This window comes from Xyrauchen texanus, chromosome 1 (genome assembly GCF_025860055.1).
Source record: "Xyrauchen texanus isolate HMW12.3.18 chromosome 1, RBS_HiC_50CHRs, whole genome shotgun sequence".
NCBI classification, from domain to species: Eukaryota; Metazoa; Chordata; class Actinopteri; order Cypriniformes; family Catostomidae; genus Xyrauchen; species Xyrauchen texanus.
Genome location: NC_068276.1, coordinates 43,087,696 through 43,151,752, shown reverse-complemented (window position 1 = coordinate 43,151,752; position 64,057 = coordinate 43,087,696). Strand labels below are relative to the sequence as shown.

The 64,057-nt window shown below is 39.2% G+C and overlaps 1 pseudogene; it reads left to right on the top strand.

The window, feature by feature from the left end:
• Positions 1–3,567: 3,567 nt before the first annotated feature.
• Positions 3,568–31,671, top strand: LOC127645428 (SHC SH2 domain-binding protein 1 homolog A-like; annotated as a pseudogene).
• The last annotated feature ends 32,386 nt before the right edge of the window (positions 31,672–64,057 follow it).

Sequence of the window (64,057 nt, the reverse complement as noted above, 5' to 3'; positions counted from 1 at the left end):
AAACGTCTGCTAATTGGGAATATCTACACTGGCATTGGTAGCTTAAAACGGTTGATGTCATGCAATGATGGATACAATCAGATAGGTGCTGTTATAAAGTCCTGTCTAAGACTATTGATGTATTGGCTAGCGAAACAAACAAAAATCACCTGGTGCACCTTTATAGGTTTTTATTATTATTATTATAATTATTATTTTTTTGCTAAATAAAATGAACAGTATTTTTTTTTTAAATAAGTTAAAAGTGATGTACACTCACATGAGATGAGACTAGACATATCAATAGAGAAAAAGCTGCTTGTCATGTTTAGATCATATCACAGTCTGAAATGAATGAGGGCTGACTGTAAAAAGTTTGTTTTTACAATGGCATTGCTAACAAAACTGTTGCTCTTGTTTGATTCTCCACACACAAGATTGCATTTTGGGATATTGCATAAAGACTGTTGGATGGAAACACCAAGATGCAAATAAAATCACCAAAATGTGCATTTAAAAAAATGTAAACGCTCCCTTGAGCATTTTTAACTATGATGAAAACACATTTACTGAATAAACCCCTATTTACTTTAATAGGAATACAAGATGCACATCAAAACTGACAGAAAATTTGACTGAGTAATTCATTCATAACTGGACTAACCAGCAAACAAATCATTGCATCTGAAATTTTGCTCTGGTCATCCTGAAATAATGGTGTCTAGAAAATCCAAAGCCTGCAAACAGCTTGCAGAGCAAATAAGTCAAATACACATTTGAACTGTGCCGAAAAGCAGGTTTATTGACAATTTTGAAAAATACCTTAAATGGCAAAGTCATAAGGATGGAGCAGCGCACACACATTGGGCTCCCAGAACTGTGTGACGCGCTGTTGCTCCCAGACATAAGACACGTTCTTTACAGTGTTTTGTCTGCATGCTCTAAACTGCGAGTATTTGATAAATGAAAGAGTCACGGTGGCTACACTTTAGCCTGAAGTGACTATTTTGTACTATTAAACACATGGAATGGATGCACAGCTTTATTTGCATATTGTTTTTCGATATTGTTTTTTAATATAAATTAAATTCACAACTTGAATGGAAACATATGTAGATTGTTTATTGACCAAAAGTAAGTGATGTATTTTTAAACATTACTGTTTTATAAGGCACTGTTTTAATATATAAAGGAATGGGGATATGTGAGCCATTTTTAAAACCCATTTGGTATAAATAATACTTATTTGGTTTGTGAATTTGAATGGGCTCCTCTCTAAACAGACTGGTTAAGCAAGTCTGGACCCACTTTATATTAGGGGGCCGTAACTACTATGTACAGTACTTAACCATTTGATACAATGTACTTATTATGTACATACATGTTGTTGCATTGTAATTACATTTATTTAAAGTACTTGCATTTAATTACATTTGTAGTTACACTGTTAACTTTACCCCTAAACCAACCCTTCCGCAAAACCTAACTCTAACCCCTAATCCTAACCCTAACCCTACCCTTACTCCTAAACCTACATGTACCTCAACCTCAGTAGCAGTAAATGTGGGTATTTTGCAGAATAATATGTAGTAACACAGTATATATATATATATATATATATATATATATATATATATATATATATATATATATATATATATAGTCTTGTATGTATTTAATGTTAGTACATAGTATTTAAGACCACCTAATATAAAGTGTGACCGCAAGTTTTTCTGTCATTTTCACTCTCACGTCTCTCTCGTCTCTGTCCTTCATTCACTCCTATATTTATTATTGCTGTCTAATCACTACAGACAACAGTATATATATATACACTCACCTAAAGAATTATTAGGAACACCATACTAATACTGTGTTTGACCCCCTTTCACAGTGGTAACAAGGCATGATGGATCCATGTTTTCATTCTGTTTACGCCAAATTCTGACTCTACCATCTGAATGTCTCAACAGAAATCGAGACTCATCAGACCAGGCAACATTTTTCCAGTCTTCAACTGTCCAATTTTGGTGAGCTCTTGCAAATACTAGCCTCTTTTTCCTATTTGTAGTGGAGATGAGTGGTACCCGGTGGGGTCTTCTGCTGTTGTAGCCCATCCGCCTCAAGGTTGTGCGTGTTGTGGCTTCACAAATGCTTTGCTGCATACCTCGGTTGTAACGAGTGGTTATTTCAGGCAAAGTTGCTCTTCTATCAGCTTGAATCAGTCGGCCCATTCTCCTCTGACCTCTAGCATCAACAAGGCATTTTCAGCCCACAGGACTGCCGCATACTGGATGTTTTTCCCTTTTCACACCATTCTTTGTAAACCCTAGAAATGGTTGTGCGTGAAAATCCCAGTAACTGAGCAGATTGTGAAATACTCAGACCGGCCCGTCTGGCACCAACAACCATGCCACGCTCAAAATTGCTTAAATCACCTTTCTTTCCCATTCTGACATTCAGTTTGGAGTTCAGGAGATTGTCTTGACCAGGACCACACCCCTAAATGCATTGAAGCAACTGCCATGTGATTGGTTGATTAGATAATTGCATTAATGAGAAATTGAACAGGTGTTCCTAATAATCCTTTAGGTGAGTGTATATATATTTAAATTATATATATATATATATATATATATATATATATATATATATATATATATATATATATATATATATATAGTCTTGTATGTATTTAATGTTAGTACATAGTATTTAAGACCACCTAATATAAAGTGTGACCGCAAGTTTTTCTGTAATTTTCACTCTCACGTTTCTCTCGTCTCTGTCCTTCATTCACTCCTATAATTATTGCTGTCTAATCACTACAGGTTTTTCTATAAGCATATCTGGAGGAAATGGGATAAGGAAGATGAAGAGGATGACTTTGATTAATTTGTTTGGTGTGTGGAGCCTTGTCTCAGACTGTAAGTGTCCTACCCATGTGCGGTCCCTTTCCCTTAAGTAGCATGACCTCATAATACTGAGAATATTGCATTCTGTTAGTTTTTTCCAGCAACTCTGTATGTTGTTCAAACAGAAGCTTTGACCAACAGGTGGCAGTGTGTACCAAGTAATAAAGTTAATTGCATGACAACACTATAAATTGCTTTGTGTTTCTGAGTAAATTCATTTGTAGTTACTTTATAGTGTCATTATAAAATTAGCTGTTCAATGTATTCATGTACATTGGATGTCTGTCTTTAAGCTTACATTTCCACTATTATGCATGTTTGTGCAAAAGATGTAAGACAATTTAAATATGAAATCTAAAAGCACTATTTCTTCTCTTTCTTTCTTTTCTTCACTGTTCAAAAATCTTCACTTCAAAAATCTGAAGTGTGTAATTTCTGCACCACTGGTTGTACTAAACAGAATTGCAAAAATAATGTTGTCTAACAGGTTTCAAATAGTGTCCCGTCTGCCCTTGTTGGGACAAGCATGTTGTCCTGCTCAAATATCAACCACCTTCATTGATTGAAGCAATGTTGTTCTGCTAGACCAGTTTTGCCATTCAAACTAACAGATTGGCACAAATTACATGCTTCACCCATTAAGCTTGGTTTGTCTTCCCTGACCTCTTCCTCCATGTCTTTTGATTTGGAGTCAGAACTAGACAACTTGTCCGTGGTAGAAGTGTAGCACATATATGAGCAGCTGGAAGCACTTAAGCCAAGCTGTGCATTATTGAGAAACCGCTGCTCAGGTTATTATCACTTCTGTGTGCATTTGTGATTGAAATGTGTCATTCACATATGTTTGCATGACGTGCCTTTGTTCCTCAACTCCAGTTTAATCAGGAGAGTACTGTAATCAATACAAATGTGATTAATTTTGCTACAGGCCATTTATGGTTTTTGAAGTATTGACTTATTTATGTTTTCCAAACCTCTGGATCAATACGCACTGCTCCAGATTAATCATCAGACTTGATCGAACAAACTTTCCTCGTCCGCCTTTCCAGCACTTTTCAGATCTGCAGGGATTTAAGGCATGTCTGTTTGAACAGCTGTGTGTGAGTAATTGCTGAATGAGGGTGCCTGTTATTTCAATGGTTTGCTGACCCACGCCACCTGCATGTTCAGTACAGGAATGTTCTGGACTACAAGGTGAACTGTAGTCAGCAGTTGTACAGGGCAAAGGGGCTACGTCCTGCCGCCAGCCGAGTGGTCAACTTAGTATCTGCCTCGGCCACAGTACACCAGCTTCAAAGCTTAATAACTGACAAACTGACGCCCCACTACTCCAGTGAAGGGTTTGAAGTGCAGGTATGTGTAACCCTTCCCCCTGTTTTATGGCACAGTTGCACATTGGTCAGAAGACCTTATACTCAACTTTGAAGGCTGTAATGGTGTTCTTTCAGCTGTACTGGCATTGTAATTTGGGTTTGTGGGAGGATGTCATGACATCTACAATCTGAGGGAATGCATAGTTTTAACTAATGACAGGGCATTTAGGAGTTAAAATATGATATTTGAGTTGAAAATGTCATTTCAGCTGTTCAGAGAGCTGAATCTGAGAGGCTGTTGGATCATTAGGTTTCAGACAAGGAAGGTAGAGCACAAATCCTGCCCAAATGCTGATATTAATGCCTCTCTCTCTCTTTCACTACCTCTGACCACTGTCTTTTAATGTCCTGGGCTTTGCCTCTTAAAGGTTAAAATCTGCCAGACAGTGCTTGCTGCTTCGGAGGTCTTAGAAAAATCAAATAATTGATTTCACTCATGCTAGTATAGTTTTGTGACCAGCAGTGTAAGCAAGTGAATAATTTTGCCAGTAAAATCTGAAGTGCAGTGGAGAGTTTTTTGCATCTTCCACTCAGATAGCAAGATTATAGGCTTGGCTGTTCGGCTCTTTGCGAGCATTAGGTTTGTTGGGGAGTTGAAATCAGAGTGGTTTGTGCAGAAATCAGCTGTTTGGAGGATTCAATCACTAATGTGTCAGGGTGCTGTTATGCAGGATTTGTAGCGGTTTGTAAAAGCTGTGTTCATTCTGATGTTTGATCTCTCTTGTTCCGTGAGCCAGTTTATCCCTTAAGTACAAGTGAGCTCAGATGCCTTTGTTCTTATCCACTGCGACACATTAACTTAAAGGGATGATTCTCAAAACAAAATAAATCTTTTTTTTTTTTTGGTCATTGTGTTCCCCCTCATGTTCCAAACCCATTTGATGTTCTATCAACTGTGGAACACAAAAGAAGTTAGGCAGAATGTTAAGCACTGACAATTCCTGACTCAGTCACCATTCACTTTCATTGTAATGAAGAAAAGAGCAGCACCGTCTTATGGTTTTGTAACTATAAAGTAAATGACAGCAGCATTTTCACTTTTGGGTGAACTTTTAATGTGTTTGTCAAAGACAAACATCTTAATATGGGGTATGCCAGTCATTTTTTACAATAAACTTGTAAGCACTCTGAAATCCAATTTGCATTACTTTTTCTTCCGGACCAAAATGATTTGAATGAAACTCACTTGGTATGTGTGCTTTAATCCTAGTTTCACAGTGACCTGGTTTAGGGCTGACAATAATTCAATATCAATATGTATTGCATTATAATTTTTTTCAATAATGGTGATATGATTTTTAAACACATTTCCGATATTTCGATAGGCTACATTACAGCATTTGTCAATGACTAACGTTCAGGGCACAGCCATCAGTTCATTGTATTCAAGCCAAGCAGAAATAGCAGAACACAGTTGGCTACGTGTGTGACATGGCAGTTTTTGAAAGGGACACAAATAATAGAGCCAAAATTGTACGTCTATAGGATGTGTGTAAGACTTATTTCACCACGTGGTCATATTATAATTAGGGCTGTCAATCGATATTTTTTTTTAAATCACATTAATTACATGGTGTCCCGATTAATTAATCGCATATACAAATATTTGCTGAGAAAGCCCTCATATAACAATAATTCAATATATAATTATGAAATAATTATACAAAGTTATCTTTAAATATTAAAAATGATATATATATATATATATATATATATATATATATATATATATATATATATATATATATAAGGATTAAGGACCCGATCAATGTACACCTCAGGTCAGACATGCTTGTGTAGCATCTCGGTGCGTTGCATCATAAACATAATATTTTTCGGTAACTGTGTCAAGTTAAATATAGTTTAATACTTAGAACACATCTTGAGATCCCTTAGTTCAAATTTGCACTCCATAAAGTGTTTGAACGCAATAACGTAACGTCTGTTTTGTTCTATTTGCTGGATGGTTGTTTTGTTCAATGTATAAACTGCGCGTTGCCACACAGCTGAAATTTCAATCCTCTGGAGTAAACAGGTCATACTACAAGCTTGTATTTCTCAGGAATCTTCCTTATGGTTCGGGGGCATTGCGATTAATTGCGTAAATTTTTTTAACACCATCCATCCATCCATCCATCCATCTTCAACCGCTTATCCGAAGTCGGGTCGCGGGGGCAGCTGCTCCAGCAGGGGGCCCCAAACTTCCCTATCCCGAGCCACATTAACCAGCTCTGACTGGGCGACCCCGAGGCGTTCCCAGGCCAGTGTGGAGATGTAATCTCTCCACCTAGTCCTGGGTCTTCCCCGAGGCCTCCTCCCAGCTGGACGTGCCTGAAACACCTCCCTAGGGAGGCGGCCAGGGGCATCCTTACCAGATGCCCAAACCACCTCAACTGACTCCTTTCAACGCAAAGGAGCAGCGCTCTACTCCGAGCTCCTCACGGATGACTGAGCTCCTCACCCTATCTCTAAGGGAGAAGCCCGCCACCCTTCTGAGGAAGCCCATTTCGCCGCTTGTACTCGCTGACCTAGTTCTTTCGGTCATGACCCAACCTTCATGACCATAGGTGAGGGTAGGAACGAAAATTGACCGGTAGATCGAGAGCTTTGCCTTCGGCTCAGCTCTCTTTTCGTGACAACGGTGCGATAGAGCGAGTGCAATACCGCCCCTGCTGCCCCGATTCTCCGGCCAACCTCCCGCTCCATTGTCCCTCACTCGTGAACAAGACCCCGAGGTACTTGAACTCCTTCACTTGGGGCAAAACCTCATTCCCTACCTGGAGTACGCACTCCATCGGTTTCCTGCTGAGAACCATGGCCTCAGATTTAGAGGTGCTAATCCTCATCCCAGCTGCTTCACACTCGACTGCCAAGCGATCCAGTGAGAGCTGAAGGTCACGGACCGATGATGACATGAAGACAACATCATCTGCAAAAAGCAGCGATGAGATCCCCAGCCCACCGAACCGCACACCTTCCCCACCCCGAATTTTTTTAACACCTTATTTTTAATAAAATGAATTGCACTGAATTAACACGTTAAATCAACAGCCCTAATTATAATTATAAAATTGTCTTGCGTCCTTCATAGTATTTTATGTTTTGTCGGGGACATAAGGGTCTCTTACATAGATATTCAACTGCAGCCATCCCACTGATCTGCCACGTAACATCATATTGAGCAAAACCCAAAACAATGGTAGAGCTACAATATCAGTTCACAAAAAAGCTAGGTAACGTGATAATCGCTAATGTTGCGGACTCATGAAAAAATACATTGGTTATAATTTTTTGTCATGACTAATTTATTAATGACTCAGCATCGTCTGTATTTAAGAGAAAATAATCAATTAATTAGATGCTTAAAGTGAATAAAATAGACTAGCCTCTGCCAGCCTACTTGCTGGAGTTCCACAATTAACAAAGCACTTCGAACTCCACCGGACTTGTGACATATACGGGGAAAGCAGGCAGTGGACCAAACCCCTGTGGTGCAAGGGAGGGGGGACTCAAAATGTTTCTGAAGTTAAAACACATTTTTTGGCCCGTTTGTATTGTTTTACTACTTTTTTAGTTATTTTAAGTATATATTATTATATTTTTTACAATACACAGCATGGTTTTTAATGCCCCACCAAGATTTTGTTGTTGCTCACTCTTTTTTTCTGTTTTCTGCAGCAACTCTGAGCACTTTAATATTCTTTATCCAAGCTGAAGAACCTTTGTTTCAATCTATAAAGTTAATCAGCCTATGTTGCAGTTTCAAGTTAAAAATATTAATGTTGACAAAGGTGAAAGTTTTATGTTTATTTGACATTTCTTGTTTGTATGAATGCTAAGTGCAAATAAAAGATGAACATTAATTTATTTGTACAGTGATAAATATGATATAGTTTTATAGGAGGAGGTTTCATAGACTTGACAAATACATTTTTCAGAAGTTTGTAGGTACAGACATCCATTGTGGGCATTCTTGGCAGTTTTACTGTGGCTTTTATATTGTTAATTTCGATATCGGAATGATATCGTATCGACCGAAATTAAGAAATATATCATCATATCAATTTTGTCCATATCGTCCAGCCCTAACCTGGTGCTTGCAGAAAATGTGTGTTATGAGGACGTGGTCATCATATGCCCTGGCCTCTATATCATCACCAGCTCCATCAGTATCATCACATCTATCAAGGTTGAAGGTAATCACATTACTCAGCGTATTAGCCATTAATATTTTCTGATTTACACAAAAAGCTCAAATGGGCTTATTCTAAAACGAATAAAAAAACACCAAACAAATGCCTCTTTTTCTATAATTCATATGCAAACAATTTTCTATTTGACATGCTGAGTGAGATTCAATTGATTGGCAACATTTTGTTTTCCATTTAAAGGGATATATTTTATTTTTATTTTTTTTTAATTCTTTTATTATCTTCTCTGAGGTCCACTTATAATGTTAGTAAAGTTTTCTTTTGCACCAAAACAGTAGCTGGCCCTCTATCTGAAACGCTCTGGTTCAACAGGCCAAAGAAGAGACGCAGGTCTTCACATCTCCCATCTTCTCTGTTTGTTTACACACAGAACAGCATGTGTTTCACCTAATCAGTGGCAGCAGCATGGTGAAATGCATTTTTAAAAGTTGCACTTGTACCGCTCTTAAAACATGGCTCACATCTCCGGAAACGGATCAGATTGATCAAAGACGTCCTTCTAGTGCAATGTTTCCCAACCAAAAGCTGTTTTCCTGTATTTGTGCAGATTCTGGAATTAATACAAAGACAATACTCAGAATCCCGCACAGAATTTCAGACACTGAAGATTATTATTATTTTTTTTTTAAATAAGTGATACATGCATTCACTAAATAAAATAGAAACCTGTATTTTTGTCATTATTAAACTTTCATTCAGGCAACTTGTCCGGTCGGGCAAGTCAAATTCACTTTGACTTGCCCTTGCAAAAATCCACTTGTCCCAGACAAGCGTTAATGTTGAGCCCTGTGTTGTATTGCCACTTTTCTTTGTCACTATTGCAAAGTCAACATACCATCTCATTCACGTTACTAATAAGCCAAAATGTTCCACACCAGGAGCTCTGGAATGCGGCTTTGACACCAAGTCAATTTGGATTATTCTTCCAAACTTTCTGGCTGGAATTATGCAGTCATCTGGAAAAACACCTAAAAACCTCGAGTAACACGTAATCTTCACTGTCTGCTCTGTGTATGTGGAGGAGCTGCCTGACCCCCGCCACTGACACAGAGAGCAGACGAGAGGACAGAAGCAGTGCGACTGGCTAAAATGTTGTTAACATTCATTCTTATGTAAACAAACATGCATGTAAACACAGTGGGCAACATCAAGGTCAGGAAAAATAATCCAGGACATGTCCATTTATCGTGCGATAAGTCGATAACATAATTATCATGACAGGCCTATACGTTGGGCTTAACGCTCAATGTATCTGATGCAATCGCTAGGCCTAGTCTTGATTTATTTTCTGTTTAAAAGGAATAGTTCACCCAAAAATGAACATTCTGTCATTATTTACTCACCCATATGTCACTCCAAAACTGTACAAATTTTTTTTTGTGGAATACTATTAGTGAATTTAAAAACAAAACCTTCACAGGGTTTAAATGTACATGAATTCTAAATAGAATTATTAAAAAAACATAAATTATCAATACAACTTCTGAAATGATATGATCACTTTGTGCAGTGCATAGAATAAAAATGTAAGTCATTATTCACTCTCAAATCAAATCATTAATAAAGCGCTGAAATAAAATGTGGAGGCTATACGTCAATAACATCAAACCTACACGTATGGTTCTCATCGTGTCTCGTAACCAAGGATACAACCATAATGCCATGTGGTCGTGTTTGTGACCACAGAAGAAAGTAAGTAATACAGGTTTCGAGTAACATTATGGTGTAAATAATGACAAAAATGTATTTTTAAAGACTGTTTAGTGATGGTAGTAATGTCTAAATTTACTTTGTTTCAGCCAATTCTAGCTGGACCAGTGTAGAGGCATTGATCTTTGATTTCTGTCTGATTGAAAAAATATTCTTTCTTATTTTTTCATCCCCTTCCTATCATCTTTATTATGTCCTATTCTTTTCCCTTTAATAAAGCATTGTGATACAGCATTGTTCATAACAGAAAGTCAATAGTCTGGCACTGGCCCTTGTTTGTCAGAATGGCTCCTTGAGCATGTTTAAAATGAACGTCGCAACTAGCGCGTGATATAGGAAGCCTGCTGAAGTAATTGAATTTGATGGCGCAATAACCATTTCCAATGATGGGGGGTGGAAATTAATGCATGAGGAATGTGCAGGCAGGCGAACAGAGAAGCGCATGGTCAGGGTTGAGTCTCTTTATGCAAATGAATGACCTGTAAAGACAGATAGTGATGAAGTCAAATGAAGAAAATGAAAGGAGGCCTGGAGGACATCGTTTTAATATGGAGGTTTTTTTTGTGCATGGCAGTCTCTCCTGCCGCATCAGGGAAGCCCTGCAAATGGAGATAAAGACACAGGCCGCTTCTGGCTCGACTACAAGAGAAGAGCAACTCAATTAGACCATTGCCAGATTACCATAAAAGAATCCCTCTTCCCCCGCTAAAGGTCTTTGATATTTAGCATCACACATGCCTCTGTAACAGGCAAAAGCTTTATCACAAAGATTACTTGAAGGAGCTATAAATAATTTCAAATTGTGTGGAAAGCTAGTCATGGAGACATTCAAGAATATGTTTTGTTGAGGATGAAGCCCTGTCTATGATTCTCTGCATTTTTCCCCATTCAAAGGGTCCCTCTGCTGTCAATTACAATGAGATCTTCGAGTGAATCCACCGTTGTTACCTGCAGGCGTAGAAGTGAGAATGGCGGTGTGACCTTATCAGTCTATATTCAGTGCTTGGCATTTGAAAGGAGTGTCTGAGAGCTTACCAGGGCACTCAAGTTCATCTGGGCATTGCTAGAACTCTCTGGGAAAAAACGGCTTCAGGACCATCTGTCAAAGAGTAGTGTGTAATGAAGCTGAGCTGTCAAACTTTGGATCTCACTGACCTGCCACCACTATCTAAAACTGAGATAGTGCTAAGCTGAACCCACACTCATCAGTCTGCTATTCAACGTGCTTTCTGATGGTCATTTAGTCACATTGTTATTTCGAAACCATGTGTCTAGATTGCGAGTCTTGTCTAATTACCACAAAGAGTTAGGCCCCTTATGTAGAGGTTTTGCTATAATTGCTATAACTAGTAGTGGTAAATGACAGTGATCCATCAGGGTTAAGGGCCTGTCAATTTACCTTTTAAGTGTGTGGTTTTTTTAAACACACGCACACAAAACACATACTTTCACACAAACATATAAAAACATCAGTCAGAGATGGTAGAAGCGTTTTAAAGTTCCATATTCAGAGTATTTTGCCTTTAAAAAGTATTTCATGTAAACAGTTTAAATATTCCTAATCTTTCCCATTTTACAATAACGTTCTAACAAACTCTAGACTGCTGTGAAACATAACTCCTCACATGAGGATTCATCACACTCATAGTAAAAACATTGTCAGTGAATCACATAATTAATGCATAGAAAAGAGAGTTGCAAATATCATAAATGTCATTAGATAGACAGTCACTAACATTTATAATTGAATTAAATTCAACAGGCATATTGTTTTACTCACAGACACATTTTTTTTTTATTTGAATACAGCATAGAATTACATAGGTTGTAAACAGATGTGGCTTATTTGTGTTTTTTTTTTTGTTTTTTTTAATGAAACAAAAACAGTTCATGAAAAACTGTTACACTTAAAGCAGATGCTCTTGATTAAAACAAGCCTGAATACACTGTGGAACGATGCATAGATCCAGGGGTAATCTTCACGTGTGCATTTTTACATTTTGAGCAGATGAATGGAAGTTGGGTGGCTGCTCCTGGGGGTTAATGCCTCCCACATTCACAGTCTGTCAGTGCAACTTATAAACAGATGTGACTCAGTGTATTATTTTTTATCTCAACCATGCAATTTTGATCAGGTGCAACTTTATGTCAGAAAATATGGTAATAAAGGTCGACCAATAGTGGATTTTGCGATACTGATAACTAAGCTGGTGGAAAAGGCCTTTAGCCAATTAATGAGCCGATAGTTTTTAACATCGATTTATAGTGTTCATAGTCTTATCCTTTTGTGAAAGGCACAGTCATTGAGGATACTAGAGTCCAAACTGAATAAAACCCAAAAATCAGTTTTGGTGCACACACAAATTGTCCAATGAAGCAATTAGTTTTCAACAAATAAATTATCAAACCACCTACTTTTTGTTGTTTTAAAGGGGTCATGACATGAGAAACCAAATTTGCCTTGATCTTTTGGTATATAAGAGGTCTTTGTATCATTAAAACGTCCTGCAAGTTTAATATTTTAAGACGGCCTCCCCATTCTAAACGAATCATTTATTTAATCAAGCTCAAAATACAGCTCGTTCTGGATTCATGGTTAGAAGTGACGTGTCGGTTAGAAGTGACGTAACAGCGTTTGCATATGACCGCCTCCAGCACAAGATAACTACGCTTTAAGCGCAAGACTACGCTCATTTCAGTATCGCCGTGCGCCTCACAAGTGTTCAGTCGATGGACAGCGAGCTCTGACAGAGACTACTTGTGCACAGGAAAATTACGATGCCACACAGATGTGCTGTTCCTGGCTGTGGTCAAACAAAACCTCTGAATAAGCTGCCGAAAGATCCAGACGTCAGGGAAAAATGGATGCAGTTTATTTTTTGCGGATCGACCCAGTCACGGCAGTGTTAACTGAAGCGTTTGTTCTGTACATTTTAAGGATGACTGTTTTGAGAACAAATCTCAATATGATGCTGGCTTTGCCAGAAAACTGTTGCTCAAAGATAAGTCCGTGCCGACTATTCTGGGAACAACGACGACGCAAACTGTAAGTAATCTATTTTAAACTTTAAACTACTTTTTAAAGCGCAATTTCATTCATTATGAATAATCACAGTGTTTTTACTTAGTTTACTTGCATATTGTTCTGGCTGGGGACGTCAATAATTGATACATAGGCACTGACGTTAGCCAATCATAACAGTGGGCGTTAACACTGAAGTCTTAAATGGAAAACGCCCCCAAAACAGACTGTTTGAATCAGAGGATGAGAAACAGGGTGGGAAAAGGTCATAAATCACTAGATTTTAAAAGTTTTTCTTAAAAGAAAATATATTAATACTATAATTGCACCTAAGGGAACATAATAATACAATAAAAAAAACCATGTCATGACCCCTTTAAATGATTGATTTATAGTATCATGACTATTTGTAATGATAACATATACTGTTTAGATAACTTAGCTCTGTAAAGAAGCTCCATGCAGAATCATTGATTGTTTTTATTTCACCTCTAGAGGCTGCTGTTATACTGTAGAACCAATGAGCAGAACCCTCCTGCAAATGAAATAAAGGAAAAAATATATATTTTTGCAGATAACCGATAGTTCCACAAAGCTTCATTTTGACAGCTTTATAAGCTATCAAAATATTAACAATGTATTGTTAGCAACTAACAATATATTGGTAAAACAATTGGTTGACCTCTACTACATAACCATAGACAGTGTTGTGTGGTGTAGATTCTCATACACGGCTGACAGAAAACGATGGGCACATGTTAATGAACAGAGAGCTCTTCATTTATGCAGAACCAAAGTCTAAAACTTGAGTTTTCCTGAAACTGTAACACTATTCTTTTGCTGCCTTACAAGCACTGATATTTCTTTCAGGAAATGCAAATCTTATTGAAATCAAATTTTTAAACTTGCAAGGTTTATACAGTCAGTTCTTGTCAGGTAGAACTGCACGAATGTCAATGAGGCTTCAGTTGTCACTTAGGACAAAATGGTTGGTCAACAAAAGCACTTTTCTCCAGTGACATTTCTCTCCCTGTCTCCCATCAGAATACGGTCTGCCAGACGAGGTGGTGATCGAGAAATGTAACAAGGGCAAAACCTTTGTTGATTTGACAGGAGTGAACTTCAAACTCTAAAATCTGAAATGTATCCAGCGCGACGCCATTGAAGGCATCTTATGTGAGCTTCAAAAGAATAACCTTGTCCCTTTTCCTCTCTGCCAACAGATTGTTCTCTAGCCTTCAGTTAGTAAATCTTGAGGGACTGTCGCTCTTGAATGCTTAAACATGCATGCTGTCTCCAGAGCAACATGGTAGTAAAAGAGTCATCTTATGTTTTCCTTGTTATTCTGGTGGTGAGTCATTCTGGCATGTCTAGATCTAAATTCATGTCCCTGTTTTCAGCTACGTTAAAGTTTTGCTTCTATGGGATTTTCTGATCTGGACAGAGTAATGGCTTTGTTTATTATTCCCTGGATTCCCTGCTTGCTTTCATCACAACAAGTTGCCTTGTGTGTCTTATACATGACTGAAAGCCTTGCTTTCTTCTTTGTCCTCAGCATTTCCTGTCACCGTTCTGCCATGTCTTTCTATTCTTCACTCTTTGTCTGTTGTCAGGTGTTCGTCAGGGCAAGCTGGAAATGGAAAATTGTGTGATGCAGTGTGAGACCACAGGAGTGATTGTGAGATCGGCAGCCCAGCTCACCATGAACATGTGTGACCTGTATGGCTCAAAGGTAAGCTGCACCAGCATGTGGGACCTGCCTCTTCTGTCATCATGAACCTCAGGTTGTTCCAGACTTATTTTAATTTCTTTCATCTGTGGAACACAAAAGCAGAAGTTTAGCTTTTCATACAATGAAAGTAAATGGTGACCAGGGGCTCTCAAACTCCAAAATGACAATGTCCATGACAAAGGACAATAAAAGCACTATAAAAGTACTCTGTGACCCTTGAACTATATAAGTGTTTGAAGACATATGATAGATTCATGTGAGAAACAGAAATGCATCATTATTCATTAATTACTTTCATCGCTGCTGCAGCTCTCAGATCTCATCCATGTTTTTGAAAATAAAGAGATAGCATAGCTCTCAGCAGATTTGTTGTAAATAATGCCAAAAGTCATTGGTCTTGTAACAAATCTTGACACAACATTTTTTAATTTGCTCATTTAAATTGCACAACTGTGATTTGAGAGCGGAGGGGAATATTTTCAGTGAATATCAACGTACATTTCAGCCTGTTTCTTACACAAAGCTATCATATGCTTCAGAAGTCCTTGAATATAGCTTATGGACAACTGTTATGGCACTTTATTTTTTTGTTTTCATTTTTGGAGCTTGGCAACCCCTGGTCACCATTCACTTTTGTTGTAAGTGAGTGAGTGAACATCTTGCCTAGGGCTGCACATTTAATCGAAATAAAAATGAAATCGCAATATGACCTTGTATGACCATGTGTGAAAGGGCTGCGATATAATCAAAGAAATAAATACTGTAGTTTGCTTGTGGTGCTCACTTCAAACTTTATTTGCACTATTCTATTGTATTCTATTCTGTCCTGTCTGTATTGTTTTAGTACATTACTACAGGGTTTTCAGAGCGGTTTTGTTCTTCACAACACCAACTCGTGTTTAGAGTAACAGATGTGCTCCAAGTTTGGTTCACTGAGTGCTTTAAAGGGAAACTGGCACATCCTGGGTGAAGCAGTCTTTATTTTCATCCATGGTTGCAGCATCCCAGTCTCTGCCGGGCACATATATCATAATAATAAAAAAGTGGGATACAGGTGAGGCATAATTCAGCGAATGATTGTTTGTGCCTGATTGGCTGGTTTGAGTATTTCTGTAACTGCTGATCTCCTGGGATTTTCACACAAAACAGTCTCTAGAACTTACTCTGAATGGTGCAAAAAACAAAAAACATACAGTGAGTGGCAGTTTTGTGGATGGAAACGCCTAGTTGATGAGGGCAGTCAACAGAGAATGGCCAGACTGTTCAGAACTGGCAAAGTCAATGGTAACTCAGTTAACAGCTCTCTACAATTGTGATAAGAAGAATATCATCTCAGAATGCTATTCTGAGATGCGGGTTGGGGCTGTTTTGGTAGCACAAGGGGTCCTACACAATATTATGGCAGGTGGTTTTAATGTTGTGGCTGATCAGTGTATATTGCAGCATATTTTCCTTTATCGCCTTTTTTAATAAACAACTGCATGGATCTTAAATGTTTTTATTAGACAAATATTAATACAATTAATGCTGTAAATTGCCTGTATGACTTTTTATCTAAATGCATTTGTATACCAATAATGTGGTGGTGTCTCCACAAAATTGTTATTTTTGTGCAGGTGTTAATAGTCATTAACAGATGTCGTTGGCAAATATTTAAGTATCTAATGGGTCAGACCGAAGATTAGAGTCACATGGGTTAACCTCCTTGTGGTCGCTATAATGTGGTTCTTACTTTCGATGGGACACGTGGGGAGATGTGCATGGATGCTGCGGAGAATAGCGTGAAGCATCCACATTTGCTGTCTCAGCGGTAACGCGCTCAAAAAGCCATGTGATAAGATGATGGTCTCAGACGTGGAGGCAACTGAGATTCGTCCTCCGCCACCCAGAGTGAGGCGAGTCACTATGCCACCACAAGAATTTAGAGCGCATTGGAAATTGGGCATTCCAAAATGGGGAGAATAGGGGAGAAAATAAAAATAATAAATACAAAAAAATACTTTATTTATTAAAAAATGAATAAACTCGTTTTTATTAATTTTGATGAAATTACAAAGATAATTACTTGAATAAAGAACTGCATAATGTCTAATAGATACAAATTATGCCTTTTCTTTTAACATTTTTCTGGATTTCATAATAAATGTTTTAAATAAATGTATAATCAAATTGTGTTTAATAAAATACATACTGTACAGCTTTAATCAAATGAAAATATAATAATTTTCAACAATATAGAGCCAATAATAATATTTCAATAATAATATATATAATATTTCTTGTAAAAAACAAAAAACAGAGCTTTACAGTATTAATTAAACATTAAATGAAAATATACGATTTCCTGTGGCAAAAAGCTGCCATGGCTGAATCACAACATGCTGGTATTTAGTACACATGCTACTAAGATAGTGCAGATAAAAATAATATTAATAATATAACCATTTAATATTATATTATTATTATTGTGAGTATTATTGCGACTACTTTGAATATTACACTTTTATACAGTAGTAATATTCAATTAGACACATCCAGTTGAATAGAGCTCTTATTTCAGTGTGTCTTTTATTTTGAATGACCTTTGAAGTTCTTCCTGTTTTTGAAGCGTTCTTTATATCAAGCTTCCCGCAACGCGCATGCTGAAATCTCCGAGCTGCAACAGTGGAAAAGGTAATTTGAGTTCACACTAAATACACTTCTCTGTGGCTCTACAGATGGATACTATTGGACACACTGCATGAAAATCAAGCATTAATAATCTGTGTTGCGTTTGTGTGCACATCTGCTTGTGTGTGTGTGAAGTAGATGACAGAGAAGGATGGAGCCTCTAATTTGTTTGTGGTGCACATTTGACTGTATATTGTTTCATTAAATTACATCCTTCTGCTGTTTAATGAGCACAATTGGCCATATTGAGACTTTTTTATTATTATTCTCAAATCACTCTTATTTCAAACGATAACATGTTTTAACCATAGACGACATGACAGCTCCCCAAAAGTGAAGCCAAAACATCTTCACTGTTAGACATTTCAAATGTTTTTTTACAGTAACTTACTTATTGAGATTTACAGTACCATAACTCTATTTCAGTTTTACAGTAATTAAATGCTACTGTAATTATATTATAAAGTGCTGTTACTGTAAAAACCCTAGGTTAACAGTACACTACTGTAATCCTTTTATTAATTCATTTGTACAAAATATACATTCGATTTTTATATTTTTTTTTTATGATTACACTAGACTTAAGTACTACATAAGTACTATTGACATTCAATCCAAACAGACACAATTTTTTCAAAATATCAAAATCTTTACTTAAAACATTGCAAATGTGTGGAAACTTTGCATTTAAAACTGTCAGGCAATATAAACTATGATGACCCAAGTCCTGAACAAAAGTGAATTCACCAAAAATGACCCAGTGGGTTGTGTATCAATCAAACAGGATTTGTTTTAGGACATTTGTCTATAAAGTATATTTCACTGCGGATATCTCATGTCATGTTTATCATCAATAAGCACAGGATAAACAATATATAAATCACCAGGACATGTGAATCTACTGTAATTTAGTCACTGCTGACACAGGTAATTCACCCAACAAACTATATTTATGTATGTAATTATGCATGACATATTAAACATGATCATATATATATATATATATATATATATATATATATATATATATATATATTGTGCCCTGGCTAACCAGGTGAATTTTGATGAGGTGGCTCTAAAAGACATTCTTCAATAATATATATATATATATATATTTAGTTTCCCGTGTCTTTGCCCCCCGCTAGTCTCGTCTAGTTTTGACCTCCTCTCGTTCACCTCTTAGCTTGCCAGCTCCCCTTGTTCCCCTGTCTTTTGCTCCCACTAGTCTCGTCATTTTCCTCTTGATTCCCCGGCTTTCGACCTCACGCTCCCTTTGAATACTCTTCACTGGATTTGCCCTTTTTCTGTACTTTTGCCTGCCTGCAATAAAACGCAGTTTTTGACTTCCATTGTGACTGTCTTTTCTTGTGCGGGTTACAGAATAACCAACCGTTACCGAAGACAGTCACAATGCCCCGCGCTGAGGATTCACGCAGCTCACTAGAGCGGAGGTGCACGTCACATTCAGCGTGAGGAGCTACAGTTTGGAGGCAGGACCGAGCGCTCGCGGCCCAGGGGCAGCAGGTATGTTCTTTGTCTGATTTATGTCACCCTGTTTCACCTGTGTCTGCCCCTGAGCCCGTTTATGCCTCCAGTGCATTTCTGAGCGCCGTAAGCCTTCAACCCCCTGAGAGGTTTGATGGCTCTTCGGGCGCTTGCCAAGGGTTGTTTATGCAGGGCAGCGGTTGTAGAACTTTAAACCGTGCCCTTAACATTATGGACCCAGCGGCCCAACTCTTGGGTTTGGCGTCAGGGAGTCAACCCTTGGAGGCTTATGTGGTTGACTTTTGTGCCCTGGCTAACCAGGTGAATTTTGATGAGGTGGCTCTAAAAGACATTTTTCAATATGGACTGAATGAGCCAGCCTCATCATTCATGCCTGGTGGTCGCTGCTCTCTCAACCTGGCTCAGTTTATTGACCTCGCCCTACTGTACGGTTCCTCGTTTACTGTGGGGGAGGCAGAAACTGAACCAGCGTTCCATACCACGGCCCCCGTATTGAAGCCTTACACGGCCCTAGTCCCGAAGCCTGTCGCGGCCCTAGTCCCAAAGCCTGTCGCGGCCCTAGTCCCGAAGCCTGACACGGCCCTAGCCCCGAAGCCTTACACGGCCCTAGCCCCGAAGCCTTACACGGCACCAGTCTCGAAGCCTGGCACGGCCAGCGAGTCAACACCCATGCCTGCCACGGCCAGAGAGTCAGCGCCCATGCCCGCCACGGCCAACGAGCCAGCGCCCATGCCCGCCACGGCCAACGAGCCAGCGCCCATGCCCGCCACGGTCGGCGAGCCAGCGCCTGTAGCCTCGACCGTCCCCATGGCCACGTCCCCTGTTGGCCGAGGACGCAAGAGAAGGAAGAGGGCCCCTTCTCCCCAGTCTCGTCTTGTGCTCAAGACCGCAGAGGTTCCCTCAGAGTCTTCCACAGCTCTACCGACCTCTGCTCTGCCCCCAGAGTCTTCCACGGCTCTGCCGGGTTCTGCTCCACCCCCAGAGTCTTCCACGGCTCTGCCGGGTTCTGCTCCGCCCCCAGAGTCTTCCACGGCTCTGCCAGCCTCTGCTCAGCCCCTCAGAGCCCTCGCTGGCCTCCGCCTCTCACCGAGCCTCCCAAGGCTCCTCCTCCTAAGCCTCCCAGGGCTCTTCCTCTCAAGCCTCCCAGGGCTCTTCCTCTCGAGCCTCCTAAGGCTCCTCCTCTCGAGCCTCCCAGAGCTCTACCTCCCAAGCCCCCCAGGGTTCTGCCTTTCAAGTCTATCGAGCCTCCCAGAGCTCTACCCCTCGAGCCTCCCAGAGCTCCGCCTCTCAAGCCTCTCAGGGCTTCTCCTCCCGAGTTTTTCAAGGCTCCTCCTCCCAAGCCTCCCAGGGCTCCTCCTCTCGAGCCTCCCAGGGCTCTGCCTCACGAGCCTCCCAAGGCTCCTCCTCCCAAGCCTCTCAGGGCTGCTCCTCTCGAGCCTCTCAGGGCTTCTCCTATCGAGTCTTTCAGGGCTCCCCCTCCCAAGCCTCTCAGGGCTTCTCCTCTCAAGTCTTTCAGGGCTCCACCCCTCAAGCCTCTCACGGCTTCACCTCTCAAGTCTCTCAGGGCTCCTCCCCCCCTCAAGCCTCTCAGGGCTTCCCCTCTCGAGTCTTCCAGGGCTCCTCCTCCTCCCGAGCCTCTCGGGGCACCGTCTCTTGAGTCTTCCACGACCTTTTTCCCCGAGCCTCTCACGGCTCTACTCCCAGAGACTCCAGAGCTTCCTAGGGCTCCGCCTCCCGAGCCTCCCACGGCTCCACCTCCCGAGCCCCTCACGGCTCTGCTCCCAAAGACTCCAGAGCTTTCTATGGCTCCGCCTCTCGGGCCTCCAACGGCTCTACCCCCTGAGACTACAGAGCCTGCCAGGTCGTCGCCTCAGGGACCTCCCATGGCGCCACCTCCATTGGCTCCACCTCCTGAGCCTTCCAGGCCTTCCCCCTAAAGCCTCCGTCGGCTCCACCTCCAGAGCCTTTCAGGCCTTCGCCCCTAAAGCCTCCTTCGGCTCCACCTCCAGAGCCTTCCAGAACCCCACCTCCAGAGCCGCCTACTGTGCCGCCTCTGACGGCACCGCCTTTCACGGCTCAGCCCGGACTTCCTGACCCTCTCCCTGTCCTGTGGCCTCTTCCCTGGCCTCCGGATCCTATTCCTGTCCGGTGGTCACCTTCCAGACCCCTGGACCCAGTCCCTGTCCTCCAGTCGCCTTCCAGACCCCCTGACCCTGTCTCTGCCCTACGGCTGCCCCCTAGATCTCCCGACCACCCGCCTGTCCGCTATGTTCCCCCAGACCTTGCCTTGATACTGCCCATTGACCCCATGGACTGTCTCATTTCCCTCTGTGCCCCATGGACTGCCCTCAATTTTGTTTGTGTGTTTTGTGGGTTGTCTGTTCAGGGTTTTTTGTTTGTTGGGTTCGTCCAGCACCACTTCCTCGCAACCGAGCGCGGCCGTCAGGAGCCTTCCGTTTTAGAGGGGGGAGTACTGTCACGAACCCCCGCTCCCTCGCTTACTCACTCACATGCTCGTAGGCAATCTCCCTTCCTCGAGTTTCTCACGCGTTTCCAATCCCCCAGAACATTATGACCACCTGCACTCGCATCTGCACTCCTGCACATTAGTTTCACCTGCACTCGTCTCATCATCATGTCATGGTTTACACCTGCACTTGCCCCTATATATATCACTACCCTTTCGTCTCACGGTGGTTGGTTATTGTATTTACTTTTCCCACCTCGAGAGGTGAGAGTATTGTATTACTCTCTCCCGGATTTGCCCCCTTGTTTATATCTTGATTCCCCGGCTTTTGACCTCACGCTCCCTTTGACTACTCTTCACTGGATTTGCCCTTTTTCTGTACTTTTGCCTGCCTGCAATAAAACGCAGTTTTTGACTTCCATTGTGACTGTCTCTTCTTGTGCGGGTTACAAGAGGATAGAGGAAGACAGTGATTATAGTTTATAAAGTTATAAATATGGATATTTTTCTTATAAAAACACATCACTTCAGAAGGCCTATATTAATCCCCTGGAGCTATATGGATTACTTCTATGATGGATGGGCTTCAAAATCTAAGGTACCATTCACTCCCATTATAAAGCTTGGAAGAGCCAGGATATTTTTTAATATAACTCAGATTGTGTTTGGCTGAAAGAAGAAAGTCATATATAACTAGGATGGCTTGAGAGTAAATTATGGGATAATTATCATTTTGGTGTGAACTAACCCTTTAACTGTTATTTTTATATTAAATGTGGTGGTGGTGTAGTGGACTAAAGCACATAACTGGTAATCAGAAGGTTGCTGGTTCGATCCCCACAGCCACCACCATTGTGTCCTTGAGCAAGACACTTAATCCAGGTTGATCAGGGGGGATTGTCCCTGTAATAAATGCACCGTAAGTCGCTTTGGATAAAAGCGTCTGCCAAATGCATAAATGTAATGTAATGTAAATGTAAATGTTAATTTTACCAATGTTTAAAACACTGTTGAATCATATACTTTAAGTTACTGTATACTGATAAAACAATATTATCTAACACATAACAATTACATAACCACAGTGAATAACTGTACAAAGCGAATTAAATTGTATGCGCAGACTTTAATCTGTATTCAGAATAAAATTTTTTACATTTGCAATACATATGTTGAGATGTCCTGATATTATTTACTGTAATGAAGATGAACAGAACTCGCTCGCATTTTTAATAAGGACATTTTCCCAAGTCTAAATAAATAACTTAAAAATTAAGTCAATAGAATGTTTAGGCATAGCAATATGGTGGCGCGGTGGCTTCACTTTAATTACGTCATGAGCAATCCAGTTCTTTATTATTGATCAGTGGTCTTACCTAATCCAAGTTCCTCCACTCAAATTCTGTTAGCTGGCGAAGGAAGGATGACACTCCTGTTGATGTTGTTGATGATTGTCGTCTTCCTCTTCACCATTTCTCCTGTCTTACGACTCACTCTGGTTTTTGCGGTGCATTTTGTTCCATCCTCTGAATTTATCCTCATAGAGAATCTTTAGGCAACAGAAAATGAATGGGGGGAAAAAAAATAAAATGATGGAAAACACATTTAATACATTATCAATATTAGGATACATATATTAACTGTCAACAAATGTATTTATTGACATGTGTGAAAAATGACTCAGATGCTAAACAATCTTATTTTTTGAGTAAATATTGTTGTGAAATGACAGTAACATTAGATGCACTCTACTCTAATCACCGAACCATGGTCACATGGTCCGTCCGCATTGTGATATGACAGTGTGTGCCATGGTTTGGTGATCAGGACTGTATAGGTGCTGTATTCCACAAGATAAAAATTGATAGTTACAGTAACAAAGTAGTGAAAAAGTATATTTTTACGATTCAATTAAAATAACAACTAAACATGTGTGATAAACTTAACAGTAAAATGTAGATAAACAAAGAGAGGTACTTACCGTTGTATGAATTCCAATGTCGCAAAGGATGACCTCACTCTAAAATATGTTGAGCATCCCTCAAAAGGACAAGTTACTTTTTTGCCAATCCGTATGTGTAATCTTAAATGAATGCACAACAAGGACAAATTATCAGCCCCATAATCAGATCCTTCAACACTGCATTTGTGGTTACCACTATGCAGAAACATATCTTGTTTCTGTGACACAGCATGTGTGTGACATTTCTGTGCATATGGGACTTTAATGCAGAAAATGTCCTGAAATTGCTAGGACAGGGTTCTATGCCACATGAAAACCGGTAGTTAGCCAAGTTTCTATGGATTTTTGCATGGGCAAAAAATATTTTAAAACTGGCAGTAAGGTGGCTACAATCCTTACAGCTGTACATATTGCTAGCAGTCTCTTCACAAGAAATACTGATAAAAAAGATCATATAAATGCAATTTTGACCATAATGAATATCTATGCTGTTTCTGTTTGCTAATGGAAGACACCCTCATAACACTAGTTAAGATTTGAACACGTTCTCCACATTTCTCTGTTGCTTATACAGCTATCACTCCCTTTTCCATATATTAAATATATTACATAAAAAATATAAATTTTAATTCGGTTAAGCCTTTTGTTAAATACAACACTAGCATAGTTCAAGCCTTTTTTTTTTTTTAACCGCTAATATTTACGTGCAAATGTTATCCTAGTTTAAATTCGTGTGCACAAATCAGACAACTGTGGGAACTGTCAGTACACGCAATTTTTTTGTATTTAATATTTTACCTTGCTTGCTTGCTTGCTTATTTTCTCGGGGATAAAAATCTTAGTAGAAAGCTCTTTTATCGGTGTATCACACAGGTGTTCCCCAGAACAGTACCGCTAAACTCCCTCCCTCCTAAAACAATCAAAGTACACCTCAAATAAATTTTTCCCAAAGATGGTTTCTGTAATTTTAGGTAGTTCTTTTCACGTTGATGTCTGTTCAACTGTAAATGTTTCTGATAAGTTTGGTTTTAATTAGTTATAAAAAGGGGGTCACGATTGACAGCTGTAATTGACAGTTTCTCTGAGTGATGTTGTTGTGGAGACACATGCAGTCTTCTTTTTGGGAAAGTCGGAAGGAAACAAAGCGTTAACTTTAACTTTTAACTTTCCATAACTGTGATTGTTTCAAACCGACAACATTAGTTGTTCTGCAGTAAACTGTACTAACCGACCCAAGGGATCTGATGGATCATTGCCATTATTTTCCTGTAAGTTAAATTTGTGCTTTGTAAGCTAATCAGTAGATTAATGTCCTAGCTAGCTAAGACAACAAGCAGTCTAATGCTAGCTATGGGGAAAAAGCAGGCGATCGGTAGTTAGGAGTAACTATCCATCCATCCATCCATCGTCAACCGCTTATCCTGTGTACAGGGTCGCAGGGGGCTGGAGCCCATCCCAGCTAACATTGGGCGAAAGGCGGGGGACACCCTGGACAGGTCGCCAGTCCATCGCAGTAGGAGTAACTAATTATTTTTTATTTTAGAAAATCATATGGTAAAAATCTGAATTATACTCTGTCTAAAGATGCTGAGGCTCCACCCCCACGATCACTACTGCACAGACTCTGGCTTCAGATGACATCATCAGCTCAAGATTGCAGCTCCTGTTTATGGGATATTTTGGCTTAACTTTTGGGAGGAAGTGGAGACGCATCATCCATCTTTGTATACAGTCTTTGGTTTTAACTGTTTTTTTTTTCGTAATAACCCCTTAGACTGTATGCACATAATAATACCGCCAGTCAACTTGTCCAGCAGGTGAACTGAAATAGTTCGTGAAGTGTCTCATATGTTTTTTTTTCTCATTGAGCAAATCAACAACAAACACTTCATCACTGCTGCAGCTTGTAGAGAAATACATTTTCTTTTTTCGATCTGCTTGTAAAGTACTTCTTCTCATCTGTCATAGACGGAAGGCAGACCAGCTGAAAGGTGCTTTGCCCCACCTACTCTACCAGGGTAAAATTGCTTGTTGTTTAGCACCTCCTATAGTAAAGGCACAAATATGATAACGGTGGTCATTTGCGTCGCTTTCTATTTGCAAAGGCCATTTGTTGGCGATTCACCTCTCATAATCGCGTCTTCTTTGGTGAGAAAGGTCATTAAATAACCAAAACTTTAACATTAAGGTTAATCAATTCAATTTGACACCAAGCCTTGTTCTTCTTAGGGCTATCTATCCTAATATACAGTAGAGAATATTTTGTGTAAGCCTACTTGTTTTTAAGGCCTATTAAAAAACTATAAAAACTATAAAAATATAAAAAATATTTTTGTGTTTGTTTATTTGATTTTCATTTAACCAACCTACATTATTTTTGTCTCAAAAACTAGGCAACTATGGGATTAGCAACAGTGAAATTCAGTTAACAGAAAGCAGAAAGAATTGAGCAGAAAGCTTACATATAACCAGAAATGACTGAGCTACTGATAAAAGGATAAATGATTGGCATTCCATGAAATCGGTGCCTTTTCAACTTAAAAAATTTGGAAAATATAATTGTTTCAAACAGATTTTTTTCAATACCCATTGAATCAAGACATCTTAACATGACAAGAAATTGTGTTGGGCCATCTCAAGCTATGCAATTTATTATTTTATGACTGTTTATTTATTTCATGTTTTGATATTTTCCTCAGTCCTGTTACTGACTAAAGTGTTACTATATATAATACTTCCAATTACAAATATGCAACAGTTTGCACATATATAAGTAGTATTTTGGTCCCTCTTTTCATTCAGATTATGTCATATTTAAAACAATTCTGTTTTACATCATAATTGCCATTCAGATTACTGAAAATGTCCTATTTCAGGGACAAAATCACATTACAATTAAGAAATATGTATACTTTGACAAGATATTTATTTAAAAAAGGGTCTTGTCCAAAATGCAATATAGTGCAGGTTACTATGGTAAGATCTGTTTGACTGTCAAATGTCATTTATCTTTTAAAATATCAAATGAATGATAGTAACAGGACTGAGCTCTCAATAGCCGAGAGTGTGTTTAGTCGCCTATTGTTTGTCATTGCAGTTAATTGCATGCATTATAGACAAGAGTTATGAACTTATTTACTTGCATAAACGTACTAGTTACCTATGGAACATTAGGCCATGACAATCTGCTTCCATATGGGAGGTAATCTAGAATTATATAGAAAAATACAATCATAGAAGAAAACATCGCTTTATTAAAACAAATCATCTTTGGACATATAGAGACCATGGTTTCTGGTGTGTAAGGGGCCTTCAGTGGAAAGTTGGTGAGTTTGCATGTCTCACACTCACCATACATGCACTCGTTTCTTTGTGAGTCACACACAATTTCTTTCACTAGCTCTTCGAGGTTGCAGTGTGAGACAAGCTTGTGTTGGTGGAGCTTATTCACTATGAAGGTAAGATTCTCGTGTGTCTTACACAGACATGTCTCCCTATCTGCCAGACTTGGACTGACCACCCAAAAAGGTCGCAGGTGACAAAACAAAGAATACAAAATTATTCTCTCGGGGTATTCGGCCAAGAATTTCCTGTGAGCATTCCGCATCGTGTCAAGGAGGAATCGTTTTTGCTTTTTCAATTTACTTTTTGTTTTAGTCTGCTTTTTCCCAGTTGTCAATCGGCTCACATCATCACGTTCGAAATATTGTCTCACGCAGGTCTTAATTGTCTCTCCAATTCGTGCGTTTCCTTTGCGTTGAAATGCCAGGGGTTCTTTGGTAGACATTCTCCGCCTTTTTTTTGAGAAACCCAATGCTGCCTCTGCATACTTCCTCAGCCTGTACTTCTGGATAATTTTACCCCGGCACATATTTTCGCAATCATCTGCCTTTCCTTTTCGCCAGTGGCATTTTGGTAGCGTGCTCTGAGGTCACTGGTAAGGGACGCATGGAAAAGGAGACATTCCTTACTAGTGTAGGTGAACCTCGCAGCTCGTGGTTTATCTTTGACCTTGGGGACATTTGTCGTTTCTTCAGACGTTGGCATCTTTTCTTAAATTTCTCCTTCTGTTTGCGTTCCTTTTTCAGCTCTTTTTCCAGCCGTAACAGCAGGGAAGTTATTTTTCCTGGAGCTCCCTGGAGGTGTGGAAAGGCTGTTGACTACAACTGCAGTAGCCTTTTTTGCTGCACTGGTCTTTGCCTGGTCTGCTCTCCATCTCCTTCTCTTCAACACCTTTTCTACCTCATTGCATTCTTCTATGCTTTTTTTCTTTCCTTGTTCTCGGTCTCTCTTATATTTCTTTTTTTCCCATAGAAGATACCGTTCTCTCCTTTCTGGATCCTGGTCTCTATGAGCGCGATAGCGCCGTTGCTTCTCGGCTGCAGATATTGGCATGTTACTAACAAATGTAAAAGTGTATAGCAAATTAAAATATGTTGATGCTCATATGCTGTTGACTCAAATGTCCCTGCTTTTAGCTCAATAACACACAAAATAACCTTTATAAATGTCTATATCCCTTAGTTGTTGTCCTAATCCTTAAATTGCATTTTAATGTTTTCCCCTGCAAATAACAAATACACCATCTATGACTGAGTTATGAAGCTGGGCTAGAATCAATGCTCCCTATTGCTCTGGGATAGTAACAGGACTGATGGTAACATGACTGATGATTTGATGCTAATTTATAGCTAACAGGTCAATGTCAGAAAGGCACATGGTATGCAATCTGAAAGGTTATTACTTCTAGATATTGATAATATTAAGATTAATAAATAATTGTTTATATGTACACTTTAAAAAACGGTAACAGGACTGATGTTGTATGCCGACCCCTCTCTAACAACCCTGATAAAACATGAAAAATAGGACAATTAAGAAGAGAGAAACTTACCCTTGCTTACACTGTGGAATCCACTTAATCTAAATGATGTCACTTCCTTGAAACGATGTCACTTCTGGTTTGTACCATTATTTTATAGGGGGTTTTTGGTGATAGTAACAGGACTGATATGAAATTAGGGGACAATGATAAAATGACTTATATTTCTACGAAAATATATCTATTTATGTCAAAACCATTGCTTAACAATGAGATTACACTTAAGACAATATAAAACTGTGAAAATTTTATAATTTTACCAACATTGCACAAATTAGAAGTCCTGTTGAATAAGAACAACCATAGTGAGGGACAGGCTAAAATCCTTACCCATTGCATGTAATATGTGATTTTAATTATTTAAAATTATATTTTATTGGCTTTTACTTGGTCTTATATTTATGCATATGATCTAAAGTAACATTACGTTTTTTTAAATTACAAATTTATTTGTTGTTAAAGCAACTTTAGAACTGATAATTTGTTAGGGATGCAAAAGGCACCGATTTCACTGAATCTTAACCGAATAAAATATTGGTGATTGGTATCAACTGAAAAAGAAGTGTTCCAAAAAATCATAATGATAAATAGTGAGCTATGACCCTATCAAAAAGTGGACACAGTTGACAGGTACAATATGAATACGAAGAAGACGTTTCTTTGTGGCTGAAGTGAAGAGGACTCATTTTTTAAACTTTAAACTTGCAAAACTTTACATCAAATTTTGGTTAAAAGGAATCACTTAGTAGTGCATCATATTGCAGTTCATATAGCAGTTGCAATTTTTTCAAAGTAATCACAATATAACGTTTTGTCCAAATCGTGCAGTCCTAATATTACAAACTTTTCGAAGAAAGTAAATCATAAAAATGTGGAATGACATGAAGGTGAACAAATGATGACAGAATTTTCATTCTTGGGTGAACTATCACTTTAATTCATCCCCTTTTCAAATAGGTCTTATCAGTGTAATTTATTGCTTGCTCATTTATTGCTAGCCTTTACAGTCGCGATTATAGTATGTGATACAGGTGTAAAATGTCTTAGCAGAAGTACTAGCCAGCAGTGATCTTTTGATTGAATTACCACCAGCCATTTACTAAAGAGCCACTTCTTTATAGACTAATGTCATTATCATTTTGATGGTCACTTTGTGCTTCCTTTAGGGGGCTGGTTTGGAGATCTACCCTGGCAGTGTATGCAGTCTGGTGGGCAACAGCATCCATCACTGTATGGACGGGATCCTGATTAAGGTGAGGAAGATGGATGAGCTTCGGCTCTTCTAAACGCCCATAGATTAGCCTGCCTGGCTCCAGTACTGCAAATGGTTACCCAGGCAACAGCAAGTGTTTCACCAGACCCAACACTGCCATACTGTAGAGCTGTTAGATTATCCTATAAATGATTTGGTGGATTAATGCAGGGTTTTAGATGTCCTCCAGGGAAGTTTTACCTCTTTAGTGTGTTAGTGGAATGGGACTTCACCAGCCACCATGGGGCATCTTTGATGGTTATAACTCTAAGACGTGTCACAAGAGTTCAGTACACCACAGCTCAGAAGAAATGTTAGAAAAACCTATTAAAACTCTGCTGTTGTAGAGACACAACTTTTTGGAAGCTGTTTTAAATCTGAGGTTAAAATCTCTTTAAAAATCAGCTTCACTTGAGAAAATGTTTGATGTGCAGAAGCATTATGGCAGTGGTTCTCAGATGGTTTTGTTTTAAGACCCAATTTGCAATCAAGCAGTGAATCAATATAGTACAAACAATTGCTATTTTATAAAACTGAATTGATAGTTTCATGCTGGTTTCAACCTGTCAGGGATTTTTCAGAACACGCTGTGGTAGACACAAATCATATTTATCCTCCCTTGAGGTCAACTTGTATTGAAAGGGATAGTTCACCCAAAAATGAAATGTACTTACCCTGATAGTGTTTAAAACTTTTATGACTTTCTTTCTTCCGTGAAACACAAAATGAGATGTTAGGCAGAATGGCATCCTCAGTTATTCATTTTCATTGTAATGAAATGAGGTGAAATGAAAGTGAAAGGTGACTGAGACTTATATACTGCCAAATATCTCCTTTTGTCTTCCATGGAAGAAAAAAAGTCATACAGTTTGGAAAAACATAAGGGTGAGTAAATGATGACATACTTTTCATTTTTGTGTTAACATTGTTTATGATGTTGCCTGTGTCATATTTTCTTGAACCTTGTGTTCTTTCTGTTCATGGTATTTGAGGATGAGGGCATGAGATGCAACCTGCCCATGTTCTGCCTAAATTGGTTTGCCTCTACCAAGAATATATGGTGCGTTAGTAGCACTTATTGATTACATTTGACATTGTAATTTACCTGCTGTCTCTGACCCTTTAAGAACAAACTCGCCAGTTGAGAATCACTGTTTTATGGGATGCATCATAATGGCCTCTGGACACTGATTTGAGATCACATAATGGTCTTTTTATTCAATTGGATTATATTTGTATATTAGGTTGTTATCTCACCTCGGACTAAATTTGATTTTTCAGCACAGCAAACACACACTCAAATGTAGACACATTTAGAGGCATCCCAAAAGGATATTTTTTGAATTACCGCTTGCGGAATAATTGGATTTGATCTACCTTACTAAAGCTTTGTGTGTTTGTGTACATGGGGCTAGCCTCCCCAACCTCAGTCTTTTATTTTTCGTCATGTTGCACAGCCCAAAAAGGTAATATGAGTATGTGTGTATGTCTGTGCACATGTTCGTTTCTGTAGGATTGCTGTGTTTACCTCCTTCTGCTTCCCCTTTGGCAGGATTTTGCAGACAAGCTGGACATCATGCCAAAAAAACACTATGGTGAATATCGTGATCCACACCAATCAGGGCTACGGTGGTATCTTGGTCAAGCCAGGTGATGCCACCATGGCAGATCTGCCTGGAGAGCCCAATGCCGCAGGTGCCCTTCTGGTCTTCTGTCTGCTCATGTCACCTTAGTTCACACAGCAGCAGGGTATTTGCTAAAATTAACAACAGAAGCCAGTTCATTAAGGCCAGTTGTGAGAAAGTACTTGTCTGGGGAGGACTTGTTTTTAAAATAAGAAATAGAAATGGTAACATCTGCTCTGGTTTTTGTGCACACAAGTGGCTGTAACCAAGAAATAGTTTGCCCAACAATGAAAATGATGTCATTATTCATTCACACCCATGGCATTACAAATTTATAGTATGCTGTTTTTTCCATGTAATACTGAAGGAGAATTGTGAAAAATCTGTCAAGCTTAAAAAACACACGCATACACGTAACCACAATGATAGTAGTTAATATGACTTGTGTGCTAAATTCCAAGTCTTTAGAAACCATATGATAGTTTTGTGTGAAAAACAGTTGATCTGGTCCTTGAATCAGACTGATCTGGTTTTTGAGTTCAACTTGATGGACATTTACATTAATACATTTGTTAATGTAGAAGACACTTCTGTCCAAATCAATTTACAAATAAAGTTCTTGAGCTAATAGGTCATGAAAGGGCAAGATTATTAGTGAATGGCAACTTCAATTTCAGTCACAATAAGGTAACAGTTTACAGTTATGGAGAGAGATTAATGATGAGAATTTCTTGGTAAACCTTTCCTTGAATTTTTGTGTTTTGAAAAAGATTAAGGGCCCAATTTTAAGAGCAGTACTATTTAAAATGTGATGCACACAGTCAGTGGGTATGGTCATGAAGATTTTATATTTTGGTGCAAGCATGCGCTAAGTATAGGTGCAAATGGGTTTGTTAAATCGTGTGCTCAACATGTTAATGGGCATGGCCAAGAGCAATTTAATTCTGAGGTCTCTCTTCAGTTATTGTACCATCGGTGTCCTTTTAAATATAACATTTATTGTCAAGCAATGTCATTATAAATGAATACAGCCCCAGGTAGTGTAAGTAGGCTGTATGTAATGCATCCCCTGCTCTGTGACCATGTTGTCGACTCATACATGTGTTGTATTCTCTATCAGCCTTTCTGGGACTGTTAGCTCTTGGAATGTCCTGCTCGCCCATGTCTCACCCACTTGAAATATGCTTTACTTCTAGGGTTGAATGATTTGGACAAAATTATTGAATGGTCACAAAAATAGAGCCCTAATTATTGTAATTTCTTGGAGAATACACTGAAAGGGCCTTCAGCTTGTTAACAGTTTTGCTGCAAATAATACATTTCAAACATACTGATATTGGAATATTGGCATCAGAGTCCAGTCCGCAATGTTACATAGTTAAATATGTTTATTGTCTGCTTTATGTCTTTGGTTTCTTGTGTGAGATATATTGTAACCTTGCTGTTCTTTCCCCTCACACATCATCTTTGCCAAAAATGAAATGGGTCACGACTGTACTTCCCATTACTCTAAATGGTTACATGCATGCCTGCATACACTGCATGCCTATATAGCTCATGAAGGAGCCTGCAGGAATCATTCTGCCTGTGCAAGAATTGCTCTACTTTTTCCTGCAGTAATATGTGTGAAAATATATTCGGTTGCATAAAATGTTTGTTTAAAATACCCCCCTGGGTGTGTTGGAAGGCCTGTCCATAATGACTGCCTTCCCCACGGTATCTCTCTTCAACAGGAATAGCTTTTTTTCTCCTCTTCCAGCCAAATTCATATAGGAGAAGAGGAAAGAATGGAGATGTGCTTTATGTTCAGTGAAGGGCGGCTGTGAAGGGAGGGTGCTTAATTTCTGAATTAAGCAGAATGCATCTCTGTTTAAAATAAAAGTACACTCCATTTCTCCCACTGCTTCCTTTATGTTCCCACCGCCTGCTTTTGTCTAATGAATGCATTTGCGTAGTCGTTCTCTCTGCTGGACTGAACTCCCACCTTTTATATGAGAAAAGTGGTGAAAAGGAGTGCAGTTTGAAAGACTTTAATCTGCATGGGTATGGGTTTTCTTTCAGAGTTTGTTTGGAACATGCAGAGCCTGTTTCCCTCTTAATTACATTTAAAATATAATGCATTTGTTATTATGCAGGTGAGATGGTTTCCGATTACTGCAGTCAGTAAAGGAGTTGCTTGAGCAAAGGTGTTTGCTCTTATAGCCTGCATTGTAGTTCTTATTTGATTTATGAAGTCATACTGTAGCTCACCCAAAAATGAAAATATTGTAATTTACTCAACCTTTTGTTGGTCTAAAGCTGTACGGCTTTCTTTCCTCTGTGGGGGAAAAAAAGGTTGTTTTTTGCCTTGGTAACCATTCACTTTCATTGCATCTTTTTTCCATTCAATGAAAATAAATGGTGACTGAGACTAACATGCTGCCTATAATCTCCAGGTAAGGTCCACCCATCATTGGTAATCTTTTATCTCATTTGTGATTTGTATTCAAATGGTCATTTTAGATGTGTATGAGAGCAGTTGAATTAAATTTAAAACAAATTAGAAAGAAAATATTGTTTTTTTTTAATGATTATTTTTTCATTTTATTTATTTTGTTATTTTGCCTCTGAAAAAATAGCAAGTGTCCCATTGCAGTGAGTAAAGAAAAAAATACACTGTAGAGGGGTTTGGTTATGAAGGACATGGGAGCCGGTTTCACAGTCCCCGTGAGTCAACTTTTAATGCAGATGTCTTCAGCTTCATTACAAAGTATTGGTTTTCAGCATCACAACATTGTATTTAGAACACACATAGCGTCTCTGGTCTCTCTCCCAGTATGTCGCTCAGGTGGCCTTTTAATACCTATCTTTAATATCAGTAATCATCAGGTGAAGGCCCTTACCACTTTCTCTCTCCCCAGTCACAGACACATGACCACGATATGTTCCACATACTCCCAACGCCCGACTCAGGCCCGGGCCCCATCCAGCCTGCTAACCCCTCCATTCCTGGAGAGGAACTCAGCCACAACCATCTGCAGCCCTGGTCTGTGGACCACCTTAAATTTGAAGGGCTGAAGTGCCAGGTACCAACAAGTGATGCACGCCTTCATGTGATGGAGCTACTGAAGCAGGGCATGATCCGAGTAGAGGATGATGGCCTGCCCCAGCAGGTAATAGTGGACGGTTAGGACTGGCCACTTGATGAAAAGGCACTAAGCAGAGGACGAAGGCCTGCCCCAGCAGGTAATAGTGGAGGGTTAGGACTGGCCACTTGATGGCAAGACACTCTTTCTCAATCGTGCTGTAGGGCTTGCAACTGATTTACCACCGCCTCCACCTACTGCGAGAGCACAGCCCCCAACCCCCTCTCTGATGCACCTGTCTCTAAAATGAAAGGGAGAGAGAAGTTAGGAGCATGTAGGAGTGTCCATTGTTCCACTGGACTGGGTCTGGCGCCTCCTTTTTAGTGAGAATTGTCAAGGGGCTGGTGACATCAGAAAAATTAGGCACAAACCTTCTCTAATAGCCAGCCAGTGCCATGAACTGGCTCAACTCCTTTTTGGACTTGGGACGTGGGCAGGTCACTATCTCTGCAATCTTATCAATTTGGGGCCATAACTGCCCATGACCCAAGTGGAAGCCCAGATTCCGTACTTCCACCTGCCCAACTGCGCACTTTTTCGGGTTTGCCGCGAGTCTCTGTGACCTCAGAACGGATCTTAGATTCTGAAATTGACTCTGCCAGTCACTTCTGTATAATAATGTCATCCAAGTAGGCAGCAGCATGCAGCCACAGGATCAACAAACCAGAACAAACCAAATGGAAGAGTGACGAATTGGTGTAATCCAAACGGTGTGGAAAACGCAGTTTTCTCTCTGGATGATGGAGGTAAGGGGATCTGCCAATATCCCATTGTTAATTCCAATGTTGAGAAAAATTTAGCAGTTCATCAATTGGGTATGCGTCCAATTTAGACACCTCATTGACTTTCCGGTAATCTACACAGAACCGGACTGACCCGTCACTCTTAGGTACAAGAACAACCAGGCTAGCCCAATCACTGTGCAATTCTTCTATTACCCCCATCTCGAGCATTGCCTCCAATTCATCCCAAATCATTTTTTTCATATGTTCGGGTATGCAGTATGGCCGACTATGCACAATCACTCTTGATATGGTGTTGTATGAGGTTAGTACGACCGGCAAGAAGAGAAAGCACGTCCACAAATTATTTTTGCAACTTGGCCACCTCCGTGAGCTGGGACGGTGAGAGGTGGTCTCCACAATGGACCTGGGTATATGGATCGACTTTGAACTTCACCTCCAGCCTGAGCTCCGCCCTCTCTGTAACTACCATCGCCATGGACATGGGGACCGTCTCTCTCCATAATTTAAGGAGGTTGAGGTGGTAAATCTGTTCGTTTAACCTCATAATCAAGATCCCAGACTCACGGTGTAACCTTGATGTGGGGAGTAATACAAGTACTTTGTCTCCTGGTGCAAATTTCCACAGTTGGGCACCCCCTATTTTTGAGCCGGCTTTGTGTCTCTTGAGATTGGAGCAAATTTTGTTTTGAGAACTGACCCAGAGTGTGTAGCTTTGCTAGAAGATCTAGGACATACTGAATTTCATTTTTGCTTTGGGAAGGTCCTTCCTCCAACACCTCCCATATGACGTCAAGCACCCTGCAGGGCTGGCATCCAGACAGAAGCTCGAAGTGGAAAAACCCTGTAGAGGTTTGTGGGACCACCCTGAATGCAAAGAATAGCTCGAGGTGGAGAATTCTGACGGCTGCTAGATCCATCTTGGTTCAGTTCTTCTGTGATGAGGCAGGCAAAGAATGAGGATCCAAGTGCAGCTTTAATAAAACAAAAGATAAACAAGGTAACTCAGAATATAATATAATACAGGAAACCTGGCACAGAACATGACAACACACATACAAGGGAACAAACAAGGAAATGAGGAACACTTGTGGAAACAATCACAGGAAAACAATCATAAAATGACACTACAAGGACTACAAATACTAACAGGAAACAGGAACTAAACAAGAATTTAAACTTAAAAGCACAAAAACAAAAGACAACAGGGAATATGTGACAGCTCTGGCCCACCAGACTTTACTGAAGGTAATGATGCCATCAAGCAAGAGTTGGTTGCCACATCGGTCAAGAAACACAGTCTTCAGGAATGCCGAATGAAGCCACTAGAGTCTATGCAGGCTGATCAGAATCTATTCTCCCAGGAAATGTTAATTTCCATTCATGGAAATCAATTCAAGCACAATGGCAAGGGCAGCTTTGGTACATTCTTATACTGAAGCCTTCTCAATGGAAAGCATGCAAGGACATGCTTTATTGTTTAACTCTTTTTATACTTTATATTTAAAATTTTGCTCCATGTTTACTTTGTGGGCTCATTAGGATTTAGAATATTTTTTTTTAAACAAAAAATGCTTGTACATATTTACACAAAAAGAGCTTATTTTTTTCAAACTAGCTCTTTATATAGTTTTCTTTACAATTAAAAAAAAAAGAATTTAGGAGAAGAGTAAGGGCTTTCAAATTTTGCTGGGACAATAACATAGTGAAACTGGCATGATCTCCTTGTTACCAAGCTAAAGGGCTAAATTGCTGCCACTAGTACTCATGTGATGCTCAAGTTGATGACCCAATCTTATCACGGTTCGAACTCTGGTTTGGACCAAAGCTACTGAACCAAGTGTAAAGTCTAAAGGCTTACTTACAAATACAAGACTTCTTTTAGATCAACTAAAAATTATGATGAAAAGCACTAATGTTTTTGTTCTGCTAAGGTGTTAATTTGGTGATATTTCCCCAGTTCATGCACATCCCTTAAACGCTTGACCTAGGAGAACTTGACTAGTTGAAAAATGTTGATGATTGGATTAAGACGTGTGGTTTAGACGTGATATTCTTTATTTATAATTGTGTGTGCCCGCTGAGTAGATTGTATCTTGTTAGTGTGGCATAATGAGCTAGAAGCCCACCTGTCCGCATTTAAGTAGGTTCTGTGACGTCATTAATCTGCGCTTGTATTTAGGCTTGGGCGCCTCTTCGGTGAGTTCTCGCCTTTTTGTTTGGTGCTGTACGCTGCTCTGACCGCTCCGAGCGCGTCTTCTGTGAACTCTCGCCTGCTTTATTTCGTGCCGCATGCTACTGTGACCGTTTCGAGCGGACCATTTTGATGCTGCGACCCATTGTGTCCCACTACTAACGTGGTTTTGGTTTCCTCTGGATGGCTGTTGTGCGGGTGTCTGTGCCCTTCACAAAGCGGGTATGACAGGTTTTAATTGATTGTTGTTAAAGTGTAGCAACTGGTCAAGTAGCAACTCGCCTGCGTTGTCTTTTTAGTTTGAGATTTGACGTGTGAATGGTGACTGTGGTGAACCATTAAAAGGATGTCCTTTTGGGTATCTGAACCCGCAGCTATGGTAGGTCACCATCTAATTTCTGTTAAAATATATATGTAGATCTAGATTGACTTTTAATCATTTGTGTGAATTTCAGGAGAACTACAGTCCGTGCAGTGTCACTGCTGTTTTGTTATAGGTTGTTTTGATACTGCTGTGCTCAAATTACACCTTCATATTCTCTGCAGTGCTTACACGTACTTCCTCATTGGATGCTTTGCTTATTTAAGGTTTTGTTATAGGTTGTTTTTCTTCTGCTTTATTTTTATAATTGTCTTTTTGGTAACTATCATATTTGTAAATTGATTGTTTTATTCATTTGAAGCGTCTTGATTTGTGTATTTCATTAATTTCTCTTGTTTTGTTTTTTTGGTTAAAGACTACTGAATTTGGTTATTTGCATTATTAATTGTTTTTCTTTATTGGATTGGGCCTATTGGTGGATGAACTTGTTTTTGTCCATCCACCTGCTAGCTTGTAAACCAGTTTTTTTTCTTCTCTTTGTTGTATGCGTGTGGTGTGGAGAGTGTGTGTTTTTTTAGGAGCTGCGGCCCTTTTTGCTTGGGCAATTGACCGTTCCTCTCCCTGTTTTGGTGGTGGTGTTTACACCGTGTGCCGTGACTGATCACTTCACTGGGGCTCTTGTGCTGTGAGCGTGAGTGTGTAGTGCGTTTGAGGGGAACAAAATATATCCTTTGCGAGGGCACCTACTAAATATAGGCCGCAGCTGTCTTTCTGTGAACTTTGTATTTGATTGTTTGAGGCTTGTCGCCTTTCTGTGTCCGGGTTTTTATTATAAATTATAATAAACTTTTTTGTACTTTGCATAAATACCCGTGTCTCCATGTCTTCCTGTCTCTAGTGGGGAACCTGTGCGTGGATAATATTCTCTGGGTGAAATTCCCAGGGTGGTGTTCTTTGTCCTTGTGGTTGCCACATTAGGTTAATATCTTAATGTTAAAAATGGACTGAGTATTGTCTGGGGGCAGGACTCTGCCAACCTCTCAGGTGGAAACCGAGTTGTAATGTGCTTAGGAAGTGCCAGCGATCTCGGGAACTAGGAGACCAGCAAAGTTAGGCAAGTGATTTAGGGACTTAGGCCTACTAGGGTCAGTATTTAGAATTTCCATAACATTTGTGGAGCCAGAGCCAGGAGTTCAAGGTTTTTCTCTCTTGAGCCGTCACAGAGTTTACTTCAGCCGAGAAGATTTGAAGTTGTGTTGGAGCCAGCGTGAACCTGTGATAGCTGAGAAGAAAATCCAGAGAGGACAAAAGGAATGAGGATCCAAGTTAGGAGCCAGACTCCACTTTCTCTTTGTAAATTGAGAATAACACGTCTGAAATTGAAAAAAGTAAACTGTGAAATTGTATTATTCAGAAATAATAACTCCATGACAGGCGTGGCCTTAAAGTTATTAAACTTAAGAATAATAGAATGAATTTGAATTGTCTTTGATAAAAAGTTTTTTTCTGACCATGTCAATTTTTGAAGTGGTGTACCATGCTAAACTGATCATACATCCTCTCTATAGAGGATGGTGGTGACAATTAGACAAGAGGACAGGTTTACCTGATAAGCCTCTCAACATACCAGATCAGATGTTTTGTTGATGGCTCCAGCTTCAGAGCCTCAAGAATGTTCAGTGTTTTTTGTGTATTTCTGTGTCTAGAGCAAAAGCAGTGTACATGCAGAATGATGTCATTATCGAAACTAACTTTCCTTTCCTCTTTCAGAATGAAAAGGGAAAGGAATCATAGAGACAATCTTAAATAAGATGATATTAGGCATATAATAAGGCACTCAATTAAATCAAAATTTTGTGTGGGTGTGGTTGTGTGTACACACAAATATATTGACGGTGAAGAAAAGATAATTAGGTATGTAAATACATTTAATTGTTCAACTCTTTAAAGGAAATTGAATCTGAGAATGTTAAATTGGGTTATGTGTTGTTATCGTGCCTATAAAAATGCATATGAATGTAAATTATAATTAAAATAAAACTGTTCATAGTGATAAAACCGATAAGAAATAAAAAGGTTAAAGATTTTGGGAAGCTGTTGAACAATCAAAAGAGTAAGAGTTTGGGTTTTCTATGTAAAATTCTGATGTTGACAAGTAACAAAGAATACATAATTATAAAATTAAAATAAGTTAATACTGAATATATATAGAGATATTAGGAAATTGTCACGATTCCCTTGTTGTCTGCCCTGTGTTTCACTAGTCTTTGTCAAAAACTCCAATTCCCATGATTCCTGGCCCTCATCACTGCCAGCCCTATGTCATTGTTCTCACCTGATTGTCGTTTGTCATCATCATGTCTCCTGTGTATTTAAACCCTGCTGTTTCTCCATTCCCCTGTCGATCGTTGATGTTCGTGGATGCTTGTTTGTAGATGTTTGAACGTGTATGTTGATATTATCCGTGCTCGCCGTAAATGTTAATCCTGCCTGTGTACCCATTGGATGTCTTTCGTGTTTTTGTTTTATTTTCCCATCGTGGATATTTCCTTTGTTCCTGTTTTGTCTGTTTTCCCTTTGTTTAATAAAACCACCGCATTTAGATCCTCACCCCTCGTCTGCCTTCACCTACATTCGTAACAGAAATGGAATGAAATAACACTCCCGTATTTCGATGCAATAAAAAATTGCTGAAGGTAAATTTGATATTCGAGACTGTTGTGGTAGATCAGAAAACCTTGCTCTTGGTCTATTTAGGAAAATGTCAAAGCAATGTTATTACAAATTTTTTGCACTACAGCCCAAACTTGCCGTAGAGTTAGGTTATTGGAGTAGAAACAAATGCGTGTGTCTGTTTATTTCATGATCATAACATGGATTTTATTCACAAAATTAATAATTAAAAGCAATAACAGAGGGCAACAGGTATATATTATGATCTTGTTTAAGGGTCAATGACATGATGCTAAGTTTTTCCCCTCGGATCTATTAAACTAAAAATACATAAAAAGGCAATTCACTCTAAACATTTACTTGAATACACCTCTTGAGCATATTTTCAATGTTTGAATTCGAAGTCATATTGATATTTTTCTGTGGCTTAAAGTAAAATATGTGTCAGAAACAGAAATAAGGCTAATTAAAAGCTGACATTCTTGAAATAATAAATGTTAGCATGACTACTGCAGAATAATTTTTAATTGTTATTTATTTTAAAAAAAACAAGCAGTGACACAATTATTTTAAAAAAAGACAAATTTTTAAAAACTGTGGTGTAACCAACATGTATTTGTTGTTAATGTTGACCATAAAACAGAGTGGACACCTTGAGACCCTCAAGACAGCGTGAAGTTTTTAAAAATCTTTTTTATTTTATAATTTTTTTATGAAAAGGCGCATTTTGTTCTGGTCATGTGGTGTAACCCTGAGAACATTTTGTGATCTTTTTGACAAAAAAAATCATATGTATGAAAAATTCATTTTTTTACCTAGAACATTTTTTCAAAACCTTTTTTTATTTTTTATTAATGATTAAGTTGTTTATCTTCTCATGTATTCAAGGTGCAAATAAAGCATTACATTACCTTTTACTCTATGGTTAGATCAAATTAAATTTTTAAAATGTTAAATTGTTTGGTAGAAAATGCTGTAAAGGTTTTTTCACAGATGTATAAGACCAGATTGAACACAAAGATTACATATCTTGACAAAAGTGTTTTAATTTAAACTAGACTTTTTTTTACATAAAGATTTCAGATTTTTAACCTTATTTGTCAATGACCCACAAGCATTAGCATTTGACGCCACCATCCCACTTGAAATTGTTTTACAAATCATCCATTGCTTATACCTCTAATATGCGCCTACCCCAGGGGCTGATTTTTATCTGCAGGCAGTAAAGGAATAAGAAGTTATTTTACAGGTACCAAAAAACAACAACTAGAGCTTTATATGATCATTTTCCTAAGTACAGGGTCCTGCAGACCCTGGATAGTTGTTTAGGCTGAATAATTTTAGCCACGTTAAACTGGTGTTCTAGAATAAAACCTTTATGAGATCTCCAATCGTCTTCTTACAGCAGCACACAAGCTACTGAAATGACAGATACATAAAATTGGACAGGGGAATGACATTGAAATTGGCTCTCTCAACTGCACTATGTCTAGGCCTGCCAGATTATAAAAATTGTTAGATCTATTCAGAATCAGAAGAATCAGAATCAGCTTTATTGCCAAGTATGCTTACACATACAAGGAATTTGTCTAGGTGACAGGAGCTTCCAGTCTACAACAATACAAACAATACCAAAAACAGCAGCAAGACATAGGTAATTAAAAACAGAAAAGAACACAAAATAAATAATTATACATATATGTACATACACTCACCTTCATACATACCCACATACACACACGTAGTGCAATCTAATACAATCTGTTATATAAAGAACAAAAAAGTGTATATTATGTACAGAGCAATGTAAGTAATGGCAGAAGTGGATAATATAAATTAAAATTAAACTGTGTATTGCACATAATTATTGCTCAATGGGGCAATTTAATTGTTCATTAGATGGATGGCCTGAGGGAAAAAACTGTTCCTGTGTCTGACGGTTCTGGTGTTCAGAGCTCTGAAGCGCCGGCCAGAAGGCAATAGTTCAAAAAGGTAGTGGGCTGGGTGAGTGGGGTCCAGAGTGATTTTACCAGCCTTTTTCCTCACTCTGGAAGTGTATAGTTCTTGAAGGGGGGGCAGGGGGCAACCAATAATCCTCTCAGCAGACCGAACTGTCCTTTGTAGTCTTCTGATGTCTGATTTCGTAGCTGCACCAAACCAGACAGTTATTGAAGTGCAGAGGACAGACTCAATGAATGCTGAGTAGAACTGTTTCAGCAGCACTGGTGGCAGGTTGAACTTCCTCAGCTGGCATAGGATGTACAACCTCTGCTGGGCCTTTTTCACAATGGAGTCGATGTGTATCTCCCACTTCATGTCCTGTGAGATGGTAGTGCCCAGGAACCTGAATGACTCCACTGCTGCCACAGTGCTGTTTAGAATTGTGAGGGGGGACAATGATGGGGTGTTCCTCCTAAAGTCCACAATCATCTCCACTGTTTTGAGCGTGTTCAGCTCCAGGTTGTTTTGACTGCACCAGAAAGCCAGCCGTTCAACCTCCTTTCTATATGCAGACTCATCATCATCTCGGATGAAGCTGATGACAGTCTCTGAGAAAGAGGGATTCATGTGTGCAGTTCTAACTAAACCCCATGGCAACCGACATCGCCCAAATGTGTAATTTTGTAAACGATTCGACACTGTTGCACGGGGAGTGCCACAGTGCCTATGTTTAGTAGCTGCCGCCATTGAAGCTGTGTTGTCATGCTTAAACTTGGTGGCATTTTACCCATCAAATGTGCATTTTTCCCGATGCAGTTCACACTCTGCTGATGCAATCAAAATGTCCTTCAAACCAAGCTTAATTTTTTCTTATGGCGACAGGAAATCCAGTTGCATTTTAAATTAATAAACTGCTAATAAATCTGTTATTTCCTAAAGAAAATGAGATCTGTAAGTGTGCACTCTTCACAACGGAGCAGTGATGATGTTTCAAAGGAAACTAATTTGCTAATTCTTTTTAAAATTACATGCACAATTTCCGAAAATGGGAGGCTCTGGGATTTTCAGCACCGACAGAGAGATTTTGATTTTAAACTGTCGCATATGTGCAGTGAATAATGTGGGTAGGCGAAGTAAGCAATCTTACTTAGTCCACCTCACCTAATTTTTCTTTTCAGGACATCATGATGGATTTCATTGAGCTGACATTGTGCTGAGAGCATAAATATTGTCTTGTGATTTTGTTGAGATGTTTTATAAGTGGGCTGAGTGTTTCCCATGTAGAAAGGCTGACGCTACAACAGTGGGGAAGACCCAAGTCATTCCAAAATGGGGAGTGCTTAAAAATGGTCTTCTGAAAATGGCTCTCACTTTGTAAATAAAGTAATTATTGAATTGGTGAACGTATTGAGAATGATGTGGCATAATCCAAGGTGGTTGGGTATAGGGACAGATAACAGGGTGCCCTAATATAACTGTAACGACTACGCATAAGCCTAGAAACTCACGGAGAAAATAAATTTTGACCTCAGGTAGGACAATAGTTCAAAACTTGTTCGGTAGAGGGGATAAATAAACTGGGAATACTTAGGTTGTCAGAATATCCATAATGTAACTTATGAACCAACCACTAAAAATTGAGAATGTTTGGTTTGAACAAATCAATTACTCAATTATTATTGGCTATGTGGGCAAATGGCCTATCAAATTTTACCAAAATCTTGGAAGGGTACTTGTGCCTTTGTTAAATTTAGGGTGAGAATTAGAGTGGGGTATGTGAATACAGTAAGGAAAAAACGCTCCATAGGAGGAAGAAAAGGTAGGACTTGGTGGAGAACATTGTGTGACTGATCATTCGTCCCAATTTTGGAAGGCTTTCCTAATCCATAATGCAGTTACCGATTCGATGAATTGGATTAACAGAATCCATTATTAACTGTATCACTTTGCATACGACACTCAATTGGCCCTCGCTCTCTTAAAAACAGAAATGGGTTATCTCTGTCAAATGATTATGTGTGTGTGTGTGTGTGGCTGTGTTTGTGTTAAAATTGGGAAGGAATGTTGCACATTTGTTCCAGCATATGACACTGATGGAAGCAACATATCTAAGGTGTTGGTGGACATGAGAAAGGTGTGTGATGGTTTGTGGCAGGATGAAGAGGCCAAATATCCAAATGCATTGTGGTATTGGCTGAACAAACATTTTCATGATATTTTGGCAGTGCAGTTGGACCAATAGCAAATTTTTTGATGCCTGTGCTACTAACCCTTTTTATTACAGGAACTATAATCATGTGTGTTGTAAAATGTATTTGTGTATGTGTGGGAAAATTATTAATGAAACCATGAAGAGTATAGAGTATGTTCAGTTAGATCCTATAGTTATGAGGCAAGACAGGCTAATCAACAAATTGATTATCATTGTTAGAAAGATAGAAGGTGGGAATAAAATGGATGACTAAGAAGGGAGCAAAAATAAGATCAGTACACGTCAGGGCAAGTTAGATTAAAGGGGAACTGAAAATGCAAATTCAACATCTATTAAAAACCCTGTACTGAAACTTGCAGCCAAAATAACTTGAATATATTTCAACATATATATGAAATCAAGTCAAGTCAAGTCAAGTGGTTTTTATTGTCGTTTCAACCATATACAGTTAGTACAGTACACAGCGAAACGAGACAACGTTCCTCCAGGACCATGGTGCTACATAAAAACAACATAGGACAAACACAGGACCACATACCTATATAAAATACCTTTATATACCTATATACCTATATAAAGTGCACATGCAAACATGTGCAAAATGTACGGGACAGTACAATACATTTCTGACAATGAACAGGACAATAGGCACAGTGAGAGACAGTGCAGCGCCGACCAGTACACAGTAGTGCAAAAAGATGACAGTTTCTAAAAACTTAAACATAACATACTATGAGATAGTGTTCTATGCAAATAGCAGTTCTTGAGGTAGCAGACAGTTATAAAGTGACAGTAATTAAAGTGCAACTCAGGACACGTGTGTGTGTGTGTGTCAAACCAGTCTCTGAGTATTAAGGAGTCTGATGGCTTGGGGGAAGAAGCTGTTACACAGTCTGGCCGTGAGGGCCCGAATGCTTCGGTACCTCTTGCCAGATGGCAGGAGGGAAAAGAGTATGTGTGAGGGGTGTGTGGGGTCATCCACAATGCTGGTTGATTTGCGGATACAGTGTTTTTTGTTAATGTCTTTGATGGAGGGAAGAGAGACCCCGATGATCTTCTCAGCTGTCCTCACCATCCTCTGCAGGGCTTTGCGCTCCGAAACGGTGCAAGTCCCAAACCAGGCAGTGATGCAGCTGCTAAGGATGCTCTCAATAGTCCCTCTATAGTAGGGGTTCTCAACCTTTTGCAAGCTGGGCCCCCCCAAAGCTGGTTCATTGCAGTTGGGGCCCCAGTGCCCCCCGCCCCGCCCCGCCCCCATGCTTTATTGTTGTTATTATTATTATTATTATTATTATTATAATTGGCAGTAGCACCAGACTTCTAATGTGAGCTTGCAGGCATTATTATTATTATGAGTAGTAGTAGGCCTATCATCATTACTAGGCTATTGCTATATAATTATAAGAGGTTACATGCTTTATTGTTGTTATTATTATTATTATTATTATTATTATTATTATTATCATCATCATCAGTAGGCCTATTATCATTACTAGGCTATTGCTATAATTGGGAATTGGCACCAGACCTCTGATATTAATGTATGCTTTATTATTGTTATTATTACTAGGCCTAATAGTAGGCATCATCTGCATTTTTTACAGAAGCTTGCTGGTTGGTGATGTTAATGTGAGACCTGAGCCTGCTTTGCCTTGCAAAGATCCTCAATTCTTGGCTCAATGTTTGATAAACATAGCCTCAAATCATCCTCGATTTGTGCACGATTGCGGTATTTCGTTTTGAGTGCAGTCATTTTTGAAAATCCTGCCTCACACAAATATGTCGACGCGAAAGGAAGGAGAATCTTCAAGGCGACGTCACAGAGTTCAGGGTATTCCTGCATCAATGCTGCCCAGAATGACGAAAGAGGGCAGGAGCTAAAGAGTTCCTTCAGTCTACCGTCACTCTTCAGCTCAATAAGCTGTTCCTGCATATCAATTGATAGCTCGTTTGCTGTGCACACAAACGGATCTCGAACCCACGCAAAAGAGCGATAATCCTCTTTAAAGTACGTCGCAAATAGTTTTCTCATTGCTGACAGGTGCTCAGACGCTGATTGAAATAGGGAGGAGAAATCGTGTGACGTGCCTGCATCAGTGATAAAGTCTGCAAGGCTGGGGAACATGGCGCAGTTCCCTCAAATGATGCGGCCATGTCAGAGGTCTAGTTTTTATGTGAAGGCGTGCACTTTGTCTGCAAGGAGCAAAATATGAGTTTCGCGGCCTTGCAAAGACAGGTTGAAATCAAACAAATGAGCGCCGTTTTCTAAAGTCTATGAGCGCAGCACACACAAATAAACTAAATTGACATACTGCAGTTCAATTTCAAAATGTGATGTTTTTATATTTATAACATTTGAATACAGTTCAGCAACATACATCACACGACCTGACCAAGAGAGCTGACAATTGACCATCACTTAATTTACCATCCCCTCACGATTGAAAATGTGACACTGATTTCATATGACAGTTCAACAAACAAGTTAATAATATTAAGTCACTTACATTTTAGACTAAATAATGACTGTTTTGGTCTATTTTAGCAGTGAAAATAGATCCGATGAATCCAAACAAAGATCACAGCATAGCCATAGCGAATCTCACAGCAATACTCAATCGTGTTTTGAATGATTCAGTGTTGTGAACGAATCGGTTGAGTCAAAGATTCAATGACCCATTCACAAACATCTGTCTCATTCTTGATGAATCGGCCGTTTGAACGAATCGTTTGAATGAACGACTCAATGACTCGCTTAATGAAACCGCTTATTTGCATTTGCGCTCACTATCGACAAACCAATCAAATTGTGTTCAAAACTTTTTTTTAAAAATCAGTCCAAACACATTAAAATTTTTATTCAGGAGTTATGTATATACAAAACTATAACTTTTTATGACAGTAGTTTAGTGATAAAAAAAAAATGTGCCCAAAAATTTTTTTTTTCCAGTTTTTTTTCCCTTCCACTGTAGCCTACTCGCGCCCCCCCGGGAGAGTGTCCCACCCCCCCGGGGGGGCGTGCCCCACTGGTTGAGAACCACTGCTCTATAGAATGTAGTGAGGATGGGGGTGGGAGATGTGCTTGCCTCAGGCTTCAAAGAGTAGAGACGCTGCTGGGCTTTCTTGGTGATAGAGCTGGTGTTGAGGGACCAGGTGAGGTTCTCCGCCAGGTGAACACCAAGGAATTTGGTACTCTTGACGATCTCCACAGAGGAGCCGTCGAAGTTCAGTGGAGAGTGTTCACCTTGTGCTCTCCTAAAGTCAACAACCATCTCTTTTGTTTTGTCGACATTCAGGGACAGGTTGTTGGCTCTACACCAGTCCGTTAGCCGCTGCACCGCCTCTCTGTGTGCTGGCTCATCGTTCTTGCTGATGAGACCCACAACCGTCGTGTCATCGGCGAACTTGACGATGTGGTTCGAGCTGTGCATTTCTGCACAGTCGTGAGTCAGCAGAGTGAACGTTGGTAGAATCGCTGAGCCCCGTCTCCGTGAAAACAAAGACGCAGCAGTCTGTAAACTCATGCTGCATAGCCTGCTGGAGTCGGATATAGACCAGTTTATTGTCAAGGGAGCAAACATTTCAGAGCAGGAAAGATGGAAGAGCCGGCCGGCTAGGGTTTGTTTTTAGCCTAGCATGGACCCCCGCCCTCTTGCTGTGCTTCCGCTTTCTCGCACACTGCTTATGATGTACTCTCCCCCGGCCACTGGCATCAGGCGACGCCGAGGACTGGAGGCCTGGTCTCCGCAGCAAGCAGAATACGCGTAGCGCCTCCTGCAGGTCATTGGTTTTTGCATGAGTCTTATATTTCAGTAGTGTCTGGTGATGGTAGACACAAACACCGGTTGCTCCGATGTCCATGTGCTGCAAAAGTCAGGCTTTTTTTAACAAAAATAGCACCATTTTGGATCCGGAGTGGCCACTGCGTGCTACCACGCCGCCATCTTGGACTCAACTCACCCAGCCCACTGCCTTTTTGGACTGTTGCCTCCTGGACAGCTCTACAGATCACCGAGCACCAGAAAAGTCAGGCATAGGAACAGTTTGTTTCCCTCAGGCTATCAATCTCATGAACATTTAAAACTGCCCCATTGAGCAATAAATATGTGCAATACACTGGTCTATTTATATTTATGCAACATACCCTACCTCTTCTGCCATACATTCCCTTGCATCTGTATATTACAGATTTGTATTTGTAAATGCATATATATATATATATATATATAATATATATATATATATATATATATATATATATGTATGTGTGTATATGTATATGTATATATATATATATATATATATATATGTATATGTATGTTTATGTTTTTTGGTCTTTTTGTGTATTTCTATATATATTAATATTTTCTATTCACTTTTTATTTTTATTCTATTTTATTCATTATTTTATCTGTCTTGTTGCTTTATTGTTTGTGCACTGGAAGCTTTTGTCACCAAGACAAATTCCTTGTATGCATAAGCATAATTGGCAACAAAGCTCATTCTGATTCAGATATTCTTTTCTGTAACTACATTACATCATCATTTCTGGCCAGATTGACAAGATGACTCAAACTGAAGTATATCCAATCAGAATGAAGGAAACAAAAATCAGGAGAGTGCATGTAAACCAGCCTATATAAACTGTGTCCTAACTTCTCTTCAGTGTTCCATAGTTGTGACTGAGGGGACCTGGCAACATACTAATAAACGAGCAAAGTAGAACCTGGATAATTAACTGGTTAATTATTATGCTGCAGCACAAGTCTAGATAAATGAGTTAAATGGGTATTAGAATGAAATCGCTAGTGTGTAGTGACAGAAATACAAGACTCTCAGAATTGAGTGAGAATTGTCTGGGGGGAAGGATGCTTCCAACCTCTCAGGCAGATGCCGGGTTGTAATGCAATGAGGAAGTGCAAGCGAGCTGGGAAACTAGGAGACCAGCAAAGGTAGGCAAGTGATTTAGAGACTTAGGTCTACTAGGGTCAGTATTTAGAATTTCCATAACAGTCAAACAGACCTATTGGTTTTGTTGGAGTAGTGATGCCTTTTGTGAGATAATTATGTTTGAATTCTCAGTCGATTTAAGGTCTTGTACAACCTCATTACACTGGAGACAGTTTGATTAATGTCAGTCCAGCAAGTCCTGCCAAAAATGCACATGCTTTTGATTTATTCGATAAGAAGCTGCAGTTTGATTTGCATTAGCCAAACTTATTCTCCATAACCAGCTATGAATTTAATTAATTTCGGATGAGAAAAAATAACTAAAAAAACACTTTTAAGATTGTTGAAGTACATTAATGTGGAAAATTGTAATGATGCTGGCAATGACAGGCAGACGAACACGGTAATTAAGCAGAACCTATGTGCAGTTTATTAACATGGTGCAGTAATTCCATAAACTGGAAACCCAAGACGTGAAATGAAAACATGACCTGGAATCATGACTATAAACTTGACTCTAGACTTGACAACAATATACATTGACAGTACCTGACACTGATACAATAAAAATATGAGACTTAAATACATGGACATGGGAAATATAAAACAATGAACAAACATAACTCTTAACAAGATAATAAGCATAAACCAATGGCATGATAGAACCAATAAAAAGACTGAACCAATGGGAAACAGGATGAGCACATAACTTAACATGGAAACTGGGTATCACATGACATGGCAGGGAAACAGGAAATAATGGATAAATAAATGTCTAAATAAAAGACATTAACACAAAACATGAACAAAAACACATCTAGACGTGACAGAAATAACAATACAAGTTCAATGAAGGAAATTAAATTGAGAACATTAAAACTGTTAATTTACATTAGTAACTTGAAATGTGTCATACAAAAGTCATTAATATCTGCTGTATTGGTGGACGATATGACCAAAATCTTATATCATGATATGAATAATAATAATTTATATCATGGTCACGATACTGTATATATCATGATATAGTAATTTTTTTTTCTAAAAATCAATAAAGATGTATTTATATATTAAATAACCATTTTGTAATTCCTTTATCCAGAAAGTAAATTAAATACTTTATAAATTAAAACTACTCTCTCTTATATAATTTTCTCTTTGTTAGAAAATATTTTTCACCCTTACCTTAATGTTAAATTTCCCATTATGCCACATTTCAGTCTTAATGCTGTTCACTGGTGTTATTACAAACTTTCCTCAAGAAACTTTCTCTGTGATCACATGTTCTCTGTGATCCTGCTCTGCGCTATCCTGGAGCACCAATATCTGGAAGCCTGCTAGACTCAAACACACTTGTATGTTCCAGAGGTAGCGTGCGTGACAAATACATGAAAGATAGCTGCGTGTGTCAGCTGAGAAGCATATTTAGAATGCGAGATGAATGTCATTGAATTTGTTTCAGTTGCCCGAAATTTAGCTTAGGTGGCTGATGAAAAATGATCAGTGCCTGAAAAACCCTTTTCTTAAATTTTCAGTTTCACATGAAGCCACTCCACCACCCTCCTCCATTTATCAGATTGAATAATGTGTACCATGTAAGTGTTACATGAATAGAATGAGTTGCACATTTCTTGCCACGTGGTGGTGATTTTGCGTAACCGCGAAAGAGAAGATAATCCAAAATTTCGACCAGTTTTCAAATTTCTACCGGTTTATCATGTCTATCAGTATGTCGACCATCCCTTATCTGCAGTATCACACTGCCAAAGTGGCTGGAATAGTGTAGAAGCTAATGTAAAAAAAAATAAAGAGGCAATAATTATTATTATTATTTATTAATTGTTAAATAGTACGTGCAATTTGTGTGAATTGGTTAAGTGTTGTGGAACAGATGTGTTTTCAGCTGGTTATTTAATGCTGATATGGGGTGGAAAGAGTAGTTAAAAATCATACTCAAGTAAAAGTACTGTTACTTCCCAAAAGATGTAGTGTGAATAAAAGTACCTGTCCTAAAAACTACTCAAGTAAGAGTAAAAGAGTAGCTCATTTAAAAGTACTCATGAGTAGTGACTATTAAGTTGTGAATAAGCTGACCCCTTATAATAAACACTATGCTGCAATTTCAAAATGAGGCATAATTTACATTTCCTTTTTTGTCAGAAATAATGAAAAATTTGTCAACTTTTAAAATACATCACTTATCTATGATAGACTACATGATTCTGATAAAAATAAAAAAGAGACAAGATAACAGAGATGAAAAGATGAAAAAGTAATTTTCAGTACACTGTTCACCATTTTAAATCGTAATGTATGCAACAATTACATTAAAATAAGTTTGTGTGTATGGTCTAAAATTCCCTTAATGCTAACAAAGTGAGTTATTGTTGCACATAAAACATAGTTCAAAAAAATGTAAAAACATTGTTTGGTACAGGAGCCACATCAGGCTTCTAGTATTACATGAGGGGCTACATTTACTACTTTTGAGATATCATACAATGTTCCTGAAATAGTTGTGTTCTCGTTCTAATGCATGATGCACAATTTTCATGTATTTGTGACTGATGGGAATATTCTGCCTGAAATATTGCTATATAAAGGTCAGGCATTAGAAAAGATAAAGGCTCAGCATTATTATGAATTGTTATCATTTATTATTCAATATTAACACACTTTCTTCATCAGGGGTAAGTATAATTAAAAATTAACAATATTATTAAACAGTATTATTATTAAAATGTCACTGTTTTATTATATTACATTAATATTCAACCAAAAGCAGTGAGTGGTTTTCTCATTTTCTTGTTTTTGTTGTTTGATTAATAGCATTTTAAAGACTTAGGCTCCTAGACAGTGGTATATTCAGTGATATGTGCACTTGAAGTCTGACATTTTTATACAAATTAGCTTTTTGTCCCACAGTTTACATAACTGGAATATTTTGACTGTGTTTACATTAGTAACTTGTCAAGACAAGCGGAATTATGAAGTGTATTTGAACGTTTAAGCGAGTACCTGTATTAGTGCTCTCTGAACACTCAAATGTTAAGCACACACACACACACACACACACAAGCCACCTGTCAGTCAAAGAGTGTGTGGCTATAAAATCGTGGAAATACATTTTTGTCTTGCTATTGCGATCTATTTAATGAACACCCCTGGTCTAGATGTAGATCATAGGCTAAATGTAGAAAATTACTCAAAAATGTATCTTTGATATCGAGGATTTTTTTTTTTTTTTTCTGATAAATATAGGATTGTTTTATCCCCCAGCCCTATAACCTTGCTAACATTCTCATAGCAGCCCATTAATCTCAGTGATAGAATTTATAGCATTATAGAAACAGAAAATCTAATTTAAATCTAATTTACCTCAATATGTTTCTTCAAATAGAATTAATGCTGATATCTCGACTGGCTTGAGCAAGCTAAACTCACATGACATGATCAAGCAATTGGCCTTCTTCATAGCAAAATCACTTTCAGGTTTGGCCATGGATGTACAGGTGATGAAATACTATTATTATTTGTTATTGATATTCTTTATTTGTAGTATTTGTAATTTGTTACTCTACACCCCTGGAGATGGTATTAGCAGATTGTGTGGAGGTTGGAAGTTCATTCCTCCACAAAGGAACATAGAAAGTGAATTATTGCAAAAGTGTCTCTTAGCGACGGTACCACCAGGTGATGCTTGTTCATTGACCGCAAAGATCGAGCTAAGACATAGACCTGGAGGAGTGAATTGAAATAAGATGGTGCTGTTCCATTGGCTGTTCTGAAGGTCAGAGTCAAAGCCTTGAATGTGGTACAGGCAGCTACAGGTAACCAGCACTGTTTGGCTGTTTGAAGAGCAGATGTGCTGCTGCATTCTGGACCACCTGTAGTGGCTTAATCATGCTAGCTGGGAGGCCAGCCAACAAAGCATTACAGTAGTCCGGTCTTGAAATAACCAGAACTTGGACCTGGAGCATTTCCTAATATTCAGACAGGAAAGGCCTGATTTTCCTGCGGTTATAAAGCACAAACCTGCAAGACTGGTCGGTTGATAAGATGTTAATGGTTTGTCAGTTCAGAGTTATCCATCCTTACTCTTCTCTAGCATGGTGTCAAATTCAGCATTAAACCAAATTCATTAATGTATCTAAATTAACTATCAAATTTGTTACAAGCATATCTACAACTGTCTCCGTGAATTGTGTCCAAAACACACGTACTAAACAAATGGAGAGAATGCCCTTTGTCAGTATGGAGTGTGGTATTATATATAGTTTCACAAGATACAAAGGAAAAAGTTATATTTTGCTGCTCTATATTTTCCCAGTCAAAAGTTTTTCTCCATTTCACAAGATGTCTGTGTTTGTTGTTTAGGTTATAGTCTTTGAGTGGAATCGATGATAAAAAAAAACAATATACACTTTGCTTTTTGAGGAGGTAATGGATCTGGGTAATATTGATTTCCTTTCTTTCCCAGCTCCACTGATTCTTCACTGGCATATTTTAGATGCAACCACAATATAGGATAAAGAAAGTGACATGCTTCTTTTGTGGCAGGTGTTTATTCTTCAAAGGAGTTGTAACAGCCTGGATAGACTAAATTGAGAGCTTGTGACCATGGAGGAATTTAGTCCCATTTTGAAGCCATGTCCTTTAGACCAGCATGCTGTCCTCTGAATCCATTGTTCCGGATAAGGGCGACTGTGAAAGCCACTGTTTTAGCCCTGTTGTGTGAGAGAAGGCTTACACATCATCCTCCCCCTGGTATAGTTGTGTGTCCCTCACAAGTATAAATATTTTTTTCCTCCCATGTATCCTGCCTGTCCTATAATTTCCTTATTAATTTATTACAATGAATATTCCACCTTCATATTTATATATATATATATATATATATATATATATATATATATATATATATATACAGGTGAAACTCGAAAAATTAGAATATTGTGCAAAAGTTCATTAATTTCAGTAATTCAACTTAAAAGGTGAAACTAATATATTATTTATATTATTATTTTCATAAGCTGTAAGCCATAATCATCAAAATTATATCAAATAAAGGCTTGAAATATCTTACTTTGCTTGTAATGAGTCTATATAATATATTAGATTCACCTTTTAAGTTGAATTACTGAAATTAATGAACTTTTGCACGATATTCTAATTTTTCGAGTTTCACCTGTAATTCTGACAGCATGCATTGTATGCTTGCTATATTAATCAGAGCATTAAGGGGCTTAAACTAACCCCAATCATGCAAATGAGTTAGCTTCCAAACAAAGGTATATTTCCCACTTGGAAATTGCACCTTTCTCATTGGTCAAGCCAGAACAGAGGGGAGGGACCTCCAGCAGAAGATAAGACACGTCCCGCCTCTTACTATTTCTCTTTTCCACTGACACTCTTCTGCTGTTCCTGTGGGACCGGTACCCCCCGGTCCGACCCTGAGGCTGCAGGACGGCATGCCTCAACACATCAAGCCATTTGCAACTACCTCGACCATAAAGTCAATGAACACCACCGTTCATCATAATTTCTTCATTCAACGTGTACGAAATTGGTTGCAAATTCAACACCATCGACCCAAGGAACCATCAAGCATTTCTCCTACGACTGCATCCGGGTGCTCTCTCTCAAAAGCCAAGGCAATTGCATGTATCGTACCAGTATCTAACTGAACATAGTTTAAAATAAGATGAAAACCCCTTTGTAACAAAAGTGCTTTAAAAATTAAGAGCTCGATGGTTCTCTCATATAGTCAAAATGACTCTTTTAATAAATCCATTTCCCCTAGTCTGTTCCAGTTTCATTTAATTTGAACTTTTCCCTTTCCCATGTTTGAGTATTTCGTGTGTATGTTTTTGTTTAGATTAGTTATGTGTTCGCATTTTAGTTAAAGAAACTTTTGTGTACTATAAAGGGATCAATGGAAAGGAGGAGGCGAGAACCGGCTTGTCAGTATAAATAATAGTTTAATATAAAACTTAAACAAAAGACAAACACAAATATGAAGTTAACGATCTCTCTCTCTCCCGCACGATCCTCTTCAGTTGACCTTTATCCCTCTCGAAGGCTTGATTAGCCTAATACGGGACCGGGTGTGTATGATCACGACCCGGCCCCGCCCTCCACCCTGCCACATTCCTCCCTCGTTCTCTCAGGCTGGGGAGCCCCCTCTTTCCCTGGGGGAGGGCGTGCTTTAAGCCTGGTCTGCCGGCAGGTCATCCCCATCTACCTGGACGAGGGAGGGGACAAGGGGAGGGAAACAGAAATAATTAAAATGGGGGGTACTTCCTGTAACAGTGTAGTACCCCCCCAAAAAAACACTGTAAAATTTTAAAGAGAGGGAAAAGGCCAACGCAGAGCGACAGTGAGAGAGAGAGAGGAGAGAGAGATGAAAAAAAAAACCTCTTACTCGCCAGTTCTCCGATACGCCGCAGCTTGTTCCTCGGTCACTCCTCCACCCTCTATCGGACGACAGCCACGCCTCTCCGGGCGGATCAGAGGCAGTCCTCCAGCCCCTTGTGGACGGAACGCCCGCCACGTTCTCGGGGAACAGAAGGTGTCTCCCCGCCCAGATGTGTGTCTCTAACTCATTAATCTTCTCCGTCAGCCTGACTAATTCCTTATTTTTATCACATGTGAATCCCTCACTACTGATGGAAGAAGCTATAGTAAACATGTGGCATGCAATGCATGAAGCGTATGCGGATGCCATGACTTACCGCAATTGTTTGTTGTTGATGTGGTGGTGGTTTTTGATCAGTGGGAGTTTGAGATCGATGTGAATCCCTAACGTAATTGTTGTTGTTTGACCAGTTGAACTATAGGAACCTCTGAAAAGGAACTTTGGCAGAATATATTCTGCTAATTAACAAGCACTTTAATTAACAAGTATGTATATGTTTATCGAGTATAATTAGCATCATTAAAGGGACATGATACATATATTATAAGTAATACTGGTCAATCTAAATTACATAAAACATTCAGATGTCCATTCAGTTAAATAAGCAAGGTCAGGGTGGAAAATAACAGGGTGAACAATTACGGGGGTGGGGGGGACACTCATTGAATAAATTAGCCACTACATGGTCTCTGAATGATATCAAGCAAATGTTTTGGTAAACCTATAATGATGATTTTTTTTTCTGTTATCATAAATATATTTACATTTTCAAAATTACATTAATTCCCCATATATCTTTCCATAATGGGGTGGACATGTTTTGCTTGACCACATATGACTAACATCACAAAATAAAGGAAAAAATAAACAAAACAAAAGAGTGACAAACTTATATCATTTTGGCTATTTAAGACTGTGAATGGATGGTGTCCAGCTCCAGTGTGTGTGATGTCATTTCATAACATATTTTCAATTAAAGGTCATACTGTAGTATCATGACATAGCAGGGTGGACAATAAATTGATATAACACAAATGAATACATGTTAATGAGAGAATGTAATACTAAATTCTTAATTGTATGGAGAACAAAATAGAAATACACAGATTAAGCACTTATTTTTGGTAAAGATGTTTGATATGCATCTGTGAGGACATGAGGAAATGTGCAATAGTTGAAAATGATTTAACTTTTAGGCCCACAGCAGTGTGCAACAACATACATTGTCTTAACTATTTTTTTACCAAGCCTATTCAAATTGTAATTGGTTGAAATTAAACCATTTAAATACCTTGTAAAATAAACTTGCACCGAAAAGGAATGACATAATGAAATAATGTTTTTTTTTAAAAAACAAAACACATGACTCTCTGTTTTTTTAAACAAATACAATTATGTATTCTAATTATTGTCTTTTTTTATGCAAAGTGTAGATCTACTGTAAAAGAATAGTGCCGCCATTGATATGTAGGTGGCATTCTTTCTAGATAAAATACTATTTTAAAAAGCTTGTGTTTATTTTGAAAAACAAGCCTATGAAAATGTTCATGTTTATAATTAAATGAGAGGTTCTGTATATCTACTGTTTTTTAACCAACCCAGACAAAACGATTGTTTGGAAATTTCTCCAACACGGAATGGTTTAAGATGCAATTATAGTCTCCCAATTTGTGACTTGTATAGCAGCCTAAAAAATAACCACAATTCCTCAAGCAATTTGTGGTGAAGCATGTGAACAGCTTTGTTTGAGCACTTTCATAACCTGTCACAGATGGTGGCCCTTTATCTCCAGGCTAAAGTGGATGGTTTGAGTCCTCTATGGCATCCTTTTTTTATCGTTTTATTGGCACAAGTGTCCAGTCAGCAGGTTGTTATGGCCAAAACTCTAAAGAAGCCACTCAAGATAAGTGACTTCAATCCATTATGAGCCAGAATATTCTCAGAGTTAAGATGAAGCAACTCCACCATGGAAGGTCTCAAAAAGGAAATAGACTAACAGCTAACTCTCACTGTAACCCTGATCCCCCTATCACTAAACCGAAATTGTTAAGCCCAAATTGAATGTAAAATTTCTGCTAGAAACAGTGAAGGACAAGATCTATAATAGTAAATCAATGCCTTAATGAGAAGCCCAAGTTGCTCTTCTCTCATGCCTCCCTTTGCTCCCCATCACAGCTCTCTCTTTATCATTGGGTGTCAGAAGTAAGGTGGCGAGCCACACGCTTGGATCAATGAAGTCTGCGCACACTTGGAGGATCACTTTGCCAGAGTTTCCGAACTTTAATCACTGCAATATCTCACACCATCTGCCACTCTGTGTGGGAAGAGGCGGGAGGTCCGATTCAGGATTAAATCCTGTAATTGTCAGCTCATAGTCTGCTTTTCTTGCCAGTGTATTTTGTATGCTATCTTCATGCACACCCCCTCAACACCTCCCCAACAAAACCTCCCTGACCATTCACTCCATCAGGTCTTTCTTTATCATTTCTAAGGAGAGAGACAATCAGGGACAAGGTGGGAAAATCTGTGTACTTCCATTACTGCTCACACTGTGAGTTCAATGAATTTGTATCCCAAATCTACAGTACCCATCTTTTCTTGAATTACTGCTATAATTACTGATATAATTTGATTTACTGTATAAATACAATTCTGATTCAGCTAGTAGAAAAATGTATGAACATGTTGATCTCTCTGGTCTACTCAAATTGTTCAGTCTGTAAAAAAGGTATTTGAATTAAATGTATTCATTTTATATGGAATAACAGAACAATCTTCCTTAGCTAGCAATGCAACTGTGAATAGAAAATGTTGTTATTTTGGATGTTGAAAACCTAATTTTACAGAATCACTTGCCTGTTACCTTCAATCACCTCATAGCATTCCAATTCATCTCACACTTGCTATCTGTCTGCAGTATCTAAACAAGACTTCTCACATATCAAATATAAACAAATAAAAAAATTTTTTTGTGATGTTTCATGTTCTTTAAAGATTTCAACTCTAGCTCGTTTGCACTATTTCTTACCATGGTTTTTCTATTGACTCTGCAATTCTGTTTGTGTTTAGAACGAATGCTAGACCGTTGCACAAATTCATTTCATGTTGTAAAGGTCTTAGATCTTGTCAAGTTTCATTTTATGTAGATGGATCTAAACTGATCCGTTTAAATAGGCCTGTGGCATTTTCAGAACAATTCCTGACATTTTGATAAAACGACTGGTTTGAAAAGATTGCAGAATTTTGGGTTTAAACTCAATAGTTAAAATGTCCTGCCTCCGAAATCTGTATGAGAGGTAATGTCTTTTTATCCTGAATGTTTCCTGGAGTAAGAGTGGAGAGCTGACTCATACATAAATCATACATGTTAAAAGGTGCTACCTGTTGAAACAGTAACGTTAATATTCTCGCAAGCCAGCTAACATTTCTTCATCCCTCCAAATGGCCTCTAAGCAGGGACCACAAACACCCTATACCATGCTCTTTCAGTTCTGATTGTTGCAGATTCTCTCCTGACAGGGTCCTCTGTTCCCACTGATATTTCCATCAATTTACCCTCATTAAGGTGTCAGCACACTGAGTCCTTCACCATCTGCAGAAGCTAGACTCCATGGTGGATGGCTGCCACATCCCCTGTTCCTATGGAGGTCAGAAAATCATCATTTGGACAAGGCTGCCCTTAGTGCTGCTCTCAGATACAAGGCAACAGTCAAATCTGTGCCTTGTGTAAAAATACATATTTTGTCTTTTTTGTGTAAAACAAATTCTAAAACATGACTACTATGTTAAAGTTCCATTATAATTATAATACTTTCCTCTATCCCATAAAAATGTAAATTGTGGTGCTATCAAAACATTGTTTTGTTTGTTAGACTATCACAACCAGTCCTGCACTCCATTATTGGCTTAAGATTTTTTGTGGGACTATCTTTGTGTCTAATCAATTGAAAACAGAATGAGTGTTCGGGAAATTTGCATGAGAATGTCAATATTTTACAATTCTATTTGGTGGTAAAATCTGGTTTTACCACCAAACATTCTATTTGGTTCTTTGATTGGCAAATAAATAACTCACTTCAACTTTTAACATGCTGAGACAGGTGGTACAGTGCAAGATAGTAATTATAATTATGGTCATGTGGTTACCTCTTCAGACACGCTGCCAATAAATAGACATCTCCTGACATGTGCGGTCACTGCCATTAGACATCATGCATCAGGCGTTGGGCATCACAATGCTGCTCCATCTACTCGACATTTTTGCATGTTCCAAATGTTTCCATGCTGCTAGCTAACGGTGCCAGTGTCCTTTAATTTAGGAAATTATATATATATATATATATATATATATATATATATATATAAAGATTGGGGGGTGTTGCTTTGTCTGTCATTTTGTCCAACATTGTCCGTTTCAGGTCTAATAATAAATGGGGAGATGTCAGATCATCAGTGTTTGTGGTTCTCAAACAGTTTGAAGGCCCTCTTTTAACATAAACTAGAATACATCAATATTTAAATTAAATTATTAAATTAATTCTCCATGATTAATGTTGTGATTCCAGAAGTTTCATACTTTGTTGGAGTTGCTGAATTAAAATAAGAAAAATTATGTCAGTTTACATCTTGACATTTCGTTTTTTTATATTTTTATATTTATTATAGCAAGTTAATGGACAAGTCCCCAAGTGGACTCTGGCCAACTGGTTGAGAACCACTGATCATTGCAGAAGTAGTTTCACTGGCAGGCATGAAATTATTTTGGTCACCAACAAAAGAATGATGGTGCAACGACATAGTAACCATGTCCTAACCAGACGTGATGCCACAATGCTCGACAAAAGGAATCTTTTCTATGTTAAGCCCCGTTCACACTGTCAGTGATTTTGTCGCTAGATGTCGCTAGTCTCTTTATTTCTTGTCACTAGTGGGTAGTCCTACTGCTGTTGCTCTAATGTTATTGGTTGGCTGCACAACTGGCCATAGCTTCAGAAAGTCTGATCACAGATGAGCTAGATTGCCAGTAAAACAAATATAACATTCTTATTTGAAAAGGAATTTGTTTAGCCTGTAATAATGAACATTCTGCAGGGGAGAGTGCTACTATATATTAACCACAGCTGTGCTCAATGCATCCCATCATGAACAAGATGAACAATCTATTAATGTATGCATTAAACTCACTAACAATGTCGACAATTTCTGGTACATTTTCCAATTTGATAAGAAATCAGTTTACTTGATGCTAAAAATGAGCATTCTGGACAGGAAAGTGTTACAAACTACATCAATACTCAATGCATTATATAAACACAAAGATTGATCTTTCAATGTATAAATCAAACTCACTCAGAATGCTGACCATTTCTGACACGGTTTTCCATGCATTACTGTTCCCTGTCAAAAAGCTACACTATGATGCTGCGCTGATTTAGCGCTTTGGGAACAACTTTAGGTGTGACCAGCTGTGAATATGTGCGCAAACATCAATGAAATTGACCAGAATTTATAGCCTCTGCTGGTGACATCATTGGATGCACCTGTAGCAGGGCTATAAATAGATGCATCACAGGTGCATCATCAGATCTTTTCTCTTCAGATCACTCTGTATGTGTTGTGCTTCATGAGCCTGTCAGAAACTTTCTACTTTCCTCTGTTAGGGGTTAGATTTTTTTAGGTAGTGCGCAGAAACCTTTCTCTTTTTTCTAAAAAAATAAAATAAATGATTGAAAAATTATTTATTCGACTATAGTGGGTGCTGAGGCACGGGGGTATTCGGTGATGCCGCCAGTTACATTTACATTTTACACACACCAGTTTTGTTTTGTATGTTTGGGGGAAGAGCATGCTGCTCTTGCGTTGGGGCTGGGCAGGTTCGAGCATTGCGATCAGTTCTCAGTCAAAATGCTTTGCACTTCTCTTGCTTACTTCCGAGAGTTTGTGCACACACTTCCATCGTGGGGCTCTCATATGGATCTGGCTGAGGAGAGAGAGACGTGTCTGTCACTATCGCTCGCTCGCTCTCTCCCCAGATCTAGCTGGTACTTCCCGTGATCCTGAAGCGTACTCCGGCGCCTCTTCGGTTCATGAGGGGGACCCTGAATCTCTTAAGTCTGCGGACTTCGAGTTACCCACCTCCGAGCATTCCCGGGCATGATAATAAATCATTGGAGGAATTACTCGAGGTGATTACTTGTGCGGTGACCAGGCTTCAATTAGACTGGCGACACGCAACAAGAGACCCCCAAACGCTCCAAGTTGGAGGACAGATTTCTGTCTGGTGGCCAAGGGAAGGGAATGCCTCATCAGTCCCTTCCTTTCTTTGATGACCTCCATGGAGGAAACCTTATACTTCCTGTCTCTATGTGCCCTCGACATCGATATATTCGACTATAGTGGGTGCTGAGGCATGGGGAATTCGGTGATGTAAGTTACATTTAAGTTACATTTACATTTACATTTATGCATTTGGCAGCCGATTTTATCCAAAGCGACTTACAGAGCCATTATTAAAGGGACAGTCCCCCCGGAGCAACCTGGAGTTAAGTGCCTTGCTCAAGGACACAATGGTGGTGGCTGTGGAGATCAAACCAGCGACCTTCTGATTACCAGTTTACCAGTTATGTGCTTTAGACCACTACACCACCACCACCACCACTCAGTTGAAGAGACACTTGCAGGTTATCTCTCGCCTGGCTCGGCATCATCGTTAAAAAGACCAACTCTCCCCACAAAGCCGTGCAGGACCACCTCCACGCTTGTGGGGAAGGCTTATAAGGCAGCATGTCAGGCTGGTGCTGCCCTGCACACTATGGCAGTGTTACAGGCGTACCAGGCTGATCTGTTGAAGGACCTGAGTGCGGGCACCACGGTCGACGAGGAGGCTTTCTCCAAGCTTTGTTGAGCCACGGATGTCTGTCTGCACAACCAAGCAGTCGGCCCACGCCATTGGCCGGTCTATGTCTTTTTAGTCAGCATGGAGAGACACTTATGGCTCAACCTGTCGGGCATCAGAGACACGGATACATTTTTCCTTCTCGTTGCCCCTCTGGTTCATTTGGTGATGCTATGAATGTAGTTATCACCAGGTTCCAGGAGGCGAAAAGTCACGAGGAAGCCTTCAGGCAATTCCTTCCTCACTACACTTGTAGAGACTGGGGACCGGCTCGTCGCACTCAGCAATCCCCAAAGCAAGACCTCAGGGCAGTCATTTCTAAGAGGAAAAAAACCCTGACGTCTTGCACCCAGCCTTGTAGGGCTAGCCCCCCTCAGGACGGGGCACGTGTATCATCCACTTCGACCCTCCCGTTATCCCCACGAAACCTCTCCATTCCCTCCGCCTCTGGTGTTTCCGAAGTTAGAGGCTTGCCGTTGCTTCCTGCCTTAGTCCAGGACACGGAACACTCGACATCCCCTCAACAGGAAGTTTCAAAATGAATACCCATCTCAGAGAACCTGGCAGCATGGAAACTTCTGCCAGGTATTTCTATGTGGGTTCTAAGAACAGTAGAAAAAGGCTACAGAATGAAATTCGTTCTCCGTCCTCCGTGTTTCAACGGCATGGTTTCAACTACCGTGAAACCAGAGCAAGCATGTCTACTGTGGAAAGAACTGCAAAATCTCTTGGTCAAAGGGGCCATAGAACATGTTCCCCTTCCAGAGAAAGAGTCAGGTTATTACAGCAGATACTTCCTGTTTCCCAAGAAGGGTGGTGGGTTGCATCCAATCTTAGATCTTCGAGGTTTGAATCGCTCAGTCAGTGCGTTCAAGTTCAAGATGCTAACTATCAAGACGGTCGTGTCCCAAATCCAACATCACGATTGGTTGGTCACGATCGGTCTCATGGACGCATACTTTTATATAGAAATTCTGCCACGACACAGGAAGTTCCTGAGGAATGTCTCATGTCTGAGACCTCTCGCGCTCTTGTGAGCACAACTACACAACTGTAAGGGGTCCGGACATCCACAGTGCGGTGGCGTGGGTATTCTCGTTCCCAACACGCTAAATCAGTGCAGCATCAAAGTGTAGATTTTGACAGGGAACATCTCGGGTTACTTAACCCTCTGGGTCGCGGCACGTCCTGCTGGATATTTTCGTCATTACAGTGGAAACAACTTAAAATACTCCGTCATTTTTGTAAGTGTAAGACATCATTAGAAACTATAAAGG